At 35.4% G+C, this 72,089-nt stretch overlaps 3 protein-coding genes across 3 annotated transcripts in view; 1 reads left to right on the top strand and 2 right to left on the bottom strand.

Annotated features, from left to right (window-relative positions):
- The window catches only part of LOC110445703 (hemicentin-2-like), a 10,372-nt gene extending 5,672 nt beyond the window's left edge, over positions 1 to 4,700 (top strand). Inside the window, exons 5-7 of the mRNA XM_021490477.1 lie at positions 2,187 to 2,339; positions 3,306 to 3,440; positions 3,833 to 4,700. Coding sequence (XP_021346152.1) covers positions 2,187 to 2,339; positions 3,306 to 3,440; positions 3,833 to 4,233 — 689 coding nt within the window. The 3' untranslated portion in view covers positions 4,234 to 4,700. The remainder of the gene's footprint in view (positions 1 to 2,186; positions 2,340 to 3,305; positions 3,441 to 3,832) is intronic.
- A 902-nt stretch (positions 4,701 to 5,602) lies between these two features.
- On the bottom strand, positions 5,603 to 10,946 carry LOC110445701 (gigasin-6-like). The gene is made up of 6 exons (XM_021490475.1): positions 10,802 to 10,946; positions 9,621 to 9,817; positions 8,994 to 9,164; positions 7,927 to 8,193; positions 7,160 to 7,413; positions 5,603 to 6,901 (listed from the first exon to the last, which is right to left on the bottom strand). Exons 1-6 carry the CDS (start codon positions 10,910 to 10,912, stop codon positions 6,306 to 6,308), a joined length of 1,596 nt encoding a protein of 531 aa, XP_021346150.1. The 5' UTR covers positions 10,913 to 10,946; the 3' UTR covers positions 5,603 to 6,305.
- A 12,118-nt stretch (positions 10,947 to 23,064) lies between these two features.
- Positions 23,065 to 32,173, bottom strand: LOC110445555 (protein flp-like). The gene is made up of 6 exons (XM_021490220.1): positions 32,060 to 32,173; positions 30,028 to 30,224; positions 27,027 to 27,197; positions 26,400 to 26,666; positions 25,013 to 25,272; positions 23,065 to 23,686 (listed from the first exon to the last, which is right to left on the bottom strand). The coding sequence occupies exons 1-6, from the start codon at positions 32,159 to 32,161 to the stop codon at positions 23,094 to 23,096; spliced, it is 1,590 nt and encodes a 529-aa protein (XP_021345895.1). The 5' UTR covers positions 32,162 to 32,173; the 3' UTR covers positions 23,065 to 23,093.
- Between the last annotated feature and the right edge of the window lie 39,916 nt (positions 32,174 to 72,089).

Genomic DNA, 72,089 nt, shown 5'->3' with positions numbered 1-72,089 from the left:
GAACACGTTTTGGGCTTGGTTTTCTTTGAATGGGTCTAGGTCTATCCCATCTGCACTCCTGAGATGTGCATGCATTTTTCATTTTCACAAGTGTGAACAACAAACCTCCAACGTGTGCACAAAGCCCTGCCTCTCCAGCTTTACAGTCACAATATGCAGTCATTATATGTCCTGTTGACTTGGTGATACATACATTTAGACTGTACAGATTTGCTGTCTGACCAGTATTACCCACATGCACAATATTTCTCATAGGTGGCTTACACTTCGCTTTTACGTAACAAACTTCCGATTCTACAGACACATTATGATACGCAATGTCACGCAAAAAGTTTTATGCACAAAACTTCCTAGCTTTCTTAAGATGTCGTTGAAATCGTGCACGTTTTCCAGATGTAGGATTGGTTTGATATAAGAAATAATTTTCAATGTCTTTGTCACTGATATCTGGTAAATTATCATTTGAGACGGTTGTCCACGAACTGTCCAGTTTAGAGAAATCTGTATGCATTCTCTGGCTCATTTCTAAGTCGCTATCGATGACACTTGAGTCTGAATCCAATAGATTCTGGTATGCACGAAAAACACGCTTTACAAGCACATCTTTTGAGCCACTTCTTTTCAACCCATGATCTTCCAACCAACCTTTCAGTTTTTTCACAGTCCATTTTTTCAGGTCATCAATATTCGGTACTGAACTGTCATCCTCAGAATGGTCAGAACAATCCAGTTCCATCATAGCTGAAATGAAGTTTTAAATATATATGTTCTATACAGTAACTTCCATATTAGATACAGAACAAAGCTAACAGAAACTGTCCGGTAAAAACGTAATAAAAACATTGACATTTGAGTTTCAATAACGTTTTCTTGCGCTATTTGAACTTAAAAACTAATTATCTGTAGATAAAAAATGGTGTATGGCTATCTATTCTAAGACTACATCATTGTTATAACTGATTTGCAAAAGTGATCCGATTTGGGTACCGATCCGATTTGGGTACTGCCACCTTACTGTAGCGGTAAAATGCGTTATCTTGTCATAATATATCGTCTACAACTTACCATGTTGTCATCTAGCGTATATTAGTGTTGAGAAATTTTAATTTTTACATAGATCTCGTATCATTAAACTGATGATTTTTAGTGAAATTCGCTCTAAAATCGTGTTGTCCTGTGAAACGGAGCGAACTCCCCGGAAGTGAAATCGAGTGCAAACTAATGTCCGGAACGTATGCATAAAAATATCCGAAACCGTGATAGCGGAACCGTGCCATTTCATCACGTCGCCTTTTCCGCATTGCGGCATCCGAGAGTTCCAAATTCGTGACGTCACGTCAGTGTTGAGCCATTGTGACGTCACGTCAAGTGAAATGGGGTGTAAAATAGAAATTTCCTACACCCCTTTTCTTACCATGGACAGCTCTATCTTACACACAGGGAAATGAGAGAAAATGTGTGTACTCTTTGTGAATAATTTAATTAAATTAACTTATATTCCTCTACAGTTTAAAATTAATAAATTAAGGAGTTCTGTGCACCCTCGTCCCTCCACATCTGTTTCAACAGTTGTATAGACCAATTTAAATGTTTAACTGTTTTGCCCCAAACATAACTGTTGCGTTCTAGAAGGATGACACAGCTGTATGATGCAGTGACATATTGTATCTATTATCAAATTTTAAAGATGCATTCACCTTTGAGTGTGTTACATATATATTTTAACTCAACATATTACAGTGGTGGAAACATTTCCAATAGAAAATAATTTCAATTGAATTATTTCTATAGGGTGGCTTTAAAAAATCTGTCTGCACTATTCAGATAAATTTCATGAAATGCCCCTATATATAGCTATAGCAGTAAAACATTTTTATTTTATTTTGTTCCACTCTTGGTTTTGGTCAAATTGTGAACATTTATGATTGATTCACAATTTTAGTATTGTCAATACTTGTTTCAACTGTCTTAATGGTGTTTTTGACATGTCTTTCCTAAACTAACTGTGGTGAACGCAGATAAATAAAAAACATTTCAGCTGTATCCCAGATTTCTTCAGACAAACAACAAATTAGGCTACGTTATCGAATGGTAATTATGTGTCATTTAATAACAAATGATCAAGTCAAAATGAAAAATTGAGAAGGCAGATACAGCTAGGAAATATGTTTTGTAATAATACCCAGAACCTCCAGCGATCAGAGTAACTAATGGCAGCTTCAGCGGACCGCTGGTGGAGGTCAATGAAACCGGAAACGTGAGCCTGTGGTGTAATGTAACCGGGGTTCCCCTACCCAGGATATCCTGGTATGCCTACCTAAACAAGACCAACCCTATCGGTAGGTACTTGTGGCTTTCACAGTAATATTTGCAACATATACTGGTACAATATTTAAACTTTGAGCTGTATTATAAGTATGTTTACGCTCGTTCAAATCTTAAAAATATATGTAAAATGCCAAAAAAAACCACTGTCAAATATACCAGTGTTACGCTAAGTTGTGCTAATGCGTGTGCCTGTAAGCAGACTTCAATGAGGAAATTATCCTTCTTTATCTATATCATCTACAAATATTGCTTAAATTTATACACGTAAACTTTGCGAGGAACAAATGATAACTACGGCGATAGTACATATCCTGTATTATCAGGAATCATATTATTCCCTTCCGTTTGATTACATAATTGTCTGGAGTTAATTGCCATCTCTTCTCGTTTGCTGCATGTGCTGCATTGAGTCACACTGGTTTCCGCCTCGTTCGATGTGTTATATTCCGTCATAATGTTCCTCCTTCTCATTCGGTTGTGTTATCTTGAGTATTCTACTTTCATGATTCGTCATGCCTCTTCTGATTTGGTTGTATTTTCTTGTGTCTTACTGTCTCTTCTTCTCATTTGATTGTATAATCTTGAGTCAAACTGTATCCCCTTTCTCCTTTGTTTGTGTGACATTGAGGCATATTGTCTCCTCTTATCTTTTGAATATGTTGACTTGAGTCAAATTGTCTCCCCTCTAGTTATCTTGAGCAATATTGACTCTCTTCCCGTATGCTGGTGTTATCTTGAGTAATATTGACTACCCTCACGTTTGATTGTTTTAGGTAGCAGTATAAAGACGAAATGTCCTTTTCCATATATAAAAAAACATGTCTGCGAGGTACATAGATAGCGATTCTTCTAGCACAGTTCACAAACAGACAGATAGTTTCATGTTTGATATTTTCGGGTTTTTTTCTTCAAATTTCCCCGGTTATCATGCCAATACCCACATTTTCTGTAAATTACTGCAATATATTCTCTTTCAGAAATCGGTATTAATGGACCAAAACTGCAAATACGAAATATTTCGAGATACTGTCCTTGGCGATATTACTGCGAGATGGAATTCGCTCAATACGAGGACATGACATCAAAAAAGGAAATGAACCTAACCATTAATTGTAAGTTATTTACAGCTGAATATGTCTTGATCAAGTTCCCCAAACGAACCCCCCTTGATGCAAATATGTTAATAACCTGCAATGAAAATGAGTTTGTATTTGGGGCAAAGGTAAAGGAACTGATGATAATTATATGAAGTAATGTACTTTCTCGAGTCGTCGTGCCCCCCTTCAGGTTTACGTTGCATAATCCTGTGTCTCACCGTCTCCTCAATCTGAATGTAACCGTCAATATCACTTAATTATATTTCTATAAAAATGACACCGAATTGTTTTTGGTTTATATTTCGCGTATTTTTCAGACCGAAAATATAGCAATGATTCTTTGTGAAATACATTCGTCAACAGTACATTGTATTCATACAGATATTAATTCTGATGTTTGATTTCAGATTCGCCGAGTGTTGTGCTGCAAATCTCGAAGCGATCTACTGATGAAATTGATTGGCACTACATAGAGTTAAACGAAACAGAAAATAGTTTTGCAACGAACATAACAGACCGGATAAGCCTGCACTGCTTAGTCGATGCCAGGCCTTACAACTCTAGTACATGGCTATTCAATGGTACACCCTTCGTCACTCATAGTCGTGTGGACAGTAAACCGAACATAGGTTTTCAAGTTCCATTCACTTATGAGATAACGGAATTTAACATCGCTGTTCAGGAACACTACAAGTTACTTATGGTTGTATTTAAATTCCAGACAATTAGAGCTTATGGAGAGTTCGAGTGCCAGGCCCAGAATGCATTGGGAATGCAATCAGCATCTTTTAGCATACGTGAACCATAGAATCTACAACTTGTTCCTCTACACTGATTTTGGTGACACTAAAGGAGATATACGCTTACAAGAATCACATGTTGTAAATAACATTTTTTTTTATCACATGATTTTCGTAATCATAACTTATGATTGTGTATTGTTTGTTCATGTTGTACCCCAGATTTGTTTATCACACACAATTTTGTTGTAAGTGCAATGATTATTTTCACTCCGTTTTTTTCAAATAATATTTTGTCATTATGTTGTAAGTGTCGATGTTTCGACGATTCTACATGAGCTTTCTATTTTAAATTCCATTATCAAAAACTAACGCTTCATTGTTTTTATACAAATGCTGAAATTCATTCGCCATTTATTCCTCCTTTTATACTTTCATGAAAGCATAATTAGTCCTGATTCCTACAAGAGAACCAGAAAATGAAATAATAAATAATGACTAGTTGATTGGGAAAACAAATAAAACTGTACACTAAGTAAGATATTGTACTAGTTTTATATGACGTTGTTGGATAATGATGACCCTGCTGGAGGTATAATAGCCATCTCTAATGGACATGTAATTGGAAACAACAGATATGTTGTACACCCCACCCCGACCTACATAATTATGTAGACCTTATAAAAAATATATAATAAAACTTCATTAGAATTTTATTCATTTGTTTTACGTATATGACATCTCTCACGTTGTGATCATACAAGGAATGGAGGCAATATTTTTTTTATTTTTTGGGCATCATTGTAGCGTGCCAATATGTGAAAACAACCCAATATGCGAAAACAGGAAAAACTATATGGGTTGTTTTCACATATTGGCACGATACACAGCATCCTTCAATGTAGCTAGGATATCCACTAGGCAAACATAATCATCCTACACATAATGGTTCTTCAGAAGGAGTCGCATTAAGGGAAAAGATGACGGACGGACGACAATCGGACGATATACGGACTACGGTAACCGTTCCATTCAATATATTTACAGGCACATCGTGCCAGGTACACATTGTGAGAAAAGGGTTTCCATGACGCGAATGTACTAACATGTTGTAGCAAGTCCGTAACTGTTTACATTGTACTTGTTCTTTACATTTATCAACGTTTTTCCTGTTGAAATTCGAGATCAAGGTGCATTGTATATCTTGCGTTTATTGTTTGGTTGCTAAATTAGGATATTACAATATTTTGTTTAGTATGACGTCATCATGTTCTGATATGTTGTCCTTTAACGTAAATAATTTTGGTGGGTTTTATTTACTATCTAGTCTAGCGTCAAATGTATGATACATTATCGAATAATTATTGTCATAAAGTAACCGACATGAAAAAATATTCAATTCAATTGAAATTTATTTGCACATTTGTAACTACAAAGTAGTTTGAAGGCAAAACAGTAAAACACAAAATTAACATGGCTTCAAAGAAAAAATTTGATTTAAACATTTTTAGCTGCAAAGGCCATACCTTATACTGTCAGCAAGCCCACTCTCCTCAGATCTAGAGTCTGTTTATATGTTACTGAGAAAACGTAGTAATATTTTCAATTAATGCATAAATAAATAAAACAAAATAAAAATGAATAATAAAAATAACCAACACTGCAGTATCCATGCGATCGTTCTACTTTTTAATTGAATTTACTTATTGGACAATTTAATTGTATTAATGTCATTAATTTCATTTTCGTTTATGATTTAAACCATTATAGATATAGCGGAAATAATTTAGGTATTTATGCTCATGCCAGGATATGCACTACCAATAATGTTAACAGTGACATTGTTATGCATGGAGGAGGTCAGTTTGAATCGACGATGTAGACATTATAAAAGCATAAACTCATGTTGTTGTTTTTTTGTTTTTTTTTGTTTTTATCGAAGAACAAAACATGTGAATATGACTAATTGAATGTAAAACTACATTTTAATATAGATAGTTCTGCTGTATAATTTATATGTATTTAGTTTGAAAGTGCACCTGCATTATGTAATAGCATTTAAAAGCAATCCCCTAACACATACAGAAACATTTGCATGTATTGAAAATTCGTTTTTACAACTGCTATAAATGTAAATTAGCTATCCAAAAGCAGGTCCGTTGTGTGACGTAGAATGGGACGCTGACTTGATAAACACAGGTGGATCAGACGACTCGAAGCTGGAAATAACCATGCTATGGATGTGACCATGCGCAGCTGTATGGAAGACGATGGACTTCAAATCATATACGACGGCTGCCAGTCCGTGGCCCTTTCCTGAGAAGCTGTCGGCAGCATGTTGGGGATACAGAAACCAGGTGGCGATACCATACTGCATCACTAGGTGACGGTGAGGAGACGACACATGAAGGGTTATAGTCCCGTACAGGTCGTTATGATATGTACCGGCATACCCGTTGACGTCACGATGGAACGGCAGGTCCGTTTCTATAGCAGAGGACACAGAGGCATCCTTCCTCATCCATGGTTCCGGGAAAGTACATAAGGTTGTTTCATTTAACCAGGGGGTTTCTCCTAGCGCCACGTCCGCAAGGTAGTTGTGGAGTAAAGTTCGTAACACGTAATCAGAGTCGGAACCAGTCATGGATGTAAATATGCCTATGTCGGAGTTGGGGATAAGTGTTAGCAGAGATGAGTAGCCTGAAATGGTGCCGGTGTGGCGGAGGATAGGGTACCCTGTAGTAAAAGAAAGAGTATGGTACATGTATTTGGTGGTGCTACACACTAACGGATTACAGTAGACAAGCAGTTGCGAGCAATTGGTCAATGTAATATACCTTATTTGATTTTAGTATTAAACACAGATATTTGAAATCTTGTTGTAATTAAGTGTCCTAAATGTTTTTAGTAAAAGAATGATAAAAACACAAGTGTATAGACTACCAATTGCTTAAACAGCGAAGTCAAAATCCATGTGCATTGTTCACAACGTACCTCGGTAATAGCCGTTCCTCCAGCCAAACGCATAACTATACTCGCTTGTAGCGACAGGCACATTGGGTCTACTGAAGTACTTGGAGGAATGGCCGATGGAGTTACGTGGGTAGTAGATGGAGGCAAGAATGTCACTGTCCATGACCTTTGTCCCCGAGACGCTTCTTCCTCCACTGAGATGGAACATCATCCATTTCGTCATGTCTTCTGCACTACTCATAACACCTATTGCACCCGGCATATTGCCCCATGCTCTAAAGTATAAGTATCATATAGAAAGAAATGCGTCGTTATATAAATAGTTTAACTGTCGTCGAGAAGCGTTATGTCAATTTCTGTTCCTTTAATCTACGGTACAACGACCAGAGACAGTTATGATGTATTTTTGTTATTTTTTGCCCGTTTTATAAACATTCTCTTCTTGAAGTTGTGACGTAAGTAACATTCAAGGTGTGGTTAAACATTAACCTTATTATTTGTGACGATATTGAGTATCTATTTCCTTACGTGGTTTGATCATTTACGGTCGATCCGGACAATAATATACGCCATCTTTGCTTAATATGCAAATGAAAAAGCAGACGGTATATCATGGCTATGCAAGTCAAGGCAAAGGTTTCTTTTCGTGGTGGAGTATCTGTTATTTCGTTAATTGTTGTAATCGACATTAGATATTTAATTTCAGAGTATACCTGTTCAAATACATGTAAAACAAATACAAACATGTATCTTGGTGGGTTTTTTTAAATGGGCGATGGCAGACTGACCTCAGTAATTCGAAAGGGACGGCGTGGCTATGTCCTGTAGCTTTTGCGGTGACGTATCCTTGCGCGACCTTTGATACGGAAAGGTCAACTTTTGACAGGAACGAGGAGGACGACATCCCCAGATGTGTATATAGGTTTTCCTCAACAAGTTTCTCCCAAGATTTCCTTCCAAGCTTCTCCGATATAGCTGAGACCAGTCCGTACATAAGGTTGTTATATTCATATACACTTTGGAAAGGGTGGTTCGACTTTAAATATTTCATACGACTGTGAAAAAAAAAAATCATAAGAACAAATATAATGTTTCGTTTTAAGATAAGAAAATATGTATCATCCGTTACGTTGATAGTCTAATAATGATATTTTAAAAAAAATGAAATATCCGAGGAAAAAACACAACACTTTGTCAATCTGATAAACCTTATAGACCCCATTATAATACGTTTTATCCAATAAGAAAACGAATCACCAATTTTTGATCAACCATGACATATCAACGTTAGCGAACATGTGTTCTGTCAGATCTTGTTATTACGCCAAAACTATCGCTTACATTCCTTCGTCGTGCGTCGTCAGTCACATTTCACATATATCACTTTTTCTCAAAAGCCACTGATATCAATAACATTTTGGAGGAAGCTTCCATGACAAAAGACAAGCCAAAATTGTTAGTTATTTAGCCTTCACCTCAAGAAGCCGAAGGAGAAATGCTAAAACGGATCAACATTGATAAAGGTTCAAAAGTCTTCATCTTCAGACCCAGATATCCTAGAAGCTAATACTCTTCAAGAATAGAAAGCCTTCAAATGCTTCATCATAATTGTGATTTTTTTTCACTTGTTCAAGAGAAGATATGTGTTTCGAAAGCCGAACACTTGGGTTTCGAAAATGATTATTCACAATAGACAACTTTATAGCATAAACATATTTATCATCCCAACGTGTTATCCACATGTTTGCAACACAACTATTACATGTACAGCAGTTGTGAGGAAAATATTGAATACGGTAACAATTTCGTTCCAAACCCAGTCTTACACTCACATAAAGGGTGGATAAATCTATACCTTGGCAATGTTTGGAGCGTCAACGTTGGGTCGAGGTGGATCATGTTGTGTCGGGGAAGTCCCATGGTGTGAGACAAAAGGTCCCGGATTGCAGCATACTCTGTTCGGACCGCGGTAGAAAACTGGAACCCATTTCCGAAAATGTCAGCCACGTTTGAGTAAATAGTCAGACTGTAATAATGGAGTGAGAAATGGTTCTAAACATTACCAAATATTCCACTCTGGCATTAAATGTATGTTAGGCTTGAAGAGCCCCAATATCTAGATCTGAAGGATATTTGCAGACAACTTTGATGATAATGCATTGTCTATGGATAGAAGGACCATTTTGATTAAAACATTTCATGTTATTATATTTGGATTTTTTTATTTTGTTTTATCACGTGTCAAAGTAAATATATTTTATTACACTGGTAAAAGCAAATAAATGATATACGGAGTTGACATTACAAATAATGTTCACTGAACTTACAATAATTGTATATTATATTATCGTTTATTTAGTCAAGAATTTTCTTAAATTTTTATATAGAAGTTTAACAAATATATTTTAAACCTAACTGATCAATATCTTAATTCAACAACACAACGCATTATACTTTGGATACATTAGCCTATGGAGCTTACTTGTGCGCGGCAAGTTGTTTCATAAGAAGGGTAGCAGCAAAGGCTTTACTGACCGAGCCCAGGGCAAACAGTGTCGTGTTGGTCACCGGCTCCTGGGTGGTTTTGTTTCTCATCCCGTAGCCTCTAGACAGCAATACATGTCCGCCCTTCACGACACTCACGGCCAGCCCGGGGGTGGTCGGGTGACATTGAAGCACCTGTTACATAATGGCATGGGCGTCAACAATATGTTAATGTAGATAATATAGAAAAAAAACAATTGCACAGGAAATCATGAAATAAAACAACAAGTACTGTACACTGTACTAAATACTGACCGGTAGACCTTTCTGTCGTTTTGTGCTTCTTCGGGCGGACTGAAAACCCCCAAGAAAGCAGAAAAGCCAAGTGGGCCGTCTTGTATACTTGTTTTTTTTTTATATTATAAAGTACAAAAATTGCGCACGTGCACATATCGGCAAATTATAAGGAAATTATTTGTGATTTTCAACATCTTTCCTGTACGCATTTACTTCACGAATGTCGAAATTGCATGAATATTTTAGTAACTTAAGAACCGGCAGTACTTTATCTAAGATAAATGTCAAAACAAAATAACCAGTTTCACGTGATATGGAGACAGAACGTACGAATCAGGTACAAAGTATATTCTGGATATCAAAATTACATATTTTTTTATCATACATTTTATAATCGCCCAACGGCTGTTCGTCGTTCATGTAAAACTAAAACACGTGCGTCTTCTTCTCTCCATATTTTTATTCTCCAAACATCTTTATGAACATGATTGTCAATTGTAGATTCTAAAAATCATTGGTAAAGGGACATAGCTCGTACTATCAAGTTACACAATAAACGTTATCTCAAATTCGTCTACATTGCTGTACATTTGATCGGATTTTAAGACGTAGTTATATTTGATATACAATATCGATACAGTCTATCAATTACGTTTCAGTAACGATGTAAGGTCAAACATAATTTATCGTAAAGGCAATTATGTGGGAAAAAACACAGATAAAACGACTTAACGCATTACAGAAATAATATGTGATGATATTTCTAATGTTACCATAGAAAACAGACCACACAATGCTACGCAATGTCAAGTGAAGCATTCGTGCGCTAAGCGGAACAATACAGTGCCAGACTGGGGATTTGGGATATAAACAAATCCTCACCTTTCTTAGAACATGATCTACCGTGTGTATGAATGAGTGCTGACACAGCGATAACTCACAAACGAGGACTAGAGAACCCACCAGCAACCAAACCAGATTATAACCAGCCATAGTCAAATGTGGGTCGGTAACAGTGTAACGAGACATATCTTATCAGACGTAAGAAGTCTGTACAGAAGTGTGATCCCTTATATAGCTATCTATAGCGTTATTTGTGAATACACAGATTATTATCTCTTGTGGTATCATTTTAACACACTTTTTTTCTAAAATAAATATCTATTACGGGATTAATCTTATCAGGCATATGATTTTGTTACAACTATTAAACCCCGTGTAATTTTGTGCGTTACTGTGTATTTCATTATTTCTGTCCAAACCCCTCCTCTCCAAACACGTTTTGTCTGTGGAGAAAATATTTTCTGTTTGTTTCTGACCTACAACCTTGTAATGTTCGGTATCTGACAATCTACAATGTATATTAGTATAGTCCGAAACATTAGCATTTTCGACTAAATTATGTTGTTGTTTTTTGGGTTTTCTTTTGCAATTGCTTCGTTATATTCTCAAAGCTTCTCTTTATCCTAGTAATTGCAATATACATATCGTATAGTGTTTACATGTGTTAACCTAAAATAAGATAATTTAAAAGAGTATTCATCCTCAAATAAGACAATGAGTGATTTTTGGACGAAAACATGTTCACAAATCTGTTTAAAGCGCTGGTTTTACCTAATTTAGAGTACGCTTCAATTGTTTTGAGTCCAAAGAAAAACGAAAGAATATAGAACATTCAAAGAAGATCTATAAAATTACTTCCTAGATTAAGACTATTAGGTACAGAGAGAGACTACGCCGATTAAAGCTTCCAACTCTAACATACAGGCGCTTTAGCGGAGATACATGTATGAGTTCAAGTTTATGAATGGGCTCTACGATTCAAATTTGATGGATGGGTTGTATGATCTTGCCGCTCAAGGAAAAAACTCGTGGACACAGCTAAATATACTCAGACAAAATCGTATAATTTCAATATTACAAAACATTATCTACTCAATGAATAATTGATATCTGGAATAGTTTTCCGCAGTATGCTATTTCATCTCGTAAAGTATTTGACATTGAGAAATACTTTGACGAATTCTGGAAAGATCATGATTTGAAGCAAGATCAAACAGCGTCTTATTTATAGATTTATTTTATGTTTAACACAATGTATTTCAAATTGTATTGATGTGGATATAGAGGCAGGAATGCCTTGCGTCCACTAATATCCCATGACATCCTATTAGTAAATGTTGATATGCGTTTATCTTATATGGGAACAACTTGACTTCTTTAGACATATTTTTCGTAAGCAGGACAACAATATGCTAGTATTGGTAAATAGGATTTAGTCTCAATTTTACCCGGAAATACTTACTTTTTGAAGCACTTGGTTTCCCCTGCGGAATTTAGCCCGAGTTTATGTAGTCGTTAAATTGCTTTCATTGTAACGTCGGTTCATGTTGTTTGTTTGTTTGTTTGGGTGTTTGTTTGATTGCTGTTGGTTTGTACGAAGGCTAATTTTATTTTTCCTTTTTTCATTTGTTTATATTCTATTACTGACTAGCTTTGATACAATAGTTGTTTTATGAAATTCGAATTTCAGAGACAGCACTGAAATGTTGATTGTTTCTCAATTACCGGTTTTAAAACACTAAATGTTGTATAATAATATATAGAAGAGAATCATCAGTAAGCTTTACAAATAATATTGGACCTAAAGAATGAGATTCACGAGTATTGACCTCATGTAGCTACTGTATTTTAAACGCATATATATGCTACTTCACCAGAGTTCATTTCATAAGTGACACTATAAATGGTTTGCTACAAATGTACCTCAAGGAGGCAAATAAACCATCATACATGTCCCCTGTCTCAGGCACACAAACACACATGCAGGAATACACAACACACATGGATGCACGTCCTTACATGACCTTACAGTTGGGAGGGAGCAAACTTAACTTGGTATCTAGTGCACTTTGTAGTGCATACGTAGTGAACAAGGAAGTGCACTAGACAAAACATTTAAGTACACTCCAGTTCACCTCGGTGTTAACTCCAGTTTACTTCAGTGTTAACTCCAGTGCACTACGATGTTAATTCCAGTGCACTACGATGTTAATTCCAGTGCACTACGATGTTAACTACAGTGCACTACGATGTGAACTCCAGTGCACTTCGATGTTAATTCAAGTGCACACTCCAGTGCACTTCGATGTGAACTCCAGTGCACTCCAAAGTTTACCAAAGTTTTAAAGACTGAAGTACATACTTCAATAATTGTTTATAATGAAATGGGTTCCTTCATGCTATGAAAATCGAAAGGAAAAGGAAAAAATAGTTTAAATAAATATTTCATAATATCGATACACATATTTTTTTCTGATTACTTAAAAAGTTAATTAACATATACATGCACAAAGAGAAATTGTTCACTATCTCTGGTGATTATAGAAAATGTATAGATAACTGTACTATTGTAGAGGGAAAAATAGTTTTAAAACAGACTTTACCATAGTAAAAATCATATCACATTTCATAATCCCAAAGACAATTTAGAAAAAAACTATGACTCTAGTTTGACCCCTCCCCCTGGGTCTACTGGGTTCCCCACAATAACGTAGCAGGTATACAGCAGGTCTGGTGGTACAGTAATGAATTGTCACTTGCCATAATTCATGGCTACAGGGTTCAGTAAAGTTATATACATGTAAATAAATGAAATAAATTGATCGATTAACTAATAATTTAATTTTGCCTATCTCCCCCATAATATTTTTTGGGGTTTATATCGTATATACCTAAAAAGAAAAACAACTGATGACGGAACTACTTTTTACACTTCAGAATGCAAAATTACAACGCAGCTTTTTTTAGCGCAATTGTTTAGTTTACGTAAAAAATAAATAAATCTTTAACTGTGCATTTACAAAGTGTTTGTCTACTTTTTTTAAATTAAATTATAAAGAATGCCCAAGATCTTGTTTTGGTATATACGGTATATACCAAAACAAAATCTTGGTCATTCCTTATATAAGCAATCAAATTTATCAAGTTTCACATGGAACCTCAAGTTTTAATACAATACAAATTATTTTATTAAAGTGTCACATGTCAATTTTGCTTAAAACACATACATACAAGCATGATCTAAAATGTACAACAATATATGTTTGACGCCCAACCTATACTGAGGCTTACGAGACACTATAGGTATTCGTTAATACGACGTAATTTATCAATGCTAAAAATCAGTTCATAGATATTAAAAAAAAAAAAAAAGGTTAAGACTTAACATTAAAAACACATTTTAATCATACAGTTACATCGTTCCATCAATGGGAGATTCAAAGATGGTTGCTAGGGCTATATGTAACCAACCCCTTCCCTGACTGGCATTCAGTCGAAATAGTCGACGCTAAATGATAACACACCCCAGCATCATTAATTGGTCACTGTACCGTGATAGAGCCTTTTAAGGTTTATCTTAACTTTTATTATTTAAACCGTGGGATAATAGTAAACGAGATATGTTTGTTAGGTCAATTAATGTTGAAAATATTAATAACTTGATTGAAGGTATAAACCAGCTACATCAATTGCACGACGTCACAGCGGAATCGATTAATCAAACTGTTGAAAAAAATGAATACAATGTACATAAATGCTGCAGCTACTATAAGATCTAGTGTAACGTTGTCCGATTTACCTCTAGTAAAATAATTCTTAGTTTTCCTGCATTTTTCCGTGCCTGTTTACATGGTGAAGAAAACCAAGGTTTGTCATCATTTAATTGATAAGTGATTCGAGTACCCGTTTTAAAAGTTCCGAATATATGGCACAACAAAGGAAAATATTATAAGTCAATTTTAAAAATAGACTTGGCCAAATACAGGAAAATTTCAAAAAACAATTACATGAAATGAAGTCAAACAATCCTAGAGAATACTGGAAGATAATCAATCCAAAGAAAAGTAAGTAAAATGACATATCTACAATTGTCCTGAAGCCTTATTTGACCCTTTATGTGACCTTAATAGTTCACCTAGTATCAGCTCAGAAGCAAAGCAAGAACTTGAAAATGAATTGGGCAAACGTTGATTACAAAAGATTAACATCAGCCGTAATGAACTAATATCAACTACTGAAATAGAACATTGTGTTAGAAAATTTGAAAAACAACAAATCAAGCGGTGATGATCAGACCAAAAACGAATACATTAAAGCTACCTTTTTATTAAAAACTTTTTAATGTTGACTGTTTATGTTGTATTCTCAACAGGGGTAGTTCCTAAGTATTGGGTCGAAGAAAATGTTTTACCAATTTAAAAAAAAATAAAGGATCGGTATTGGACACCAGGAACTATCGACCCATTACCATTCTGAGCTGTGTCGGTAAACTATTTACAGCAATACTTACCAATAGATTAACAAAAACGGAAGAACATATATTGTGCCTTTATGGACTTTGAAAAAAATATTAGCTATTACATGTACCATCAATGGAAACATGCATAGAATTATAGTCAACATGTACAGTGAGATAAAGTCAAGAATAGTAAATAATGGAGAAACGTGAGATTTCTTCAGGTGTGAAAATGGATTCAGGCAAGGTGAAAATATGTCATCTTTCCTTTTCTCCATCTTTCTCAACGATATACAATTTTTCTTATCATCAGAGAACGCAACGGTCTTAATTCAGTATCCGAATTACTTGCAAACAAGCTCGGTATGTACTTAAAGTTATTTTGTTTGTTATATGCAGATGACACTGTATTATTAGCAAAAAGCCCAAACGACCTTCAAAACATCCTAGATTATTTCAAAACATATTGCGATACATGGAACATGAAAGTAAATATTAACAAGTCAAATATCGAGGGAGAATACCTGACGGTTTGAGATTTAACTATGATGGCAAACCGCTTGAAATAGTCAAGGAATTTAATTATTTGGGTATTTCATTTTATAAGTCTGGAAAGTTTTTCAAATGCAAAAAAAATATACTAGCGCTTAAAGGAACTAGAGCCTTGTACGAGCTACTGAAATACAAAGTCAACTGGATTTATTTGAAAAAAAAGTTACACCAGTTTTATTATATGGTTGTGAAGTATGGGTTTTTCTAATAACAATCCATTTAAAATTCTGCAATTTATTACTTCACCTTAAATCTTCTACCCCTGACATCATAGTTTATGGAGAGCTCGGCAGGCATCCTCTTGGTACAGAAATTAAGACCCGAATGATATCATATTGGTCAAAACTGATTTGAGGTAAAGAAAGTAAAATAGATAATATTTTGTATAAATTATCAACTATTATCAACGAAGAAAAAAATGGTTCCTTCGCATGGATAGAAAGCATAAAGAGTACTCTGAACAAATGCGGACTCTCTAATATCTGGTTAAACTAAATTCCAATTAATCCAAAGTGGCTTGTTTCAAAAATAAAACTTAACTTGACTGATCAGTTCAAACAAAACTGGGCAGAAATATGAAAAGACTCTACAAAATTTTTTAAGGAAGAAGTCGTGTTCGAAAACTACTTAAATATTCTCTCTAAATGTGATCCTTATACTCTTTGTAGGTTTAGAACCAGAAATAGTAACTTACCTGTAGAAGTCGGAATTAGGAGTAATATACCAAAACATGAACGAATTTGTCAAATGTGTAATGTAAGAGATATCGGAGATGAATTTCATTATCTATTTGAATGTCCGGCATTAGATAATATAGGACATTTATTCTATCCTCTATGTTAATTAGACGTCATAGTGTATTATCGCTTAAGGTTATAAGGTCTTCTAAAAGAAAAGCATTCCTAAAAAAAGTATGTACTTTTATCAAAAAAAAAAAACCCTGTCTGTTCCCCTGTATGAAAGTATTTATTATATGTAACTGCAGTACATCTCCGTTTCTATTATACTGTATCCCTGTATACAGCCACGCATGCTAATTACTGTCCCATGAAATCTTTGTATTTATATATCTCTGTATACTATTGTAATTCAAAGGTGTTGAGATAAATAAAAAAAAAGTTTGAAAGTTATGTACCTGTACGGTCAGTGGTCCATACTAGCCTCAGGGCACAGGTGTTACAATTAAACAGCTCAAAGAGAAATAAGACCCGCTCAAAGTATATACATGAAAGAGATCATTAGCCCCAAGTTGGATGAAAAACCAAAATCCTTCTGGCAATATATTAAAAGTAAAAAAAAAAATGAATGTTCATGCGTTTCACCACTAACAGATAAAGATGGTTTCTTGTACAGCGAACCTAATACTCAATTTAATATTCTTAACGAACAGTTTAAGAGTGCCTTTACTTGTGAACAGACATCCCAAATGCCAAATAAAGGCCATAGCCTATATCGGAACCATGCCAGCAATAAATGTCACCAGCAATGGTATAATTAAATTACTAAAAGCTTAAATCCTCATAAAGTCACAGGCCCAGACAATATACCAGCTTACTACCTTAATAACTTGTCTGTTGAATTGTCACCACTTTTGACATATTTATTTAAAAAATCTATAGATTCCTGAACGATTCCTAATGATTGGAAACAGGCCAATGTCGTACCTATCTTTAAAAAAGGTGATAAACATAACACTGTGGATTACAGACCGGTATCACTTACTGCAATATGCTGTAAAATGTTAGAACATGTCTTAACAAGCAACATAAGAAAACATCTAAGTCAGAATAACATACTTCATGACAGTCAGTACGGTTTTAGGAGTAAAAGATCATGTGAATCTCAACTTATAATTAGCATTCAAGATCTAGCTAAATCTCTTGCTGGTGGTAACCAGATTGATATTATTCTTTTAGATTTTTCTAAAGCGTTCGATAAGGTCCCCCACCAAAGGTTAACTCATAAATTAAATTATTATGGTATAAGAAACCAGAATTTAAACTGGATAAGTGATTTTTTAGCTAATAGACAACACCAAGTTCTTTTAAATGGTGTGAAATCTTCTAAATTAGCTGTTGGCTCAGGAGTCTCTCAGGGAACAGTTTTAGGCCCAACCTTATTTTTACTTTTTATAAATGACCTACCAGACCGTGTTAACTGTAAAGTTAGGCTTTTTGCAGACGATTGTCTACGGTATAGAGATTTTAATAACTAATCAGATGGAACATCACTCCAAAAAGATTTATCCAACCTTGAACAATGGGGAAAAGATTGGCAAATGAATTTCAATCCGGAAAAATGTTATGTCATCCATCTATCTAAAAAAAACTAAACCAATGTCATTTGATTATAAACTACATAACCATATTTTAAAGTCTGTAAAAGAAAGTAAATATCTAGGAGTAACTTTTAGTAATGATCCTGATTGGGGACCACACATCATAACATTACATGCAAAACCAATAAAACTCTAGGCTTCTTGCGTAGAAATTTAAAAAAAACTGCACACGTAAGGTTAAAAACCTTACTTACACATCACTAGTGCGTCCAGTCTTGGAATACTCCTCACCTGTTTGGGATCCATACAAAAAAAAATATCACATCACTCAGGTTGAGCAGATTCAGCGGAAGGCAGCTAGATATGTGTATAACGATTATACAATATAATATGATAAAATCCTTAAAATGGGACAGTTTACAAAACAGAAGAACTAAAGCCAGATTTGTTACAGGTTATAAATTTTATTGGGGGTTGGTCGAAGTGCCTGAAGACACTCTAGTCAAATCAGACAGTCGCACTAGAGGTAAACACAAATTTAAACAAATTTCTATTTCTAAAGATGTTTATTAAAATTCTTTCTATCCCAAAACAATAACAGACCGGAATACCTTACCAGAATCTGTGTGCATGACTTCTTCCCTTGAATCCTTCAAAAGTGGCATCTCTACTTTAACATTTGAAGGGGTCAAATCACAATACTAAACCATAAGGCCACTGCATAATTTGTATATATGTTAAAATGTTGTTAATCTTCAATGTTTTTTTATTTTTATTAATATATTCACTCATATTATATGAGAATACTTTATTTCTTCATATATAAAATGTTAAGTCCATTCCAAATTGTACATAGCGCACAGTTCCGGGACGATCTACACTCCTATTACAGGAGTCTACTCCCGTACTTGGGCGGACCAAGTCCAGACCCAAGAAGGAAGAAGAAGAAGAAGAAGAAGAAGAAAGAACCAATATTTCAAGATTTTTATTTCAATCAGACACACATGAAGGTGTGTAACAATAGGTCATGTATATAGATAACATGGTTTGAGTGCAGGACATGCAAGCTTTCTATATCATAGCAACGTACATAATTACGTATATACGTGTAGTTACATACAAATAATTCAGTGTTCAACGTATATAAAATGTCACTAGCAAACGGAAGAGAAACGTATAGAATAGAGACACCATAGTACTTTTGTTAATTTTTAAACAAACAAGCTTACACTTTTTTAACAATTTCATATTAAAAACTAAACCAGAAGGTCGTTTGCAACAAAGAAATTAAATTTGAAAATTTCAAAATAAATCGGGAAGGTTAATGAGAAAGTTAAATCAATAAAGGAATGTTAGCACTTTTTTGAGAATTTAAACTCAAATCAATCTGTTCTTGAAAAAAAAACGAATTAATGACCCGGAGCAGTTATATCAATAAAATTACCATTTTTTTTAACAGAATTAAATATATATTCTATATATCCCTATGGTATTCTTTATGCATAAATCAACAACTCTTTGAATAGATGATCTTACCATGCTGACTGCCAATACTATTAGGTATTTGTTTTGATTGGATAATAAACATTTATATTTTTTAGACATTTTTAAAGTTTATTCTAATATTTTTGTTGCATTGTAGACACGTAGATAATTGTATTTTCTTACTAGAAACTAGGGCTTAGATATTATTTCACTCCGTCCTAGAACACTACACTCTTACTAGAATCAATATTATTTGTTATTAAGGTGTTTTTTTAAGAAAAGTCAAATAAGTAAACTTAGAAAAGTTTTACAAAGAAACCACTAAACAAATGATGACATCCGGGGATTCCCCCTGAACATTCATATCATTGGTGCATGAATCTAGGGATGTCACTAGAGCCAGGACCCTCAAACCCCCCGCTTGCAGATATAGAGGGAGAGAGAGAGACAGATACAGCTGGTGCGTATATGGTGCGTTGTCCCCTCCTCCATATACCGCTTACTCAGATTTTGCCCCTGGGTGCTGACCCGGCATCCTCGAGGATGCTGATCCGGAGGTACAATGTACATGTAAATATCATTGGACATCAGACTCCGTACCTTGTGTAATACACACACCCTCAGGGCATTTCAATCCCAGTTTCTCCTGTGCTATCTATTTAAATTGTAGGTTTCAGACAGGTTAAATTACATGTAGAAAAGTCAATTTGGATATCTATATATTTAATTGTTTCTAAATAAATGTTTTGTTGGAATTCAGATCTGCGTTCCTGACACTACAGAACATTGTTACCCATCACGAACGAGACAAAATATACATACATTTAGAACATAGTATTTTTTCTTAATCACAATACATGTAGTTACTTCCATAAGCTTTCTTTTTTACCAAAAAGACTTATGATTCATTATCATGTACTAATTAATATGACGATATATTTATATACGTTATGTAGAGGAAATACTGTTATAACTATACATGAATGTTAATGGTGATTATATCCCATGTACCATGGTTTTTAATAGGTCATCACGCTTTATAGTTATAATTTGCTATTTTCATTAAAGGATACTGCTTAAATCATTTCAAGAATATGGAAAGGTAACATCTAATATTTTCTTTCTTTTATTATTTATTAATTGAGCTGTCGGAAGAGACAAAATCATCGTATGTATGCACTGATGAAAACTTAGAACTTAGAATATTAAGCTTCCAGTAGAAACAGGAAGATGGGTGGGAATTCAAAGACAGGACAGAATATGCCCACTTTGTAATACTGGAATTGGGGACGAGTTTCATTACTTATATACTTGTAATAACGACACTTTAGTCAAAATAAGGGAAAACAATATTTCGGCCTATTTTTATACAAGTCCAAACCAACATAAAATGAAAGGAATGTTCACAATTTTTAATATGAAATCATTAAAAAGTGTAAGCTTATTTGTTCAAGAATTAGCAAAAGTACTTTAGTGTCTATATTCTATAAGTTTTTTCTTTTGTTTGCTAGTGACACTTTACATAAGTTGAACACTGAATTATTTGTATGTAACTACATGTATATATATATTTATGTACCATGCTATGATATAGAATGTTTGCCTGTCATGCACTCAAACTAAGTTATATATACACGACCTCTTGTTACACATATTATGTGTTTGTCTTAGTGAAATAAAAAATCTTGAAAATCTTGAAAAAATCTTGATGAAACGGCCAGACATAATATGATAAAGAAAGATACATTGTGCACTGTAGTTAACTCCAGTGCACATCGATGTGAATCCCAGATCACTTCCGTGTTAACTCCAGTGCACAAGGATGTGAACTCCAGTGCACAAGCTAGTGAACTGTAGTTCACTTTTCTTGTTAACTCCAGTGCACTAGACTTCCAAGTTCAGTTTGCTCCCAACTGTAGCTGTTAATAGGACGTTAAACAAAATATACATGTAACAAAACTAAGGTTTTTTAATACAAATGTGACTGTAACTCTACCTGTTTGATGTACCGCCCTTGATGTACATGTGTGTTAGATATTTTTTTGTAAAATAACTTAATGACATGTTGATATTTTATCAAGTAATAAGTAGACGAGCTTCACTTTTTATTTTGTTTGAAGTCACTAATAATGCGACCAGGTACAAGACGTATTATAGTGACGCCATAAAAATACAATTGAAACCGTTACCAATGTAATCGTTTGATTGATCAAATACTACTTATTGTCAGTGACACATGCTTGTGTCAAATTCAAAAAGAGCAATGTTACCAATACTCTAAAGCATTATAAAACCTCGAAATCGATACGAACCGACAAGAATATGAAGTAAGTAGACATCAAAAAAGACGAAACACGTCATCGACACCCACGGAAATGAAACTAGGAGTTCCATATGGGTGATTAGTTACGTGTGGATTACGAAGTGGTGATTGAATCAACTGAAATCGCTCTAGCTGCAGCTTCGTTGCATAAACTTGAACCAGCAACTTTTTCGTTTCCTCCATTTTGTTGTAAAATGTTTCTATCGGGATGTGGTAAATCGCCGTCGTCATATGTACTTTATATGCTAAATATATTTGCGAGGATGAAAAACAGTAAAACCCCAAGATAACAAGATTACACTGTATTCAAATGAACTTGAGTTTAAAAAACTCCAACATAAATGAAGAATCGAAAGGAAATATATACTTTTAATCTATCATTCGAGGAGTCATCCTTATATTTATCAGATGGAAATTTTGTAAACACTTATTAGAAATAAAAGATAAAAGATTATGTGTTCTAAAAGTAGCCACCAGTGGATATAACATCTGGTAACGCAAAATTATAACTTAAATATGACGCAAGGAAACAAATATTGAGTCCATCCTTGAGATACTTTTTGTTTGTTAATTCCTTACTTTACAAAGAGTGCCCTCCCTTATTCCACTGAAATAGTCCATAGCACAAGATCAAGATAAGGTACTCGATTGCCATCGTAAATTAATCCTATCCCAGATACCTTTGTGGCATAACTTTTCTTAATATCTTATTGGGAGTTGTCTGGATCAACATGTAAGCAGTTTATTTTCAATTCGATTGATTATTTATCTATATATTGCCGTATTGCGGTATACTTCATGGTACATTACAATAATACAGTCAGATTGTAGTTGGTCGAACACTGTGTTGTGTTAGTGTGATATCACTAAAACACTTACCAAGTTTTGTGTGATATCATCTGTGTATTTTGTCAAATACATCTTTCCCTCACCTTAAAACTCTGTCATTACATGTAAGTAGCGGACACTGCTGCGTTAACATAAACTGATTTACTAAAAGTTAAGAAAAGTCCCGCTACAACGATAGCAGCAAAGTAGACAAAAGAAATGATTTAGACCTCGAGATCTATACCGCTTCTTTTACTGCATCACCAGATACCTAATCACTTCTTAGCGGGGCTTTTCTTGCCGTGACATTGACCATAGGGAAACAAACGAAATCAACAATAAAAGTTTTTAAAACGAAACAGAGTAAGGTGGACCAAATAGAAATTTTAAGTAAAATGAATTTAATTTTTCATCCAATAAGTACACCAGAAATATCAGATGTAGTTTTAGTGAACACTGGCGGGACGTGTGATTCAAATCCGGGAACTTCGACGCTGTGAATGCTCGAGTGTTGCGAGTCCATATGGAACTGTACATTCCTCAAATCTCTTATTTTATATAGTGTTCCCTCCCCTTCTCCATTGAAATGGTCTGCGGTTTGCGACGGGTAAAGATTCCAGTTGCCGATTCCGACCTGCATTTTAAGCTGTTGATGGTCTGTCCGTGAGGCGTGTATGTATAAATTTCCGTAAGCGTCGTTGTGATAGGTTCCGACGTACGAGGAAACCGACCGGTGCAAGGGGAGATTTTTCACAATTGAATGGTGTGTTGTAACGTGTTTCCGCATCCACGGTTCTGGGAACGTGCACATAGTGGTAGCGTTCAGCCATGGTGTCTCACCAAGCGCCATATCAGCCAGATAATTTTCTAGCACTGTACGAAATATGTAATCGTGGTCTGATCCTGTCATCGTTATAAATACACCAATGTTCATGTCCGGTATGAGAGTCAGCAGCGAGGAGTATCCGAATGTAGTTCCGGAGTGTCGAAGAATTCGATACCCTAAAGTTGGAATGAAAAACAGAAATTGAAGAATGACAACATAAACCATTATGATGAATTGTTATAAGGGAATCAAATGTAAACATACAACCTTTTAATCTTGTAAAAAAAATAATTGTTACGATTATCTGTAGCAGTAGATTAAGTAATAATCCGATACTATTGTAGCTATCCATACAGCCGAGTCGGGTCTACTCGAGAGACCGCCCCTGCTAAAAATTCGCATCCCCACAAAGCAGAATAAAATGCATGAATACTTTTTAAAAATATGTCTCTCCTGAATATTTACTTTTGAGTTTCCCCTTAGTTTGCCAAAATGCACAATTCGATTTATTGTTTAAGAATGAATGAATATATTTTGCTTAAATTCTGACCCAATCCCCCATTTGGACCTCTTGATCGCAAAAGACGAAAAAACAACCACGAACAACAAAATGACCAATTATTATACGCCTCTGTCACATTTTGAAATTCTAGGTACCCCTGTCAATAGCAATACGTTGTTAAATCACTATTTACCGTTTTTTTGAGGAAGAATAATCTGCTTATGAATGACAAAATAGCGAACACTTAGTTTTTGTTGAAAGATAAAGTATGCGCTTAAATGTGATAAAATCGCCAGGGATGACCGCTCCTCCCCTCCCTTAAGTGGCACTATGGTGAATGTCTTACTGGATAACGACGAAAACCAAGTAGTTACACACACTATAAAGGATGGCTTAAACGGATTACTTTTATTTATAGTGTCGTGGATGTGCATTACATTGCTCTTTGTATTCAATTTAACGTTGTTTTCAGAGATATTTTCGTAAACCTGAAGACAGATCGGGAAAGCAGGTTACTGTTATTTCATGAGGATAAAACAAAACATCGGAAAGCATTGACATACCCTGTCCACAGTTAATAAGAAGATACTGTTCATGTTGTTTTTTTTCTTTGTAATTTTCATAATAAATCTAAAATGTTATAAAGATTGATTTATAGGGTTATGGGATCACACATTGTTGTTACTTCAAACGATAAAGCTGACGATAAACAATGATGTGAGAGTTCCAGATCTATTTTTTTCATCCTTTGAATTTCACAATAGGAAAAACACATTTGTAGAAAGTCGTTTAATGTGTCAGTAATTTAATGCGGCTACCCTAATATGTTTATTGATATAAAACGTTTACGCTTGGGTAATTCTGAAATTTGACTACATTGGACATTATCTTAGAAATAATATTAACGACATATTTCAAATAAATAGAAAGAAATAGAGTTTGTTTAAAAATATATACCTTCCGTCATGATTTCCCAAGCATTATGAATGTCAAATATTACCTCTGTAGAAACCGTTTTTCCAACCAAAAGCGTAGGTGTTTTCGCTTGTAGTTACTGGCACAACAGGTTTCGTAAAGTAGTGACCAACTGTTGAACTGCGAATCACATTTCTGGGAACATAAATGGAAGACAACGCATGCGCATCTACCACCTGATGACCAGCTGAGTTTTTCCCGCCATGTAAATGAAACAACATCCATTTTGTCATTTCTGCAGCATTACTCATCACTCCGCCGGACCCTCCTATTTTGCCCCAGTGCCTGATAACACAAAGTATGGAAACGTCGAAATTACAAAGCTGTCATATTAAATAAAAAGCAAACACATAGATATAAATGTTGATAACTCGTCATTTGAGTGATTCAGCGATTCTACGCGTCCACACGTCAATGCATTGCTGTCCACAACTTAAACCAGTCTTCATTTTTATTTTTGTATTTCTGATATTCTAAATGCCCATAACTGTTTATTTAAATTTGGAATGTGATTGTTATCGTGAACAACTAACCCCCACAGAGAGAACGAAAATCGACATTGAATTCCAGCTGTACTAAAGACGATTTAAGCACCCGAATCGACTAAGATTTATTTTCTTTCGTGCATTCCGTTTTGGTTACACACTATAACGTGCAGTGTTCGTGTCTGAAAGCCCATGTGATATATGGTGACGTTTTACTGCTAGTAACCTTGGATTTCCACTCAGGTTGCAAATCCACACGCGGCCTCGAGCTAATTACTGGGACTGTTTTGGCTGTGGCCGGTCGTATTAAAGGTGGCCGAGTAGGATTATATGTGCAGATAAGTAGAAAAAAGGTTTAGGTGCCGACTTTTTAACACAATAAATGTGTCCGTATTATTTCTATTCGACATCTAGCATTACTGATTAACAGTCAGTTTAAGGTTTCGGGTCTAAAATAATATTGCCCCAATGAACGCTTTAGCAGAAAACAGAACTCCAATCCTTATCAAATGCTTGAAACGTTTTTTCATATGTAGTAGAATGTTATATTAAATAAAACGTGTGATCACATGGATAAATCAATTAAACTTCAAAATGTGATCAGATATCACGTAGCTATCACTTTTATTTTTGCTCTACTTTTGGGTAACGCTATGTATTTTTCATATTTTCACAGGATGTTTGTAAGTGGCATGGCTGTATTGTTAGAATTAAGTTTTACTTGCGGAGTCCTAGTACAGTATAACCACCACCAAATCTCAAGAGAGCATGATAACCTATTCTAATTGGAATTTTATTCTCCTGTTATAACATCAAAACCGAACTTAACAACTAAAAGATATAATTAAATAAAGATCAGCATTATGTTTATTGTTTTAAAGTAAAGGAATTAATTGAAGTATGGGAATATTCACACATTTACATTACCTATTTAATTCCTCAGGTACTGGTACAAGAGCCCCGGTGTCTAAATCATTCACATATCCCTGCGCAACATCAGTGCTTTTGCGGTTAACTGTCGACATGAAAGTAGACCCTGACATTCCCAAAGGCGTGAAAAGGTTTGTTTCTATGAGCTCTGGCCATGTTCTTTGACCAAGCTTCTCGGAGATGCTGGTAACCAGTCCGTACATCAGATTGTTGTAGACGAAGGAACTCCGGAAAGGATGAATGGATTTCAAGTACTGAATCCGGCTGCGAAAGGAAACAAAAAGGAGAAACTTATTATTCTGTGCTGGTATATCATTAATTTTCTGGACTATGAAATATATTTTTTCATGAACAGATATTTTTGCTCGTAGTGTATTGTGTATACGCTATATATATAAAGCGTATACTTTTGAGTCTACGTGTTGTCATTTAGCAATAAAAAAAAAAGCGGTTGTTATCGATTTGTTCCTAGCCATAAATGTACAAGACACTACTTCATAAAATATCAGACTCGCACGATTTAAACATAAATTCCAGAATACCCATCGTACATCATACAAAGTAATAAATAAACCATTACCCTGGCTATTCACAGTAAATCTAACATAAAATACCACACCAGACCTGGGCAGATTTTGAAGCGTTAAATTGGTGTCGAGTCGAATGTAGTTGTTTTCGGGTATTCCCAAGGTGTGGGCCAACAGGTCGCGGAGGTCTGCATTTTCTGTCCGGATGTTGGTAGAGAATTTGAAATGGTCACCCAGAACATCTGCTACATTTGAGTAAATGCTGAGACTGAAGTAAAAAATAAAAATAAATATGTTTTTGTCTATTTGATTTGGATTTAGTATAGCAAGATTTCTGAAATTTATTATGGGCACTGGATTGAACTCTTCGAACGAAAGTTCATTGGTTTGAAAATGAATCTGTCGGATTTTATTAATTGCAAGAAAAATAACAAAACGTTGATTAGGACATTCAAAACAATCATCATACACAAATATCATAAAATATCCGTCTGTGTCTAAAAAATAACAGAAATAAAATCATTCCAAACAATCGGTCATCATTATATATATAAAGTAAAAAAAAGCTTGATACATGAAGATAAGTATTTATTTAGTAACCAACAGAAGGATTAGGTAGCACAGTGTAACATGTCTTTACTCGGCACTAAACACTGCTGCTATCGTAGAGCTCAAACGGATATTCTGTGTATCGATACGACTACGTTATAACTGTATCAGATGGAGCGGTGTATACTGTATAGCCAAACATTTGATATAGCGCCCTATCTAGCTAACATAAGCCACTCTAAAGCGCTTTACAGTACATAGATATACAATTTTATACAGTCATTACAATTAGCATATATATTAATCAATACAATATTGAGGAATTCGCAGGAGCTGCCTTATCAGGCGCTAACTACTCGTCCTATGTCACCTGGCTAATATCTCCCTATGTGTGTATGCCTGTGTGTGTGCCTGTGTGTGTGCTGGAGATGAATTGTGTTCTGTTTGTAGTGGGACAATGCTTCCATCGGTATCATTTATAGTGCCACCTCACTTGAATGCTACAGCACAGATACCGCAACACCCACCGGTGTTTGGTTACGGCAACGAAATAAAGAAAAATATTATAATATGCAGCCTGGCCTTGTCATTACATAATTTAATAAAGCATGTCTAACAACAACTGTTTAAGAGGAAAAAAGTCACGTTCTGTGTTAAGATTGCAATGTTCCCTGTCTTAATTAAATCCAAGATAGCTGAGGTGTATAGGAACATTATAACAAATGTCGTATATATGGATAACAATCACGATTTAAGTACAAGTAAAAAAAAAAGGGTTATTATTGTGTCAAACTGTTTGATAACTGCATTGGGGTTTTAATTATTTCGATTTTAAAGAATTACTAGCTATCACAATAAATTCTCTTGTCTGCAATGCTGTTATTAGGTAACGACCGGTAACGACCATTGCTACTAAATCACAAGTAAGGGGAGGGGGAGGAGGACGGGGAGTTCCTAGGAAGATGAGGAGGATGAGAAGGAGGGGGGGGGGAGGAGGAGGAGGACGGGGAGTTCCTAAGTGGATGAGGAGGATGGAAGGAGAAGGGGGGGGGGGAGGCACGTGTTGGTCTAAAACCTCGTGCAAACGTGCTCTCGTTGATTTAGTACTACTGGTCGTTCCAACGAATTTTCAATCTATACAAATACAGTTTGTAGTGTAGGCAGATTTAGAATATGAGACGGTTTTTTATGCGTCATAATTTTTATTTTTATTTTTTAGAGAAAAGTCATCCTACGTATAGGACATGAAAGAGTTGGTTACGAACAAATCGGCGGTTCATTTCCAATGACAGAGACTAATGATGTTATAAATACATTGTATATAGCCATCAAATACAGGTATGACAGTCGCGCTTTCCTTTGTCCGTGATGGAACTTAGTATGATATGACGGTATTCCACTCTTCCCGGTTGTTGGCTTAAAAGATAATTTAAAACATATTACGCCGAGAATTGTTGATTTCACAGTATCATTATCCCTGTCGCCAGCAATAATAGCAATAATTTTAGGAGTAATAGTGTTTTAAGGTTTATATCCCATAAGTGATAATTTATTTAGATTTGAGTCGCATACCTGCTGAATTTTACCATGATGATACAGCACAGCTAAGCTTGCAATGCAATGCAAGGTCCTGTATTTCATACTGTGATATTACAAGATGTTGTATTAACATAATTGCCAGAAGTCCTTTCTGACTTGAACTCATCGGATGCTGCTTATTGGCTACGGACATTTTAGCGCCATTTTTACGCTATGGTAATGTGACGTTATTATTTGTCCGCCATTGTTGATAGGTTCAAGCTATCGGGAAGCATATCTTACACTGACAAAGGATGATAAAGGGTCAATTATGCTTTTTAAATAGCACATGCATTAATGGGTATGTAATGTTGATTGCTTATATATTTATCTAGTGATGGTTGATTAATGATTTATACCTAACGATAAAATGAATATTAATTAAGAAATGATCGGAGTATGTGCGTGTATTGATTAATTGATTGATTATAGTCTATATCAACTCAAATCAATTCAGCTTTGTGTAAGATATTTGAGGTTTAGCGAGTATTTTATGTTTTAGAATTCACGTGATCGGGATTGATTCCTACAAATTCGAAACGCAAGTATATCCATTGTGACGTCATGTCTGGGGATTATATTCCACAGTGTGATGTAAAATTATTAATAAAATGAATCATCGGGTAGGAGTGAAGAAACCTTTGGCAAGTATATAGGAGATAATACAGTATTAAAAACTATTCAGAATTTTCTACATTAAGGCCAACCAATCATCGACAGCTTTGTCATATGATTTTAATCAACATGAAAGGTTGGGAGACGTGGCTGTTATAATCAGTATTCTTATGATTCATTTCGTGGAGAGCTAGTATCTTTCTTTATTAATGTGCTCCGACTGATATCATTCATAACGTCGCTTTCCCAGTCATGTCTGGGATCAGTTTCTCCCCCGTTACACGACGTACAACACTAAACAACGGCCCTATAACAATAGTTCCACAAGTGTTACGACACAATTTGATTGCTCTTACTTGTTAGGTCCGAGTTGTTTCATTAATAACGTTGCTGCGAATGCTTTGCTGAGTGACGCTATTCCAAAGACGGTGGTGTTCGTTATGGGAGTTCCGGTAGTCACGTCACTCACACCATAACCTTTCGCCAGTATTACTTTGCCGTTCCTGACGACGGCCACCGCCAGGCCGGGGTTGTTATGACGACAATGGTGGGCCTGTAGGGACGGGACACGAGACGAGCTGCTCAGATATAAGGCTTTTATAACACCTTAGATTGGGAAATGGACACGTAAGGGGCAGGAATGTAACCACGGACTTGTTAGGTAATTAAACAAAGAGTTACCAGAGGTCGTAAAACATCCGAGTGGAATGGCTGTGATTAGAAGTAGTACGTTCTATAATCATAAACACATTCATAGATCGATTGTAAATGTGATTGCAGCACTATATCACACTGTAATTTCTTATATGGTTTAACAAAAGCAAAGAACATATCAGCACGTAAAAGGTATAATGCCTCTTATGTTTCTAGAGAGGAATATTTTATTTTAGGCGAGGTTTAGTATTTCATGAAGATCATGTGTTATCTACAATTAGAATAACAGTAAACACATTTGCTGTTTTCTCACTTTATCACAAGCTTAATTACAAAGAGTTAATACACACAAATCGTGATGACTTTGTCAAAGACAGGTAGAGGATCGATCTGACAACTCATCGAATGTTGTCGTTGTAAATGGGTTACACAGACAAAACTTATAGTCCTGTGTGACAGCATCAGAGCTCAGCAAACGTTCAGTCGGACACTTATTCGTTATTCGATATAACGAATAACTGTCCACCTTAACTTTGCTTCAGAGCTCTTTTGACCAATTCGTTTTGATCTAAGATCATGGTGACATAATACCCACACACCATTACATAGCCTACGACTGCTCAATTATAAAGACATTTGTCTGTATTTATCAAATCGTTCTCATGCTCAAAATCAGATTCTGTTCTCAAATCCAAATTCTTGGTTGGAGATAAATTGGCAAATAACAAATGGACACTTTTCGTTTCAGTGTGTTAAAAGAATTTTGGAGAGAGTTCAAGCCGAATACCTTTTTAACTCCTTGCAGTTGGCGTTTTGATGTTGTCACATGATTTGCAACAAAATACATACACCAAATGAGTACATAATCCATGCTTGAGCATGAATATGGTTTCCTGAATAGAATTCTTGAACATCTCCATTGAAAATTGTGTTACTCTCTTCGTGTTGTCATATTAACTGATAAAGAAATGCTTCATCCATAAACAAAATATAAGCACAAAAAACAGTTAAATTGTATACAAAACGTTCCTGATCTACTTAAGCTTGCTACGATACTCGATGTGAATCACTCTTTCTTCCAAATACCGTTGATCCCAAATACACTAGTCACTCCTCGCTCACCATTGTATAACTTATTGAGATAACAAACCGAGATATGAAACTAGCGGTCCATTATATGACTCCTACCTCTTACAAACGTCTTAACGAAATGACACACATAATGTAGCTTGTCATTATATACATGTAATTTCTACGAAAGTCAAAACTGCAACTTCCTGTGGCTCTTCTATTTGAGCTTGGGTCCAGATTTCCCTTTGTGTATTGAAAACTTAAAATACTATTTTCTACATGTTTTTAGGGTATACATCATACACGATATGTACTTGACTAAAATACGAAATATATCAGGTCACTCATCTAATTAAAACGTCGAATTTTAGGTAACTCTGTTTTTGGATAATTTTGTTGGTGTATGAACCAGGTGTTAATAATTTGCATTTTTTGGTGCAAATGTAGTATTAACATCATCTTGCTGTGGTAACCTCAATGGCGGAAATTTATAAGAAAAAAAGTATTTCAATCAAGAGTTAAACATTTGCAACATTGTCATGTACGTGTTATTTGCGCAGCAGTTTCAGTATTGTAAACACAGGACATTGAGCGAGTTAACAAAATATACAGACGTAGCAGTATACAATATATAACACGCATGTGCATGCCATGTATATTCACCTGTTGAATAACATGGTCCACCTGTGCTTCGAAGTCTACAACGGCCAGAACATGGTAGGTAAGACTAGCGAGCAACAGCCCGAACACACTCGGTGTCGCCATCTTGCTTTCTTAGATCATAATCAAACATTGTCATGCGACTGATAAAATGATAGCTTGATATAACAGTGCGCTCGACCGGCCTGTCTATCTCACCTTTCCAAATGACTAGTCTCAAGGACAATAGACTCCCAAATGAGACAGCAATGCTATACATTTGTAGGAATATTCAATACTCTCAAATATTAATCACCATATTACGTTCTACTGTCAAATAAAACATATAATAAAACGGAAATGTCCATTGTTTGTGTTAGCTTTTGGCCAATGTTTCCTCGATACACTGTAAGCATAATTACAATTGATACAGTTATTAGACGTGTCATATCGTGTTGAACGATATCGCGTACATTGAATTTCTGTGACATTGACTGTCTGTGACCTTGACCATATCTAGACTTATGTACATAGTGATTGGGAATTTTATGGTGGTCATTGAGAAGATAAGGTCACCGAAATGAACATATGTGTGTCTGAGATGACATAAATAGTATGTAAAATCCTCTAGGGTGCTACTGGCTACGATCTGAACTAGATTCAGGTAAGTTAAGTAGCTACTTGGGGAATATTACGGCCAAAGCGCAGCACTATATATCTAACTCCAATGTGACTGTCATCAAGTCCTGATTTCGCAATAACATTAATTCACTTATGAAAAATATCAGGCACGTATATTAACAACCATCTGTGGTTTTCACGAAATATTACTAAATCGCATTCATGTTTATCAAACGGAACAATACAAATATAGTAAAAGGCAAATATGTAGGTACTGTATCAAAATCTCATATTTGATTAAAAAACCCACCTGGTACAAATTTAACGAAAGAATGCGTTGGTAAAAAGATTTTGGTTCATTGGTTCATTAATGGTGACACCGTTTTAAGCGTCAGTCGCTTCTTGAGGTGCTTCTCAATTCTGTCCACTTCACTTCCGGTTGCATTAGGAGGTATTGAAGAAGACTTGTTTCTCAATAACTAGTGAAAATTATTTACAGGTGCAGTGGGTGATAACAAGGGTAGTATAATAATTTCATATAAGATAAGGGTATTCAGTTTTAAAAAAGGACTGACAGGCCTGTATAGACCTGTCAATGATACCTGTACTTAGAAGTATAGATATTTAAAGGGTTTCATAAGTTAAAAAAAGTACTGAATTCGGATTGAACATTTGGGAAGTTGTATGTGTTAAACCAGCTAATTAGTAGAAGCTTGGTTCGACCTTGATGGGGTGATTTATCCAGTGTTTGTTTAACCTGGTCTTAAAAGAAAACAGAGATGGGGCATTAACCACTTGATCAGAGAGACCATTCCAATCACTTACAATTCTAAATTTGAACGAATGGCCACGCAGATTACTTCTACACCTCAGTTTTTCAAGTTTCTGGTTGTGACCTCTGGTTGTTCTTGTTGCATTGATTTTTAGAAAGTCATCTTTGATGTTATCTATCCCATTTATTATCTCAAAGGTTTGAACCATATCTGACATTAGTCTCCTGTACTCCATTGTTGGTAGCCCAAGAGCCTGTAGTCTTTCAGGATAGAATAAGTCTTTGATACCAGGGACCAGTTTGGTGGCTCTTCTTTGCACATTTTCTATAGATATCTTATCCTTTATAAGCATGGGTGCCAAAACTACAACACCGGTCTCTAGATATGGTCTTACAAGGGATTTGTATAGGGTAATGAACATTTCTTTGTTTACACAGCTAAAGGTCCTAAAGATCATTCCTACATTTCTGTTTGCTTTTGCTACTGACAGGTTTACATGTTCACTAAACTTAAGATAAGTGTCAATAGTCACCCCTAGATCCCTTTCACTAGCAACAGATTGGAGTTTGTGAACTTTCCCCTGTTTGATGATGCTGTATAAAGTGTCACATTTTAAAGCTCCTTGGTGTAATTTTAGGTGCTTACACTTGTCAGAGTTTAGCTCCATCATCCATGTTCTCGTCCAGTTGTTTAAACGGTGTAGATCCTCCTGAAGATGTTGCCCCTGATCTCCTGGATCCATTGCACGATATAGGTCATTAACGTAGATGAGGAATAGGACTGGCCCCAGCACACTGCCCTGGGGGACTCCACTTGTGACTTGACATGTACTTGATTCACAACCGCTGATAACAACTTTTTGTTTCATATCTTTCAGGAAGTCAGCAATCCAGCCCAGTATGTCCCCCTTAATGCCATATCCCTCGACTTTGTGTAGTAGTCTCCTGTGGGGTACTTTATCAAAGGCCTTTCTTGTAGTCCAAATAAATGACATCCACTTGCTTGTTTTGGTCAATAGTTTCTGTCCAGTCGTCAATTGATTCCAATAGTTGTGTGGTGCAGGACATGCCTCTTCTAAAACCGTGCTGCTCTTTGTCCATGTGTCCCATTATTTCATCTCGTATGATTCGCTGGAGTAGTTTGCCCACAATTGATGTAATGCTAATGGGCCTATAGTTCCCTGGATCTTTCTTGTTCCCTTTTTTAAAAATTGGTATGACATTAGCTTGTTTCCAGGATTTCAGAAGACAATTATCTGCTATTGATTTTTCAAAGATGTATTTAAGTGGAATCTTGATTTGGTCTGCGGTCTCCTTTAGGAATTTGGGATGTATGTTGTCAGGACCAGCGGCTTTGTTTACTTTCAGCCTGCCAATAGCTTTGAATATTTTTTCCACTGATATCTCAATCCTGCTTATTTCCCTATTAGGGGAGTGATCTTGGAATTGGGGAAGTGGTTCTTGCCCATCATCTATGAAAACACTAGCGAAGTGGTTATTTAGGACCTCGGCCTTTTCTAGGTCATTCTTGGTGAGTTCTCCGTTCCCTTTGTCCAGTTGAGTTATCTTCTCTTTTGTCTTGGCCTTGTTGCGGACATATTTCCACAATAGTTTCGGTTCAGTGTTTATTTTATTAGCTAGTAATTCCTCATGGTTGTAGGTGTTGTTTCGAATAGCCCTTGTTGCTAAATTCCTTGCTTTTTGGTAGGATGTGAAGTTTGAAGCAGTTTTACAGTGTAAATATTTTTTCCATTTTCTCCTTTTTATCTTGACTGCTTCAAGAGTCTTCCTGTCGAGAACATGATGGTCCTTTCCTTTTCCCGTCCGTCCTTTACTCACTGGTGTATTTTGCTTAACAACTTTAGATATTATTTCAGTAAAGAATTCCCAGGATTCGGTAAGATCCATAATATTCATGACACCCCACTCTACTTTTGAAAGCTCCTTCCTAATTACTGCATAGTCAGCTTTAAATTATTAGTCTTGGTTTTTCTCCAACTTTGTCTTCGGTGTAACATACAAATTTATAAACTAACGATAGATGGTCACTAGGTCCAATACTGCTTTTATATTCCAGACTGTCAATCATATTCTCTTCATTTGTTAGAATGAGATCTAGAACTGATGGAATGTTCCCCTCCCTGAGTCTTGTAGGATGCAACACATGTTGATATAAAAAGAAATCATGGGTTAGTTCTAGGAATTTTGAAGATACATGCTGTTCGTTGACATCAGTAGTATTTTCCTTCCAGTTGATTTCCTCAAAGTTAAAGTCTCCCAAGATAAGAAGGTGAGAATGAGAGGTTGAATTAGCCTTTCCAAACAGTTCACTGAGCTGAGTGAAGTTCTCTCCATCACAGTTGGGACTCCTATACACGCAGCCCAATAGAAGGGAATCAGATTTGTTGAGTGTTATTTTACACCATACAGCTTCTTGATAGTTCAACTCGTCATCCAAACTGATTACGTCTAAATTGTCCCTTATATAGATGGCTACACCTCTGCGGAAATCTTTATCTTTTTTGTTGAACTGATTGTATCCTTCTAGATTTAAATTTCTGGCCCAAGGCTCGATTAAAGTGTTTTTTGGGAGGATCTCAGTTAATGCAATAATGTCTGGCTTTGATTCTTCGACAACAAGTTTTAGTTCTTCCATCTTTAGGACAGTCAGTGTGTCCACGTTAGTGTAAAAAATATTTAGGCCATCTGTGTTAAAAACTTTAAACCCTTAAAACCAACATCCTATGGGTTTGAAGAGTTGTGAGAGTGACTGGTTTCATTCCTGGACTGTTGTGAGACTGGCAGACCACCGATTACGGTAACATCGGGGTCAAGCATCGATTCATGGCTGGAGGGTGGTCGTCTTATAGCCGTTAGCTGACTATTTAAGACCATGTTGGCGATGGGGCTCATATCCCCAATAGTACGGTCCTCCACCCTGACATTCAAATCCGTGTTGGTCTCACTGGGGGAATCTAATATGGTCTCAACTTCCATGGGGTCAACTACCTGTCCTGTCGTCGGCTGTTGCCAGTGTACGTTTGTTTCTTCTTTTATCTTGTTGTTCCTGCCTTTGCTCTTTAGTCAGGTCCCTCAAAAGTATTACCCTACGGAGATGTTCCTCAGCTTTTGCTGATATTTTTCTAGCATTCTCTAGACTCAAGATTGTCTACATCTAGTGTTGAAGCAAGATTTCTGATGGTGGCTGCATCCATTTCTTTAGACCTGGTTGGATCCTGCTCAGTGTTTTCAGGTTCACGGAAGAGTATGATGTTCTTTATTCCGCCTCTGCTCCAGCTCTTTAGTGCGATGGTCCACCAATGCGTTTACTTCTGCTCGGAGCTCTTCTACCACATCTTTCTTCATGTCGTTGACCTCACTTCTGATATTTTCCTTATTTGTTGTCTCAATGGTTTCACATTTTTTTCCAGCTTGGTCATACGCTGTTCATTTTGCAATTCCAATCTTGATATTTTCCATTGTAGGCAAAGTGCTAGAGCAGCTGTTGCACGACCATCTGCAGTTTTGGTTGTCTCCCTTTGTAAAAAATTGGTATACTGGAACTTGAAGACCGGAACATGTTTGGCAGTAAAGTAACCTACATCCCGAACAGCACAAGGTGGGCTTGTGGATGCTGTTGCTGCATTTATTACACTGATGTTTACTATTTTGTTTTTCAGCTGGGGAAGGTCCACTTCGGAATCTCTTGGATGCTTGGTTTTCATCTTCAACATGGCTAGGTTTAGGCGTACTAGTTTCTCTGGCTAATAGTTGACTTGGCCTCATATAAAAATTGAGAGATTTTCTGGAGTTAGGATCCATTTCTTCTAGTCATGTGTATATTATGTTAATGACAGTGCGACTCGATATCTCACTACAAACAAATCTAACTTGATAAATAGTGGTCACCTAGTATGGGTTCCATGCCGGGGTTTCTGCTTATCCCTTTTTTAGGCCTTAAATTCTTTCAGGACAATGGTGTCACTAGCACGGATTCCATGCCGGGTTAGACCATGACCATGAATATACTGTTGGAATTAGCTACAGTTATAGACAAAAAATATTGACATCAACATATTGAAGTGCAACGAGTAACTGACCTGTTATAGGAGCTCATTTTCAGCATGGATTTGTATTCTGTCATCATTCCTGGGTGGGACAAAAAACCAGAGCGCAGCTATGTCCTTTTTGAGAATGAGTGTCCAGGCTTTTGCAACTCTTAGTCCCGGGTGTATTCCGTCGCGTAGTAGTTTGAAATTGTGCGCATAACGACACGATGTTGTTTTTCTTCCTCCACGACTTTTGACTAGACACGAATTTAGATGAAGGCCACTAGTCTGTAATTCCTTGTTCAGATGATTTATCCCTGAGTTTAATAGGTTAACCTGGCGGCGAAGCTCAAAATCATCTTCCTTGTCCGATTGTTTCGGTGAATTCTTGAATAGGTTCCACGCCTCTATAGAGTAGTGGGTGGTATCAATGAACTTGATGTCAGCCCCAGGGGTATTCTTCACCAAGGTCACGGCTATTCTATATTGCTGAAGAATTTGTTCAACTGTACCATTGTCTCGGGATTGGAGATTAATAGCCTTATTCACGGTGTCCTTAACGGTCAGATCACAGGTTCCACTCCAGAAGTAGAAGAGCACGGATATATGCCTCTCCACAGTACTTCTTATTCTCCGCTGTAGTATGTTGACCAATGTACTAGTGTTTGCTCCTGCTTGTCCCCACAGTTCGCAAGGAAAATCCGTTCCACTGCTATTATTTAGTGAATATCTTTTGCTGGCTGTTATTAAAATGGGATACCTAGTCCTGGTATTCACACTAGGGAGGGAGACATTTTCTTTCTCTAGAAATTTGGCTAACTTTTGTTCAGACATAAGTTGTAACCGACTTATGGACACTTAATATAATTTGACTGTTCTACAAAGGTACTGGTGCTAACTGTTTAAGGATTTGCTTGACTAGCATGGTTCCCATGCTGGGTCAGGTTTTCAGTGAGTGGTTATGTAATCTGAACAATTGAGGATAAACAAAGGATATAAAATAAGTGTACAAATCTAAATAGGTATTTCAGTCTAGATAAAGGATTTGCATGACTAAAATAGATGATTTACCTGACTAGCACAGTTCCCATGCTGGGTCAGATTTTCACTAAATGGTAAGTGGTTCGGACAATTTATAATCACGAAACATTGAACTGATGTAAGCTAGCCCAGGCACCCATGCATATATATATATTGTGCGGGATATAACAAATCACTAAAATTACCAGTATAGGTTTTGGGATGTTTCGATTGTTTTAGATCTGGCCAATTACTTATACAATGGGCTGTACCGCCGACTCGGTAACACGACTAGCACTGCTACAATGCGGGGTCTGTCCTAGCGCGGTAGGCCCAATGCCTAATTCATTAAGACGAATCAATCAAACAATGCCCAAACTTGACATAACATTTCAGGCATACAAGGTAGCTGGAAGGTAGTAGTTTGTGAATAACGATTAACTCTTATCCACTGTACTAGATTTTGATATGACTAAGATGGACCTAAATCTTGTGTAGACCGCCATCGTGTTTTTTGTTTTGAAAATGGCGCCGAGTGCTGGCCCTATCAAAAAGAATGGAATAACTTGTATTGACAGTACTGTTAGACAAAAAGGTGCTAGACGAATAGCTGGGTAGAGTGGTTAATGGAAAAATCCGTAATAGGCAATGGTAACTTAGTTAAACAAGTGGTGACACCTGAAATAAAAACACCGTCAAAAATTCAAAGATGGCAGATGTTGGTATCAGATTCACTTCAACTGGTTTATGGGCATAATTGACCACAACAAGTCAAATACTAAAAGATATATATTAGGAATGCATTGTATATATGTTACACAACATTTAGACCAAAAAAATAATTCATGATGGGTAATGAAAATAGCAAAACATGGGAGGATTGGCGGAGCTCAATCGAAAAACACCTGGCGCTCTCCTCTTCGCAACCAGAAGATATTAATAGTTTGTACTTTGCATGTTTAATATGGTTCATTATACAGTGTACTATAATTGAGGAAGTTATATTATTTTAAGCTTGGACTTTGTGCATGTTAAATCATATCATAGCGTATCTAAGGAAATTAACTGATCTCCAGGTTATATTGGGCTTTGACTACGTTGCCTTTGATAAGTTACATAATTGCATACATAAGTTTTTATTAAACACAGTTGCAAGTCTAGTGGGTTTTATCACACGTGTATCATTTAATTAATGCGCACCCTTTACAAAACCCTCTAAAACGTGTCAAACTCGTTTCGAAGAAAGTTTGTAATAAGCTTCATCGTGCCATTTCATTTTTTTGGTAATTGTTGACATACAACAAACTCACTTTGCTGTGAAAAATCATCTGTATTAAATGATTCTGGACTGTTTGGCGTGACCGGTTTGAGATCTCTAAAAGAGAAAAAAAAAGATGCAAAAAGCTGAAAAATAAAACAACATCTGTGCGAAGAATGTAAACTCGAAACACCAAAGTTCAAAACATTTCCCTGTTTAGCCTTGAAGTTGTGATGCTTATAAAGTGTAAATAAAAATACGATTTGTTTATACAGTAAAACACCATACGACCATTTTGAGATTGTATCCCTTATGAATCCGCAAAACCGATGTCAGCCCCTAGAATGTGTTACCCTTTGTCTGATATCAGGACTCCGGTAGCTAAGGGGTATGATATCAAAATAGGCATTTATAGAAAATATGGAATATATGTGGATTTATGTTGGTTACAAACTGTTTCACTTGTGCGAAGCACACGTATATTCTGGAAATAGTTCATTAACTACATTTTGAATGTATTCACAGCGTCGAGAATGTAACGGAAGCAAAATTAGATACATTAATATCGTAAACGTCGGCACCATATTCTTACGACATCGTGTGTGACCAAAAAAGTTGCGCCATTTTAAATGGGCTACAAAACGAACTTATGCCATTTTTATGCTTTTCTGATAAAATCTGCTGTAAAAGATGCTATAAGATGTGTTGTTTAGTAAACACAATAGCGTGTGTAGCACTGGCGTACCATAACACAAACCTTTTCTACTGTATCGTTCTTTGTATCAGAACAGAAACAAACCTGGCTCTTAATGTCGTGAAGAGAAAGTACCGTTCTGGTTAGTCCAAAAACACTTTGACAAACATCACCTCTGATATAAATCGCATTCTGAAAGATATATGTAATTACAAAACGATAGCATCTGATATCCCATTCGCAAAATACATACATGACAGTAAAATGGTTTGTCAAACATATACATCAGTATTTATTTATTTTATTACACAAAATATCAGTATAATAGTTTATTACACAAACTGTCAGTATAACGGTTTATTACACAAAATGTCAGCATAATGGTTTATTACACAAAATGTCAGTATAACGGTTTATTACACAAAATGTCAGTATAATAGTTTATTACACAAAATGTCAGTAAAACGGTTTATTACACAAAATGTTAGCATAATTGGTTTATTGCATAAACATGTAAGTAAACATACATGGATTTTTACACAAACATGTAGGTACACTAATAATGATTTGCTTCTCAAACACGTCAGTTCATAAATAATGGGTTATTAAATATACAGGATAAGGGCAATGACAACGTAAAGAAATTAAGTATAAACATAACCTGTTCATATTATCGTTATAACATAATATTTTGGTTTGTAAAGACGATAATGTTTTGAATTATTTTAATAATGAACAAAATGTCAGGCGGTCGAATGAAGTTTTAAACAATAGGCGCTACACAATTACGTAAATGGTTATGTTAAAGTCAATGCCAAAAATAACCTTACATATGTATATTAATCAATGTTATATAATCACCGCAAAGTTGAAAGAACCTGCATGTTTATAGAGGAAACTGATTTACCAAAATCGACCACAATACCCCGATATTTGATTGGTAATCGATAAGGCAATGCAAATATAGGAACAAATGGTGGTGTGAGGGCGATCAGCCAGACCTCCGCAGATAGAATGATTGGGAGTATACAATCCCGAGCACATAGCACGGACTGCATACCTAAGGCTTCGTAGAGGCAATAATTGGTAAATAATTAAAAAGAATGCTCGCAGCCTTAACATGGCTAGGATATCAATGTGATTTATGTAGAAATCAAAGACTTTATGAAATAGACAAGGTAGCTGAATCTGATGCGATATTCGATACCTGTTGCCGTAATACACGTGAAATAGGCTAACAGAGAACTATACGGTGGGGTTGGTCGTACTCTTAGTGTACATAACATTATTTAATCATTCAATCGAATATACACGTATTTCTAGTGGAAGTGTTTCTAGGTTTTATAACAGGTGTTTTGCAGTACTATTCACGGCTGCTATGCATTAGTGGGGATCGACGTAGAAGGCTGATGAGTTCAGCTGAATACATATCAGCGTGTAATCTGTTCTCAGAAACAGAATAAGGGTTTATACATGGTTTGTATACGTAAAGTTCGAATTCATTTAAACATTTGATTAAAGTCGCGTGTTACGATAATGGTTTAGAATAACGTCAATACTACAGAGATACATTGATCAGACATTAGAGAGCTAACTGGTGCAGTCAGCTATGTTTAACGGTATGTACGTTCCAAAATTATCCGGCATCTTAATTTCATCCAAACTACAATTAGCAATTAAACAAAGTTACATAACTTGCATAGACCTCTAAGTATCCATTATTCGATAATTTGCAATTGTTTCCAAACACCAAAATGGTCGTTTAAGTTGTTATTTTGGATAACGTCACGTTTAGATAATAGACACACATTCCCTGGAATATCATGTTCTTATTACAAAATTGCAAATTACAGTTAAGCAACAAAGTTTAATTAGAGCTTGTTCACCACAGTTTTAAAATGTACCGATGAAACATCCGTTCATGATGCGGGGACAGAATGATCGTATTCACGTTGTTATACAATTACAGTATTATCGATGTGCAACCGTCTCAGATTGATTTAACAAGTACACATTACTTTGGTGTTGTCAACAGCAAACCTGCACGTATTTTGTATTTTTTTTTTTATTACGATAAAACAAGAAGTGTTTAAATAAAGCACTGCATATATCGTTTATGTACAGCAAAATATCCAGTCAACGAAATAAAGAAAAAAAAACCAATTCTATAAAACACCAGTTTCTAATGCCCTAAGATAAGAGCTTTTTCAATATCCCCATGCTTACATAAGGAATTTTCTCACATATCTTACCCGGGGTTTTGGTAAAATCATTTTTTCTGTTAACGTAGCAATTAATCTGCTCATCCCAATACGACCCACGAATGATGTATGCATGCCTGGGTTATTAAATGTATATATATATATAAAAAAAAAAAAAATCTGCTCGTGCAACATGTTTTGAGCACTACCTGATGATACAAGGATACTGTTAAACAATTGATGTAAGTCTGTAGTTCACATTACCACAGGGCAATGCTCTCAATTCATGATATACATACAATATTCAGAAGTTTTCAGCATATCAACTATTTTAACAATTCTGAAGACCATATCATATCGATTTTTCAGAAAGTAAAACCACAGCCGGCGATGATCACCAGATGTATTATATGCTTTACGGCAGTATATTCGTCCATCTATAGACAATCTACACACAATCGCCATCAATAATAAATGTACAAGTATAAAAATAAGATCAGAGCGTATAGAGTACTGTCCATATGTGACGATCGTGGGTAGACACAAACCTCTACTGATCTGCACTTCTCCGTTGCAACTTATACGCATTTTTACATTTGAAACAGACAATTCATACGGTTTGATCATATGGTTTCTAGATATGTAGTTAGTAAACACGACCATGCCATATTTTTACGCGTGAATTCATATAAAATGATCTACTGTAATGCCACCGAATGGTGAATTTTCGACTTCAAGAATGAACAAGAAAAGTGTGTTCTCGCAATATTTGAAAATCCTTGATCATGTGACAAAGGAATATCTGAGATATCTTTATAATAATTAAGTTAACTAATTATATGCAATCTACTTACATCAAACACTACAAGTATATGTATAACATCACATAAACATATATATATATTTGTTGAATACTATCAGTTTAACATATTGCTATACACATATATCACCTGTATGTAGCTATTGATTTAATAACTCACAAGGTGGTCCATTGTTGACATAACAACCTCGCCAAACAAGACTGTTTGGTTAGTTCTATCTGGCTTTGTCATGCTCGTGCAATCTTCCCGCACTGTTATGGATGCTTGCATACGAATAATCTTACATAAACAATACACAAAGTATAAGAATAATGGGGAAGATTACGTCATAAAAGATAAAAAAAAAAAAAAAATAACGATAACATGACATTATCTTCACTTGTTGGATTGATCTTTAAGTATACATTAAATGTCAGTGATCAATAGGAATAAGAACACACCTATTTCAACATGACTTTGTTGATGCAGAAAGCCAAGCAAATTAAATAGTCACTGCACCATATGGTCATTTCGTTCATATAAGGGTCATAATTGGTACCGTCAAAATATTTAAAAAAATCTCAAACGTGTTTTGAAACGTATGTAGAACTAAAGCAAAAGGAAAAGAATCATATACTATATTAAAAATAAATAATTAATAATTCGAGGTTCTTATATACCGCTTTATCACAACCTAGTCTCAAAGTGGTCCATAAACTATTTTCCGTGGTTATATGGCCTTTACAACCAGCCAATATCTTTCTCATCTGTCTGGGGAGCATACAGCCGGTGCTGCTATTTCGGCGCTCACATCTAGCATTCTTCAATTCAAGCACTACCCAACCACGTATTCATTTACAGCTGTGTAGACTGGAACAAGCGGTGTAAAGTATCTTGCTCAAAGATACAACACAGTGTTGTGACGAGAGTCGAACTCGCAACCCTTCGGTCACGAGCCCGTAGTCCTAAAGTGACTATACCACATTATAAAATTTACAACTTTCGGCTGTAGGAGACCATTTATTCGTAGATTAGTATTAATGTAAACCTTGTCAGAATAAATTAAAATTGCAATGTTTAGCCAACCTCAGTGACTAATAGTCGACCAGCAGAGTAAATAACCGTGTTTTGTAAAAAAATAACAATAAAATAAAATAAAAACACAAAGTTAGGATCAGTTTACGCATTGTAAAGAGCACCTAGTGTATTTTGTATTGCTTTAACTTAAATACATGATTATCTCCTGACAATGATCTTCATATGATCTACACTGTATGTGTTAAGACAAAGCAAAACAGTAAACAACGAGGCGAACTTTAGGTGCATCAGTTATCTTGAACGACGGTGGTGGTGGGGTTCTCGTTGCCATTCATTAAATCCCTTTCCACTAAACTTCCCTTCTTTTCTCCTGAGATACTGACATACCTGTAAAAGTACAAATTACAAATGATCGTAAAAGGAAATGCTCTTCCACATAACAAACACGGCAAAAATATGCGTGAAAAACTCACAAACGTTTCATAAGTATTAAAGTGACCTGGGATTAAAATGTCCATACAACTGGTTTGTCAGTAATTCGCCATGCTGATATTATCTTCCAACTATCACCATCATTGTTCATGTGATAGATATACATGGTAACGTGGCTGACCTGATTGCATTATTCGTATGACTATTTGCCTTATTCAACCATATACATCTATATTGAAAAGTACACAGTTGACTGCCTTTCGCATTTTCTGTGTGTCTTTTTATTTCATTTTGCATTTGATTTAGTCAACAATCGGTAAAATAAAAATATATACAAAGTGAGATACATTTCTTCGAAATCATATTTGCTATATTAATCAAATATTGTTCAACTACCGTAAACATTAGGAGTAAGGGAAGTAAGCTGCATACCACAACATGATGGTAAGAGATGGTTAAGTGACATGTATTTTCATAAAAAAATATAAATACATGTGATTATATGAGATATAACTGATGTTAACGTATCCTTCTGCATGAAGGTTAGTGATGACAAATTTGCATGGATCCCATAACATGATAGTACAAATTACTAATTGTCATGTAACACACTAAATAAGTATATAAATTATAATATACAAATAAATTAAGCTATGCTCCGATCGGATGTGAAGAGGTATGGGGTTACAAACCCGACCACGTTGGTTTTTTCCGGGTGCTCCGGTTTCCTCCCGCATTAAAACGCCCGCGTGCTAATATACGGGCCAACACGGGTGATTGATATTAATTCGATGTAACTTATTACAGAATTGTTGTTAAATAATAAAATTAATACATAAAATAACCATTGATATATATAACGCCTTATATGTTAAATATGGTCTCAATACAAAGTCTTATATAAATCAACTACATTTTGTTATTTGTTACGAATACTAGTTTTGTTTGATATAGTGGGGTTTTTTCATAATGCAAACGATCACACAGCTACCCAAATTGGTAACCATACCAAAACAAAACAAGTGACAGGAAATAACAACAGTTACTACATCTAGTTGTCAATGTGATCGGGATAACAACTTATCTTGTTTAGGCCTAGCGTATTTTATTATAAAACCTGTAATTTTTGTTTTTAATTTTTCAATTTTTACTATTATTCATTCATCATTCATAGTCTAACATTGAGTCAAATCATCTTTCAATATAATCCATAACTTAGGGTTAGAGTTGGAGGATGGGATAGGGCGGGAATGGAGCAACAATGAGGAGTAGGGGTGAGGGGAGGGTGTGACATCATTTTGCGTTTAACTAATATGAATCACAGAGACATCATTTGACCTTATGACCCGAAAGGACACAGCAATGTGCATCTGATAAACATACTGAAGTCAATCGATGGCATACACAAAATGTAAAGAAAGAAAAAAGTTTTTTGCTTATAAAAGTGATTCCACTGGAAATTGCCCGCAGCAATACAACGTAACATGATGTACATGTTAACTATACATGTAGTTCATTATGTAATAAATCACATGAATGAACTGTTCAATAGCACGATATGTAACAAGATCACGGCAACAGTCAATCCCAACACACAGATTTATGCCATTTTTGTGTAAATTGGAAATAATTGTGTTCTCGGAGAAAGAAAATTGATGACGTCTTTTATTATCAAATTGAATGACTTAAGATTATTTCATGTTCGTTATCAATATTTCTACCGCAATTCTTGAAAAAACGAGAACATTTATAAATCTGAAATGCATTTTTGCCCCAATGTATATACAACTCACATTTATCGATAAATGTTTCCGATACGAGGAATAATTTGACATTATCAGGAGTTTTCATCACTGGGAGCAGCGATTCTCTCCTCTTGTCATGCCGACCAGCCCGGTATCTCGTCCACACATCGCAGGATGGGAAAGCATGTCGGACCCGGCCAAATAGAATGTCATTTTGTAATATCTGAATATACTCAATAGCAAATCTACGGCAGAAAAATCATTACATTTCCATTTTAATGTCAATTTCATTTTCCTTTCAGAAGTCGACATACGAACATATAAGAATCAGCGTGTATTTGCCGCAGATAACCTATGGATTGTTTATTTGATGTTGTTCTCAATGTCCGTGACCGAAAAGTTAAATAGAATATATATCTCGAATGAAGTGGCGGCCCATGGAATAGAAACACGGTCAAATGTACTTAATCGTCAGAGCAGTGCATGATGACGTCACTACCGGTGGTAAATCAGATCCCCTAATCAACATGCACTTGCGCGTGACTATGTCCTTTTGGTGATGGCATCATGCTCCGTAGCATTGGTCTTCCATTCCCTCTTTTGTGTTATTGGATTAACCATGGCCTTTCAATGTACCAAGTACACATGCATTAGATTTGTGTTGATGTTATCTAGCATTGATTTTATAATCCAAGTCACTTTGATGATGATATAACTTAATACGGCCAAATGACTAGTTAGTTTGTTGTGATATCGTTTAGATTATAAGGTACTCGGATACGTAACACTACACCAATAGTAGTCTTGTGTTCCAGTCTGTGTGTTTCGATATTGGCCAGCATTCCAGCAGTATCAACAACAGTAGACAAATAATGACAAATGATATAAATTCAGAAATGAATCATAGAGTTCCCAAGCTCGATATCCGATTATTCCATTTGCCCGTGAAATGGACTTTAATATCAAAGATCAAAATGACGTTATTGATGAATTGTCGTGTCAGTTTCGAAATGTGATGAGTTTTGAGTGTGGAAACCAACGTCATAACGATACATACGGACAGTAGTGATAAGGATAGCAAAGCGCATTTATCCCAGCAATGTTATTATTGCATATCGTATATTAGTCATAAATGTGGTTTTTTTTTTATTACTACACGTTGGAAACAGTTGAATATAATTAATTTCATAAAATTACGTCATCATTATTTAATTAAGTTGTATTACAGTACTAAGATCGGCGCAAACGTAATAATCACATTATACATCTAAGTTAAACTATTCATTTCATACTTGACCTTGGCTCGATGCTCTTTTCTATTTGATGACGTCATAACTGGTCATATTGCATGTGTTTAAAATATAACAAAATGTCCCTTTTCACTGAAAAACACGTCAAAGATGTTAAAAAAATAAAAAAAATATTAATGGAATTTATGAAAATTTTTAAAGTTTCCATTCAAGCTCATTTTTTTAAGTTGAATTCAACATACAGGAGAACTTTTTCAATTTCATATAATATATATAAAATAAATATTTTGATGTATACGTTACTGGGATTACAGTGTAACTGCCGATGAAATGAATACCTTTCCTTCGATCATTGTTCCTTTTTCGATGACGTCATGTTGAAGTATTTGGCCTACTTATTAAGTCATAACTTCACACCTGATGTGACGTCACATTATACAAATTACATAACATATTTGGTATGGGCATACTTACTTCGTTGCTTGATAACCACGTGTAAACCCCGAGTCGTGTATACACGTTACAGATGTATGACATCATACTTACAGTCGAATTTTACAAGTTATGACGTCATTCTCACAATATACTCGTATACTTCGGGTCTTACATTGTATATACAATGGGCAAATAATTATGAAATCACATATCCAGTATACACTTTACGTATAATTGCATACCTCGGGTTGAATACACCTTTTTATGCCATACTCATAGTTCTACACATAACGGTACACCTCGGGTTATGTCATGGCTTTTCAGATCTTGTAAATGTCTGTTTTCAAGGTACTTCAGATCGGAATAACTTGTTGATTATCAATGCTGCCGCAAATGGCACCACTGTTCTGGTCTGAACAGTTTTCACTAGTTCTGTATTAACAAAGAGTGTTTTTTCAATTAGTATTCATATTGATATAAAACGGCAGTCAAAATGTCCAGACTCTGCAAAGGCTAACGTATCGAGGCAAGGCTATTTCAGCATTTAAATATGCATGACCTTGGACATATTGAACATAACCATTTATTTGACTGGCTGTAATTATCATTTAATACACCACATATTTTATCGTGTGAACCATTGACATCAATCACGGGAGTTCATTAGCACGTTTCGTTTGAGTGTGCCTTCCGTATTGTAGTCCCCGGAGGATCATTGCAGTAGTGATTACTTCTCAACCACAGGGCCTTTAAGTTAGCGCAAGAATATTAGACATAATTTGACGAGGTAAATTGACGGTGTCACGGGTTCTGTGGAGGCAATACTGCGAAATGGAAGTCATGTTAGTAACAATCTCGTTGTCTAGGGACAAACCGAGCCCTCCTAATTCACAGAAACAGAACAACCAGCACGAACCCGACATTTACTACGGTGCATCCATGTCTCTCAAAAGCATTTTTACTAGAGCACGTCTTTTGTCTTTAATTAAACTAAAAGTACTGTGCGCTATGCCTGTAACAAAGCAATATTTGGAGTCGTGCGGTTTACAATAGGAGATTTACGACAGAAGCTGGGTATTTATTCCAGCGCTGTGGGTTTATTCCCGATGTTGTAGTCGTGTAAGGCTATCGAATATTAGTTGGTGCGTGCGTTCATATCTTTATCGGGTATATTTTGACGAATTCGTGACTAGGTTTGTCGGGATACGTCATGCTTTAAGCTGTTTTAATGTCGTTTTATTGCCATACTCCATATCAAACATTGATATTAGAAAGGAACAGCCCTCAAGGTGAACGTTAACGTGCCGAATGGGTAATACACACTACAGCTGACGACCAGGAAGGACCACGGTTTACTGGTCGTCTGATTGTCGTTGCATGCACCTTGATATGCTGGTGCACACATAAATCTCAAATGTAGGGTTAGAATTGTCTGTGTTTTGTTTAAACTTGAACAATGGAGGATACAAATGATGCATCCCCAGGTAAAGAACAGCTACCATCCACTCCATTGGGGCCCGGTGGTTTAAAAAAGCCTATATGTGACCTTAGTGGGTCGTTCACCTTGGAAGGCACTGAGGGTAAAAAATATAATATTTTGTCTCCGGATCTCAAAAAAATAATTGAAAATGCTGTATGTGTGGCAGTCGAGGCTGCAATGAACAGTATGAAGTCAGCTTTTTTGGAGTCTTTCAATACCAGACTTGATAGCTTTGAGACTCGATTGAACGTTCTTGAAAGCGAAAACAAAGAAAAAGCCAGTTGATTAAACAAATTAGAATTTGAAATTAGAAAAGAGACAACTTGATTACTGAACTCAAACACCAGATACACTCCACTAGCAATGTAAGCGGAAACTTCATTCACGAGGAGCTTTAAAAAAGAATGCACACCTATTGGAATCTGAGCTAAACGTCGTGATTCGATACAATAGGAAAAATAACGGGAATATCCGCGGTATCCCTGAGACGGAGGGAGGAAGTTGTGTTATAGAAGTATCACAAATCCTCGAAAGCTCTCTCGGTTTGCACGGTATCGACATCGAGGTCGCTCATTGCCTTGGTCAGAAGCGTAGCAGAGTACAGCCAGTTAAAGCTTCTAAACCACGACCCATGATCGTAAGGCTTCTTAAAAGGAGCAACAAGATGGCTATTATGAAAGCGAGATCAAAGCTCAAGTCAACCCGCATTTCCATCCATGAGGACCTTACCATAAGGAACGAAGGAATGTTACGCGAAGCCCAACACAACGAGGATCTATCTGACGCCTGGGCGTGGAATGCAAAAATATTCGTGCGCGTCATTCGAGGGAAAATACATCAAATCCGACTGGACACTGACATTGATAGCCTTCTGTAGGGTATTGTTATCCATCATGGATGTTATGCTCCTACAATTGATAGATAACAATGTATAGGCCTGTGTTGACATGAACTCTGAACTTACCTGTGAGTTTAGCTGGCAGTATTTTTGTGAAATGAACTCTCAACTTACCTGTGAGCTTAGCTGTCAGTATTTTTGTGAAATGAACTCTCAACTTACCTGTGAGTTGAGCTGTTAGTATTTTTGTGACATGACCTCTCAACTTACCTTTGAGTTTTACTGTCAGTATTTTTTGTCTATTTTTGTACAAGGTAATTAACAAAATGTTGTTACTTTTAAATTTGATCTAACGCGAAATAGATATCAATATACAGTCCTTTGGTGACATGAGCTCTCAATACGGTCAGTATGTTTGTCTATTTTCGAACACGGTATCTTTTACAATCGATCTAATGAAATAGAGAATAATGTAGTCCCTCCCTTGGTGACACGAACTCTCAAATTACATGTGAGTTGAGCGGTCAGTCCTTTTGTTACACGAACTCTCAACTTACATGTGAGTTGAGCGGTCAGTCCTTTTGTTACATGAACTCTCAACTTACCTGTGAGTTTTACTGTCAGTACTTTTTACGAAATTAACTATAAAATTTAACTGTCAGTATTTTTGTGACACGAACTCTCATCTTACCTGTAAGTATTTTTTAATATTGCACTCCAAAGCAATTAACGAATGTACTCATTTTACTAAAAACTCATATTCTAGATTTAATATTTTTGGATAAAGCCCGTTTGGTGGCTGATTGTGAGGTAACAGCTCCACTCTGTAACCTTGAGCATTGCACAATTTCTAAGCTGCAATCTTGTCAAAGAACTATATGGGATTATATAACAGCAGATATCTTAGGTCTGAATTACGCTTTTAAAGCCGTTCATATACCTTGACGTATTCGATCAAATTCATCATGTGATTATATTTACATTCTTGGTGTTTGTTCTGTACATGAATCTACCAACTGAAAACATCTGCCATAATACTATAAATACACTATGAATACAACGATTCTCGTGCAACCAGAAAGCTGATTTCACACACAATAACCACTTCATATTACTACGCATTGTACCGTTTCTGATAATAGTTATCTCCCCTTCTCCGAGATAACGTAGTTGCGAGAAATAATAATAAACATTGCAAAAATCATGAATGGTGCACCATTGTACTATTATTATTATTATTATTATTATTATTATTATTATTATTATTATTTCTAATTCAAAACTAAAAGAATTACTAATAACATTGTCATATTAAATACTGACTCCCGACTCGCAATAGTGCGGACATACACTTTTTAAAATATAATGTGCGGTGTGTAATGAGAAAAAAATAATCAAATAAGATCATCTTTCAAAAATGAAAGAAATATCAAGTGTTGGTTAATATTAGTTTCTATGTATATATTTTCGTTTCAACAAAATCACCTTATCTGTGGAAGTCGAACATTTGAAGTCTGTGTGTAGGCTGGAGTTCTGGCTGTTCCTTTTTTATGGTTTTCTGACCGATACTAATATTAAAAAATATTAAATTTACAAAAAGTGTTGTAACTATTTTATTGTAGTTCACCGTAGCGTCAATATATGAATTGAATGGATTTATTTCATGTAGATTACGGCAATGAATAACAGTACTGATCTACATAGCCTGTGGGATGCGTTAGCGCTCCCCAGAAGATATGTAGATCAGCTACTGCTATTCATTGCCGCAATGTACATGGACAAAATTCCATTCAATCCCTATATAAACATAAACAAATTTATTTTAGACATATGTATAAGCTATATATCAAATAAGATAATGACTTTTCGTCCTCGTGACAAACCGTGGATAACGAACACGGTACGTAGAGCTTTCGGGAAAGAGATTGATATTTTAAAGTAGCGCGTAGAGAAGCAAATCGTATAAAACGCGAAGCGTTAAAACAACATCAAGAGTCCAATATTAGAAAACTGTCCAATGAAAACACTAACCCTAAGCAGTTTTGGTCTATAACCAAATCACCTCTGGGTAAAACATGTGAACAACAAATCCATCCGTTAATTGAAAACAATCACCTCGCACACGACGATAGGGACAAGGCCGATATGTTTAACACATATTTCTCGAAACAATGCACAATCCAGGACAACATAGATAAATCGGTACTCCCTCCAAGCAATGCACATGATAACATACCTATAATCAGCAATGTGCAAACGACTTCAGATGAAGAATGTAACATTTTTCAGTCTCTAAATACGAACAAAGCAACAGGACCAGATGGTATAGGATATTTTTAATATTTCTCTCAGGCCAGGTTGTTCAAGTTTGCCCAATACATAAAAAGGGCTGTAAAAAAGATGTTAAAACTATCGACCCATCTCCCTTCTTCCGCGTATCTATGCGGTTTTTTTATGACAAACACAATTTTCATTGAAGAAAACTCTGGATTTTAGAGAAATGATTCTACAATAAATCAATAGTTGAAAATAGTTCATAACACACACCAATGTACAGTTGATGGTAAAAATGTTTGTACAATATTTTTAGATGTCTCAAAAGCGTTTGATAAGGTGTTTCATGAAGGCCTTCTTTTCAAATTGAAAAAAATGGCATCAAATGAAGTCTACTTTGCTCAAAAGCTATATATTACATAGAAATCAGTTTCTAGATTTAAACGGTCAAGCCTCTGATCGTAGGTTTATCAATTCCGGAGTTCCTCAGGGCTCTATCCTCGGGCCTTTGCTAATTTTTGGTATATTTTAATGATCAACGTATGCATCCTACCTGATATTTATGTATTCTCTGACGATACGTCACTCTCTTCTGAAATCAATAGTCTTGATTCATGCAATAAGCTAAACGAAGATTTATCTACTTTATCTCAGTGGTCAAAGCTATGGTTGGTCACATTTAAAGCAGTTAAAACTGAACTTAGCATATTTTCCAAAAGACGAACTTTGAATAAACCCAATCTTGAGCTCGAAAATACTCCTATCATGCATGTAAATACCCACAAACATTTTGATATATTCTTATCTGGAAACTTAAGCTGGCATACACACATATCAGAGATCGTAGCGAAGGCAAACAAACAAATTAACATACTACAGGCATACTCTCGACCTGGTCTTGAGACTCTCTACAAATCGATGGCCAGATCTATATAGGAATATGGTAATATACTGTTTGACAATTGCAGTCATTATGAATCTGAACTTATTGAAAGTGAACAACGAATGGCAGCCTTGATATGCACGGGTGACTATAGGGTAACGAAATATGCTAAACTTCTAAGTGAATTATGCTGGGAATCACTTAGTGACAGAAGGAAAAAGCAATAGACTTAAAATGTTATACAAAATTAAGAATGACCTTTGTCCCCCGTACTCAAAAATATATCTGTCCTATTCTGACACATCGCACTCAAAACTATAATTTTAGAACCTCGAACACCATCCTTCCTATACTCTCAAGAAAATCCTTCATTCATCTGTCATTCTTTCCAAAAACAATAGGAGTCCGCGATGTTTTCTGTCTCTCACAATTAAGTCATTCTCGCGAGCTCTTACTGATCGCACACCTCTGGTAACTCCAAATCAATTCTGTGATCTCTGTGTGAATTCTTACGAAGATGGAAAACATTTTTTCTTAATATGTCTAAACCATAACATTATCCGTGAAAAATGCTTCGAGAAGCATGGAATAAATTTGCTCCAAATATCAATCCAGACCTTATTGTAGAGTTGATGCCTGCTGTTCTTGTCAATATACTCTTACATGGTTCAGATACAATCAACGAAGCTTCAAACAAAATAATTTTTGATCTTGTATTCTAATTTATTACAAAGTCCAACAGATTCTAAATGTCTCCTTTTCTATCTTTCTTCTTTCTTTTCTCTCCCCCTTTCCTTTCTGTTATTGTGTGGGTGTCTGAGTGAAAGTGTGTGAATACGTTGTGGTCAACCCACAAATGTCTTTCAATTTTTTTCACCAGATCTAAATACACATGCACCATTTTTGTTCGATTTTGAAAACCAGTGAAAATAGTTTTGGGGCTTGCTACAAAAACCGTACGATTTCGATTCAGAAACGTCTTTTAACATATACTATATATAGTACAATGTAGATAGATAAATATCTATTTGTTGTTTTGCTCATCACCTCTTAGAAGTATGAAAAGTAGATCACTCCCTCAAGAAGCACATCAATATGCATGAAAAGAGTATATCTACATTGTATCTTTTAATGAAAATATCAAATTTTGCTGATGCCATTTAAACAGAAAGTGTTTTTTTCATGAACATGTGATGTATTAGGTTTTAAAACTAGTTGGACCGTATTTTATCACATGGTGATATATTTGTAGCATTGTATGATGATTTGCTCTCAAAAAAGTAGGAGCACTTGTGAGTTCACAAATAAAGTTTGACAAAAGAAGTCCCGTTTGCCTTCAAGTAAATTCTAAAACCTCAATATTTCTGGTTTAAGTCTTTTAAATCCAAACCTTCTTGTGATTATATTGATAATATTTAAGAATAGCCGATGTTCAATATGTTGATTCTCCATACAGGTTGATCTCCGATTCATCTTGTCCTGATGCACCAACACATATACGAGATACGGCTAACGTTGTTACCACTGGAACTATTGCCTTTTTCATTTTGCATGCTGATTATCGTTTAGGAAATCGTTTTAGGGATGACTTCAAACATACATCCTTCTAACAAAACTGAGTACTTTAAATATCAGCGCCCATCACCATCTATGCACATTCCATTTATTAATTATCATTCAACATTTCTCACTAATGCCCCAATCTGCTGCACTTGGCATTCACGTACACCGTTTAGCTATCCGTATGTTTCCATCAAGCGCGTGCGTTGGTGACACGTGCATTGTCCCCAGTGTTTCCGAGTCCGCTGTTTGTCCACATGAGAATAGGCCTGTCATCGTAAACTGCACGTGCCAGTGTTTAGAGTGTTAGAATACATAATTCAAAACACGTGCAATTGTATGCATATCAGATCTTGTTTTAATTGTTCCCTTTAATGTTAATCCGGAAAATAGCGATAATGGGGGCATTATCATTCTCTGCTGACGAAGTGTCTGGGAAACAATACGAGGCCGACATATTAGATTTCTTCTGCTTTTTGAGTGAGAATTGTATTTCATTATTAAAGCATAGTGTTACACGTAGAAATAGAACTACAAATATTTTATAAAATGAAAATTGCCATTTCGACGCACTACTACTACTACTACTACTAATAATTCTTTTCAAATTCAGACTAAGATATTAACCCCATATTGAGGTCATTACGAAAGCATGCATGCGTACAGTGATTCGCATGTTCAACGCACATTCAACATCAAACGCACCTCAAACGGTAAACGCAAACGCAACGCAAAAAAAACCAAACGCGAACGCAACCCAAACGCAACGTAACTTTCGTAAAATAAAACAAAAACGGTCCAGGGTCAGTATATGTGCGGACATTTCAAATCTATAATCAGTTCCTATATTTACGAACTGAAATTTTGCACCTCAGACTTGGATATCCAGCATTCTGTCCCTGTGCTCGATGTTTTGATTTTGTCCTGGTTTTATTGTACTTTTACGTGACATTTTGCGCCAAATTTCACACGGCAATGTATTCATCCGCGCAAATAATCAACGTGAAAGAAATATACTTTCCTTTTTTCTCTCCTTTTAAAGCACATATAACATCGTTTAATTGGCAGTATTCAAACGAAGATTTAGTAGTGCAGAGACGAAATCTAACTTGGGTCCCAGACGGGATATTATTTGTAAACAATGAGGAATGTAAATATGTTTTACGAACTAATAAGGTGCGAGAAAATCAAATACATGTAACGCTGTAAGCTTGCGTCTCGGTTGGGATTATGTTACAGAATCGAAGAAAGAGACTAACTTAAGATCACCCGATCACGCTCAGTCACAGGTTATTTACACGAAGGACTGTACTTGTATCAAGTTCAGATGAACTTAAATAGACCTATATATATTTACCTGTACATATGCTGCAATATACGTACACTTATGTAGATACGGAATGAACTCTTGCACAGAGTACCCTTTCATCCTCCCACGGTTACATGTGTACCAGGTGGCAACAATCGGTCACGTGTTCTCGGTATTTGGTATTGGGTTCGGAGCAGAATTCGATCATACACTAATTAATCTCCTTTTGGTTTAGAGATATCGCTACTTTATAACACGATTTGGACTAATTATTAAACACCAGCCCCAACTTACCGACGAAGCTCTAGACAAGCGCTATTGATTAAGTGTTTCACCGTGACTGGCAAAGCATTAGGCGGCCATAACAATTTGCAAATGCAACTCACTCAATGGTGAAATAATATTTCAATTTGTTGAACTAAATGCATCATGGTCAAAAGTCTGACAAAGATAATGGATGCCATCGGAACCCCCACCCACAGTCCTATGTCATGTAATCTGCATAAAATTCAGCATATTCATTTGAATTAAAAGTGTACTTAGCTTGTTGTACCGAGTATAAATTCTTCATAGCGGGAGTTGCAAGGAAATGTAGGAAAATTGTTTAGAGAATTTTGGTTTGAACAACAATTACCTTAATCTATATTAAATTAAATTTATTGACCAATCAACTTATGTGGATCTGAGGGAAATGTCCGAGACGACCCGTTTGATTCCGCGTTTTACACGATTGTCGACGTGACTTTCGGGCACGTGTGGAGTCTTCGAGTTTGCTATATGGCTCGTACACTATAAGTGCAACAAGTAAACTTATTGATAAATCATTAAAAATATGGACTTGATCTTGGGTACGTTTCATAACACGAATCAAAGAAATGCGAGTTTTATGAAGTTGTGATTGATTTGTTAAAACTATGAACACTCTTTAACAAATTGATGCATTTTAGATCAGTGTTTACCGCCTATGAATGAACTTAGATTCGCCAAACTAAAATGTTGACTTTATATCACAAGAAGCATTTATTTCATTACTTCAATTAACAAGGATATTGAAGAAAATAAAACAATTGATGATTACAACGGTATGGCGAAAAGACCCGAACCGTTTCCGATTAAAAACATTCAATAAAGGAGCAGTGTTTATCCAGTATTACATAAAAAATAATACGATGTTTTGTGTGATTATATCTTATACGATATCTTACAGTATAAAGTTTTACGAATTTCATGCTCGACCTGGCTCCTTGAAAATAGTTGCATTGGCTTGTCATATTTCATGAATTTTAGTCTTCGCTGTTATAGTTTTATAATGACGAATTATAATTCTCGAATGTCTTTCCCTCGGCAAGGTCTCGGGTAAGACAATTAAGAAGATCGTCCCTCAGGTAGGAGATTTTTCTGTCAAACCCTAAAGGTGGGGAATGATTCTTTTTCTCTTATTCTGTTTTACTCACAAATCCGCCGACAAGCGGTGATTGCACGATATATATGCGTTGATTATATGTTTTTCCAGCAAATCCAGAGTTGTCTTGCAAGATCTTCTACTGTTGACGTGACGTCGATGCATTGATAACGTAACGAAAAACTATTGTTTTGACTTAGATCGCGTCATTCTGCACGAGGGTATCTGACCCTAGGGGGTGATTAATAGAATCTTCCCCTACCATGAGGGTGTGATAGAGAAATGTTCAACCCGAGGGTTGATATTCTTGATGTCTTACCAGAGGCTTTGCCGAGGGTAAAAAACTCGAGAATATCATCCCATGTCTATATTACATGGTACATATGTCTAAATTACATGTCTATATTACATTGTACATATGTCTAAATTACATTGTACATATGTCTATATCACATTGTACATATGTCTATATTACATTGTACATGTGACTATATTACATTGTACATATGTCTTTATCCCTTTGTACATATGTCTATATTACATTTTACATATGTCTATATTACATTGTGCATATGTCTATATCACATTGCACATATATCTATATTACATTGTACATATGTCTAATTTACATTGTACATATGTCTATATCACATGTCTATATTACATTATACATATGTCTATATTACATTCTACATATGTCTATATCACATTGTAGATTTGTCTATATTACATTGTACATATGCCTAAATTACATCGTACATATGTCTATATCACATTGTAGATTTGTCTATATTACATTGTACATATATCTATATTACATTGTACATATGTATATATCACTTTGTACATATGTCTATATTACATAGTACATATGTCTAAATTACATGTCGATATTACATTGTACATATGTCTAAATTTCATTGTACATATGTCTATATCACATATGTACAATGTAATATAGATATATGTACAATGTAATATAGACATATGAACAATGTGATATAGACATATGTACGATGTAATATAGACAAATGTACAATGTAATATAGACATGTTATATAGACATATGTCTATATCACATTGTAGATATGTATATATTACATTGTACATATGTCTAATTTACATTGTACATATGTCTATATCAGATTGTACATATGTCTATATTACATAGTACATATGTCTAAATTACATGTCTATATGTACAATGTAATATAGACAAATGTACAATGTAATATAGACATGTTATATAGACATATGTACTATGTAATATAGACATATGTACGATGTGATATAGACATATGTACAATATAATATAGACATGTAATATAGACAAATGTACAATGTGATAAAGACATATGTACAAAGTGAAATAGACATATGTAAAATGTAATATAGACATATGTACAGTGTAATATAGACATATGTACAATGCAATATAGACATCTGTACAATGTAATATAGACATGTTATATAGACATATGAACTATGTAATATAGACATATGTACAAAGTGATATATACATATGTACAATATAATATAGACATGTAATATAGACATCTGTACAATGTAATATAGACATGTTATATAGACATATGTACTTTGTAATATAGACATATGTACAATGCAATATAGACATCTGTACAATGTAATATAGACATGTAATAGAGACATATGTACAAGGTAATATAGACATATGTACAATGCAATATAGACATCTGTACAATGTAATATAGACATGTTATATAGAAATATGTACAATGTAATATAGACATGTAATATAGACAAATGTACAATGTAATATAGACATGTAATAGAGACATATGTACAAGGTAATATAGACATATGTACAATGTACTATAGACATATGTACAATGTGATATACACATATGTACAATGTAATACAGACATGTAATATAGACATATGTACAAAGTGATATATACATATGTACAATATAATATAGACATGTAATATAGACATCTGTACAATGTAATATAGACATGTTATATAGACATATGTCTATATCACATTGTAGATATGTCTATATTACATTGTACATATGTCTATATCACATTGTAGATATGTCTATATTACATTGTACATATGTCTATATTACATTGTATCTATTTATTTACTTTATAATATATATGCATATATTACAACGTACATATATGTACTTGTAAGGCCGGGCAAACAACGTTATATTCCCTCTACAATTATCATTCAGGGTGGATTTATTTGTTCTCTTATTGACATATTGATTTTAAAAAATAATTTGGGAAGTTATCAAAAAGTGATGCCATTCAAGAAAATGTTGTTCAAACTCTGAATGTTTTGAAAACGTTACGTAAAGGAGTGTACCCTGGAGATTTACACATGGAGTCCATCATCATTGTGTGACTCATCCGTGCCGATGACGATAAGGAGAGTACTTCTCAGAAGATGTGTTCCCGCGCGTGATAAACGTGTCATACCAACATATTACTACAGTTCAACATGATGTAACAACTTCATCCACGACACCCCAAATCACGACTACCGCAGTCACGTCGTTTCATTTGTGTCTGTTATGGTCCCTCGATACAGTGTAGTCTCGTCTCTAGTATAATTCAAAATATAACAAACGGTATTGCTAACAATTTAAATCCAGATTGAAATTTTAATCCTCGCCAAGATAACCATAAAACTATATTAATTATTTATCGATAAGAGTTGCACCTAAATCACGAACTCAATGACTTAAATTCATGTGTGTAGGTACATGACACTTTGTCCTTATATTAAATTGAGTTTTATTTTTCTTGTTTTGTGCTGTAAAATCTCGAGGGATTCAGTAGACGTGATGTAATCGACAATCCCCTGCAATAATCATAGAAAACATGACAGATTCAGCAGCCATGATATATCGACTTTAATCACGCGGAGGGAAACTGTGGTATATTAAAATGTCTACTTTTCTAAAAGGAAGTCACAGACACTATACCGTGTCTTTTTAAGTATGTCGGAAGGTTACAGCTGATGTGTTATGGACGGGCAAGGTATGGCCATGACATTTCATAAGGATGGGCGAGTTCGATATGGACGTGACTGGGTAAGGTTGGGTGAGTTCGATATAGTCGTGACTGGCAAAGGATGGACGAGTTCGATACGGCCGTGAGACGGCCAGTGAACACTGCTGTTCGGCAGTTTGTTCTCTCACATTGTGTTTCTTATACTCAAAATCTGGAGAGCAATTTATTGAGGATATCCGCTCAAGTCTACCGAGGGACCCGCATTGACGAAGTTTGAAGCCCCTTGTCGCCAAGTCTAACATTTATAGACGAAGATCCCTTTCTCGGTATCACTCCAACATCGCGCCACTCGCAGCAACCGATTTGTCCAAAGCAGATATCGAATGATCGATAGTTTATTTTGTAAAAAGAGGAAGCTCGCCAGTTTTTTGTTTTGGCTGTGTTTTTATAGCGGTAACTAATCGTGATAGGTATCAGCGGTGTGACCGGCCTACATTTTCTTCATCCTGTTAAAGGAAGAAATAACGATTTGTCTCGATTAAATATCATGATCCAGAAATAAGCTGACATTTTGAAATTTCGTTGGAAGGTAAAAATCATCCAACATCTATCTTTTTTTGTGGTTCTATTAAGTATAGATCATGCTCGACCTTGTGTTTTAAAAGAAAATTTCCCTGGTGGTTAGTTTTCTTGTTCACACGCGACGTAGTCCCATCAACTGATAATGTCTGTTCCTTACCAGCGAAGGAGACAGCGTTCTCGAAAGACACATATTATACGACAATTACCGCTTGTTGGCACTCATTCACACAATATCACATCTATAGACCGATATACAAATGCATTAGACAAAAGATGAAAGTAGTCCCTAAATTATTATTTCACCCCGCCATTTCTATGAACGGATTACTCAGAAACAACGCAATCGTGTACATGTACATGTAGTACGGTAAGAACACGTGCAATAAATTAATGGCCACAGGATTTGTTGTTTATTTTTCATTATCAACCATTCTGTTTGTGACAACATGCCAATTGTCGCAATTTTCCAAAGGTGGGGTCCACTACAATGCTAAAAATGCCATATGGCCGGAAATATGGGTCATTTAATTGAAAGTTTTGGAAATGAAAACTTAACCGGTTTCAGAATTTAAAAAATATTTGTTTACCATACAAAGAATATATATGTAGCAGAATGTATAAGCAACAGCATTTGGTGGACTGACACTATAAAGCATAACGCGAAGACAATTTTGTCAAGTGATTTTTTTTGCTCATTTTGTACTCAAGTTTTGACCAAGGACTGGCATCTCATATCCTAGTAAAAAAGTTCTTGTTTGGTATCAAAATTATCAACTACACCTTAGCAACAGCATCATAAGGAAAAGATCAGCTTTAAATTAAAATAGTGAATTTTCAGGTTAGTGAGTAGTACTTCAAAAAGCTCCAATTTGGCCAAATCAGATCCTAGGGAGCTGAGACCATCACTTGCAATAGAGTCTGCCGTGTGGCAACGTTGTTGCAAAATATGAAAAAAAAACCCGGCCAAAAATGGACCCTACCTTTAACTTTTGCATATAAAGGTATATAATTTATATTCCAAAGCGTTAATCACGTGACTTAACCTTCATTAGGTATAGTGATATGATGATTCAAAGGTAGACCTTTTTTGCACCCTTTATATAATTTCCTTACAAGATGAAACTTTTAGAAACGCTGACACATTCTAGGTGTACATTTCAGACATAATCGTGATATTCCAAGCGAAGCCGTCAATAGGCCCTTGCAACCAGGAGGGTTTGTACGAACGAGGTGGTGGACACATTTTTTTGTTTTTTAAAGACAAAATATCGTTGACATTTCAGAAAGTGAAATTGAATACCTGTATCGATAAGCTCTTCCAAAATGTCATCCTCGTATGAAAATATAAACAACAAGGACAAGAGAGGGGGCATTGTCCGTTAAATACAAGTTTTATTTATTTTACAACAATCATGAAACAAGTTAGTTCATCTTACATTTGTATATTAATCACTCTTGTTGGCCCGGATGTACGCACGCTTAGGGTCTTAATGTAGGAAGAAACCAGAGTACCCGGGCAAAACCCTCGTGGTCGGGCAGGTGACCCTATACATTTTCACGTCCGAACGTGGAATCGAACCCCGGTCGCCTTTGTGAAAGGCAAGTGCACTATCCACTGCACCACCCGACCACCCATATTTGTTCGTTCCAATAGATATGATAACAGCCTGCAAGAAAACCAAGTCACCAACAACGAATTTGTCAGCCAGGAAATGAATAATTACATCTACGTCCAACTTCATCATCGGTTTATTCTGTCTTGCATATTCATAGAATATTCTCTAAAATATTCGTTCGCTTTTTCGGTAAGTAAACTATCATGTCAAAAGATTGAATGTATTCCGTCAGTTTGATAGGGAGACATAGTTGAGTACAGAGCTGTTATCGGTCCCGATTATATACTACCTGCGTCAACGTACAACAGGTGTTGCGTCATATTTTGAAAACATTGTCGATGTCGCCTTACCAGGGTGAAGTGAGAACTGTCAGATTGCAATTTGAATGCATTTTCATCGGTTGGTTTCCCAGCAACATTTGCTCTTTTCTTCATTTCACCAATTACAAATACATAAAAGATTTTTAAAAAACAGAAGACTTAAGTAACGTAATTTGTTTGATTTCAAGACGGTCAAACAAAATGTTACAACGACACTATATTATATCAAGAGCTTTCAAAATTCAGCTAGCCCTGTAAAACAACTCTTAATTCTTTAGAGCTATGGAAGTTTACGTGGCCATGTACAGACACATCGTTAATGACTCAACCCAAACTCTAAAACTCTTGATGTAGGAATATCAATGCTATTATCACTGTACATCGTTTTTATATTTTTTCAATACGCAGGTCTCAATAAACAACACGAGTATACCTAGGTATCAACAAAACTGTCATTCGAACTCAAAATCTGTAAAACATGAAAACGAAAAAGAAAAAGTTACATGAATATCATGAAAAAGGTACAAGGAGAGTATGACCAGGTGTTCCGGAGGAGTACTCGTCTTCTGCTTCTATGTCAAATCCCAGTAAGGCTATGAACTCAGGTAGCGACAACAAAACCATAAGACATTAATGAGCTAAATCAAAACAATCTATCTTTTTACATGTATCACACAAAGAAATAGCATATTTCTCTATGAGATCGTTGTGGCGAACATACAATTTGTACAGCTTGTTCATATCACAAGTAGCCAAAACCATACTGTGTTTATTTATTTAAGGAACTACTCTTTGAGGAACCTCACGTCGAACCGAGACCAATATACTCCTCCAAGAACGTGGGTCAGTCCAATACATAGGAAATCAGGCGAGTTTATGAAGACATTTGTTTAATAGGATGTGACACTAGCTAAGAAGCACAATCACGACCTTTAAGTCAGATTGGTTTAGACACTAGGCGTGTATATCCAGTGAGTTGATCAGGGGCATCTCCACCTGCTGATGATAAACTGATATTTAATAGGTCTGCTGGTTTTAATCCTTTCAGCGACATGAAAACCGGGTACTATATGTATTATAAAAGTACGATGATCTATAAGGAATTCATCGGAATGATGCCGCTATGTCGTAGAGACGTATTACCGTTACAGATTTGTAAGAAGACTGCACCGATACACTCATGTCATACAATCACTATTGCAGAGATTTAGACCAGACCGCGCCAACCAATTACTAACATAGAGTGTGTATGACAGAGATTTAGACTAGACCACACCAACCCATTACTGACATATAGTGTGTAGGACAGAGATTTAGACCAGACCGCATCGACCAATTACTGACATGGAGTGTGTAGGACAGTGATTTAGACCAGACCGCACCAACTCATTACTGACATAGAGTGTATAGGACAGAGATTTAGACCAGACCTCACCAGCCCATTACTGACATGGAGTGTTTAGGACAGAGATTTAGACCAGACCGCACCAACTCATTACTGGCATAGAGTGTGTAGGACAGTAATTTAGACCAGACCGCACCAACCCATTACTGACAAAGAGTGTGTAAGACAGAGATTTAGACCAGACCGCACCAACTCATTACTGGTAAAGAGTTTGTAGGACAGAGATTTAGACCAGACCGACCAACTCATTTCTGGCATAGAGTTTGTAGGACAGAGATTTTGACCAGACCGCACCAACCCATAACTGACACAGAGTGTGTAGGACAGAGATTTAGACCAGACCGCACCAACCCATTACTGACATAGAGTGTGTAGGACAGTGATTTAGACCAGACCGCACCGACCCATTACTGACATAAAGTGTGTAGGACAGAGATTTAGACCAGACCGCACCAACTCATTACTGATATAGGGTGTGTATGACAGAGATTTAGACCAGACCTCACCAACCCATTACTGACATAAAGTGTGTAGGACAGAGATTTAGACCAGACCGCACCAACTCATTACTGGCATAAAGTGTGTAGGACAGAGATTTAGACCAGACCGAACCAACCAATTACTAACATAGAGTGTGTATGATAGAGATTTACACCAGACCGCACCAACTCACTACTGACATAGAGTGTGTAGGACAGAGATTTAGACCAGACCGCACCAACCCATTACTGACATAGAGTGTGCAGGACAGAGATTTAGACCAGACCGCACCAACTCATTACCAACATAGAGTGTGTAGGACAGATATTTGGACAATGCCTCACCAATACACTACTGACATATTGTCAGTTTGATAGAAACAATGTTCGAATAGCATGTCGTTACATTACTACCACAACTAAAACATGTCAGAGCTTTGAAAGAAACTGCAACAAAACACAACTGACGTCGATTCTGTATGAAAACAAGTTAATAGAAAACCAAACAGTAACGCTCGAGAAAAAAAAGTACGCACGACCAAAGTTTATGAAAATATCACACATTAAACATCGGACTCGGAGTGTAGTTGAAAGTATGTTTTATGGATAAACAGCATTGAAACACCACGACAAAATATATGTATGGCGGCAGTTCTTCAACTGACAATATTGAAACAGATTCTGTATAAGACGTTTGTGAAAACAAACATCGTAGCTCTACTTCGACAAAGTCTGTATGATAGACATTTGTGAGATAACCACACCATACAAAACATGTAACGGAGCATGCATGACTACACTTATTGAAATAAAAATATAAACTTTATATTAGTTTACAACAAGTATGAAATAAGTTATTTCAACTTCTATTAATCACTCTTCTAAGTATAGATGTAAGCGCGCGAGGGCTCTGAGTATCCGGAAAAAATCCACGTGATCGGGAAGATGATTCCATACCTTTTCACGTCCGATCGGGGAATCGAACCCGACCATCCTTACATGTTTTAGACGAACGCGGCGTAACATAATTTATGGTGTTAGTATGACAGTTGTTTTGTGTGAATACAGACCTGTAACACTTGACATAGTATAAGCACTCATACAAGTACAAAGTAAAGCATTGTATAGTTACATAGATGACAGTATTGTAACAGAACTAACAGTCTATACGACAGTATTGTAACATAACTGACAGTCATAATAACAGTATTGTAACATAACTGACAGTCTTTATGACAGTATTGTAACAGAACTAACAGTCATTATGACAGTATTGTAACATAACTGACAACCATTATGACAGTATTGTAACAGAACTGACAGTCAATATGACAGTATTGTAACATAACTGACAGTCATTATAACAGTATTGTAACAGAACTGACAGTCATTAGGACAGAATTGTAACATAACTGACAGTAAATATGATAGTATTGTAACATAACTAACAGTCATTATGACAGTATTGTAACATCTCTGACAGTCATTATGACAGTATTGTAACAGCACTGACAGTCATTATGACAGTATTGTAACAGACCTAACAGTCATTATGACAGTATCGTAACAGAGCTAACAGTCATTATGACAGTATTGTAGCAGAGCTTACAGTCATTATGACAGTATTGTAACAGAAATGACAGTCATTATGACAGTATTGTAACAGAAATGACAGTCATTATGAAAGTATTGTAACAGAACTGACAGTCATTATGCCAGTATTGTAACAGAACTGACAGTCATTAGGACAGAATTGTAACATAACTGACAGTAAATATGATAGTTTTGTAACATAACTAACAGTCATTATGACATTATTGTAACATAACTGACAGTCATTATAACAGTATTGTAACAGAGCTAACAGTCATTATGACAGTATTGTAACAGAACTAACAGTCATTATGACAGTATTGTAACAGAGCTAACAGTCATTATGACAGTATTGTAACATCTCTGACAGTCATTATGACAGTATTGTAACAGAAATGACAGTCATTATGACAGTATTGTAACAGAACTGACAGTCATTAGGACAGTATTGTAACATAACTGACAGTAAATATGATAGTATTGTAACATAACTAACAGTCATTATGACAGTATTGTAACAGAACTGACAGTCAATATGACAGTATTGTAACATAACTGACAGTCATTACGACAGTATTGTAACAGAACTTACAGTCATTATGACAGTATTGTAACAGAACTAACAGTCATTATGACAGTATTGTAACATAACTAAAAGTCATTATAACAGTATTGTAACAGAACTGACAGTCATTATGACAGTAGTGTAATATAACTGACAGTCATTATGACAGTATTGTAACATAACTAACAGGCAGTATAACAGTATTGTAACATAACTAACAGTCATTATAACAGTATTGTAACAGACCTAATAGTCATTACGACAGTATTGTAAGTTAACAGACCTAACAGTCAGTATGACAGTATTGTAACAGAACTGAAAGTCATTATGACAGTATTGTAACAGACCTAACAGTCATTATGACAGTATTGTTACAGAGATAACAGTCATTATAACAGTATTGTAACAGACCTAATAGTCATTACGACAGTATTGTAAGTTAACAGACCTAACAGTCATTATGACAGTATTGAAACAGAACTGACAGTCATTATGACAGTAGTGTAACATAACTGACAGTCATTATAACAGTATTGTAACAGAGGTAACAGTCATTATGACAGTATTGTAACAGAGCTGACAGTCAATATGACAGTATTGTAACATAACTGACAGTCATTATGACAGGATTGTTACAGACCTAACAGTCACTATGACAGTATTGTAACAGAACTGACAGTCATTATAACAGTATTGTAACATAACTAAAAGTCATTATGACAGTATTGCAACAGAACTGACAGTCATTATGACAGTATTGCAACAGAACTGACAGTCATTATGCCAGTATTGTAACAGAACTAACAGTCATTATGACAGTATTGTAACATCACTGACAGTCATTATGACAGTATTGTAACATAACTGACAGTCATTATGACAGGATTGTTACAGACCTAACAGTCACTATGACAGTATTGTAACAGAACTGACAGTCATTACGACAGAATGGTAAGTTAACAGACCTAACAGTCATTATGACAGTATTGAAACAGAACTGACAGTCATTAATTATGACAGTATTGTAACATAACTGACAGTCATTATGACAGTGTTGTAACAGACCTAACAGTCATTATAACAGTATTGTAACAGAACTGACAGTCATTATGACAGAAGTGTAATATAACTGACAGTCATTATAACAGTATTGTAACATAACTAACAGTCATTATAACAGTATTGTAACATAACTAAAAGTCATTATGACAGTATTGCAACAGAACTGACAGTCATTATGCCAGTATTGTAACAGAACTAACAGTCATTATGACAGTATCGTAACAGAACTAACAGTCATTATAACAGAATTGTAACAGAACTGACAGTCATTATGACAGTATTGTAATATAACTGACAGTCATTACGACAGTATTGTAACAGAACTAACAGTCATTATGACAGTATTGTAACATCACTGACAGTCATTATGACAGTATTGTAACATAACTAAAAGTCATTATAACAGTATTGTAAATAACTAACAGTCATTATGACAGTATTGTAACAGAGCTTACAGTCATTATGACAGTATTGTAACATAACTGACAGTCATTATGACAGTATTGTTACAGACCTAACAGTCGTTATGACAGTATTGTAACAGAACTGACAGTCATTATGACAGTAGTGTAATATAACTGACAGTCATTATAACAGTATTGTAACAGAGGTAACAGTCATTATGACAGTATTGTAACAGAGCTAACAGTCATTATGACAGTATTGTAACATAACTGACAGTCATTATGACAGTATTGTTACAGACCTAACAGTCATTATGACAGTATTGTTACAGAGATAACAGTCATTATAACAGTATTGTAACAGACCTAACAGTCATTATAACAGTATTGTAAGATAACTAACAGTCATTATAACAGTATTGTAACAGACCTAACAGTCATTATAACAGAATTGTAACAGACCTTACAGTCATTACGACAGTATTGTAAGTTAACAGACCTAACAGCCAGTATTACAGTATTGTAAGTTAACAGACCTAACAGCCAGTATTACAGTATTGTAAGTTAACAGACCTAACAGTCATTATGACAGTATTGTTACAGAGATAACAGTCATTATAACAGTATTGTAACAGACCTAACAGTCATTATAACAGTATTGTAAGATAACTAACAGTCATTATAACAGTATTGTAACATAACTGATAGTCATTATGACAGTATTGTAACAGAGCTAACAGTCATTATGACAGTATTGTAACAGAACTGACAGTCATTATGACAGTATTGTAATATAACTGACAGTCATTACGACAGTATTGTAACAGAACTAACAGTCATTATGACAGTATTGTAACATAACTAACAGTCATTATGACAGTATTGTAACATAACTGACAACCATTATGACAGTATTGTAACAGACCTAATAGTCATTATGACAGTATTGTAACAGAACTAACAGTCATTATGACAGTATTGTAACATAACTGACAACCATTATGACAGTATTGTAACAGAACTGACAGTCATTATGACAGTATTGTAACAGAACTAACATTCATTATGACAGTATTGTAACAGAGCTAACAGTCATTATGACAGTATTGTAACAGAACTGACAGTCATTATAACAGTATTGTAACAGAACTAACATTCATTATGACAGTATTGTAACGGAACTGACAGTCATTATGACAGTATTGTAACAGAATTGACAGTCATTATGACAGTATTGTAACATAACTAAAAGTCATTATAACAGTATTGTAACATAACTGACAGTCACTATAACAGTATTGTAACAGAACTGACAGTCATTATGACAGTATTGTAACAGAACTGACAGTCATTATGATAGTATTGTAACTTAACTGACAGTCATTATGACAGTATGGTAACAAAAACTGACAGTGATTATGACAGTATTGTAATAGACCTAACAGTCATTATGAGCGTATTGTAACATAACTGACAGTCAGTAACAGAACTAACATTCATTATGACAGTTCATTATGACAGTATTGTAACAGAACTGACAGTCATTATGACAGAATTGTAACAGAACTGACAGTCATTATGACAGTATTGTAACATAACTAAAAGTCATTATAACAGTATTGTAACAGAACTGACAGTCATTATGATAGTATTGTAACATAACTGACAGTCATTATAACAGTATTGTAACAGAACTGACAGTCATTATAACAGTATTGTAACATAACTAAAAGTCATTATGACAGTATTGTAACAGAACTGACAGTCATTAAATTAGTATTGTAACATAACTGACAGTCATTATAACAGTATTGTAACATAACTGACATTCATTATAACAGTATTGTAACTGAACTAACAGTCATTATGACAGTATTGTAACAGAACTAACATTCATTATGACAGTATTGTAACATAACTGACAGTCACTATAACAGTATTATAACAGAACTGACAGTCATTATAACAGTATTGTAACAGAACTAACAGTCATTATGACAGTATTGTAACAGAACTGACAGTCATTACGACAGTATTGTAACAGACCTAATAGTCATTATGACAGTATTGTAACAGAACTGACAGTCATTATGACAGTATTGTAACATAACTGACAGTCATTATGACAGTGTTGTAACAGACCTAACAGTCATTATAACAGTATTGTAACAGAACTGACAGTCATTTTAACAGTATTGTTACAGAACTAACAGTCATTATGACAGTATTGTAACGGAACTGACAGTCATTATGACAGTATTGTAACAGAACTGACAGTCATTATAACAGTATTGTAACAGAACTGACAGTCATTTTAACAGTATTGTAACATAACTGACAGTCATTATAACAGTATTGTACCAGAACTGACAGTCATTATGACAGTATTGTAACATAACTAACAGTCATTATGACAGTATTGTAACGGAACTGACAGTCATTATGACAGTATTGTAACACAACTGACAGTCATTATAACAGTATTGTAACAGAACTAACAGTCATTTTAACAGTATTGTAACAGAACTGACAACCATTATAACAGTATTGTAACATAACTGACAACCATTATAACAGTAGTGTAACATAACTGACAGTCATTATGACAGTATTGTAACATAACTGATAGTCATTATAACAGTATTGTAACAGAACTGACAGTCATTATGACAGTATTGTAACATAACTGATAGTCATTATAACAGTATTGTAACATAACTGACAACCATTATGACAGTATTGTAACAGAACTGACAGTCATAATGACAGTATTGTAACAGAACTGACAGTCATTATGACAGAATTGTAACAGAACTGACAGTCATTATGACAGTATTGTAACAGAACTGACAGTCATTATGACAGTATTATAACATAACTGACAGTCATTATGACAGTATTGCAGCGTTAGTCTACTGACACAGTCTATACATGATTGGTTCGCACCATAGCCATACT

Source organism: Mizuhopecten yessoensis, unplaced genomic scaffold (genome assembly GCF_002113885.1).
Source record: "Mizuhopecten yessoensis strain PY_sf001 unplaced genomic scaffold, ASM211388v2 scaffold2329, whole genome shotgun sequence".
NCBI classification, from domain to species: domain Eukaryota; kingdom Metazoa; phylum Mollusca; class Bivalvia; order Pectinida; family Pectinidae; genus Mizuhopecten; species Mizuhopecten yessoensis.
This window is presented reverse-complemented; position numbering and strand designations above follow the sequence as displayed.

Excerpts from the sequence above, each read along its gene's own strand:
- LOC110445701 (XM_021490475.1), bottom strand. The coding sequence starts at position 10,912 with ATGGCTGGTTATAATCTGGTTTGGTTGCTGGTGGGTTCTCTAGTCCTC. Across the intron at positions 9,818-10,801 it reads TAGATCATGTTCTAAGAAAG|GTGCTTCAATGTCACCCGAC; the intron begins GTGAGGATTTGT and ends ATTATGTAACAG. Across the intron at positions 8,194-8,993 it reads ACGCTCCAAACATTGCCAAG|TCGTATGAAATATTTAAAGT; the intron begins GTATAGATTTAT and ends TTTTTTTCACAG.
- LOC110445555 (XM_021490220.1), bottom strand. The coding sequence starts at position 32,161 with ATGGCGACACCGAGTGTGTTCGGGCTGTTGCTCGCTAGTCTTACCTAC. Across the intron at positions 30,225-32,059 it reads TGGACCATGTTATTCAACAG|GCCCACCATTGTCGTCATAA; the intron begins GTGAATATACAT and ends CCGTCCCTACAG. Across the intron at positions 27,198-30,027 it reads AAACAACTCGGACCTAACAA|TCTCAGCATTTACTCAAATG; the intron begins GTAAGAGCAATC and ends TTTTTACTTCAG.